This window comes from Pelodiscus sinensis, chromosome 1 (genome assembly GCF_052426305.1).
Source record: "Pelodiscus sinensis isolate ZL-2025 chromosome 1, ASM5242630v1, whole genome shotgun sequence".
NCBI lineage: Eukaryota > Metazoa > Chordata > Testudines > Trionychidae > Pelodiscus > Pelodiscus sinensis.
Window position 1 is genome coordinate 354,441,221 of NC_143052.1, and position 69,373 is coordinate 354,510,593.

A 69,373-nucleotide genomic window follows, 5' to 3' on the forward strand; every position below is an offset into this window, starting at 1 on the left:
GCTATTGGTGTAGCACAAAGCAACCCAGCCAATGGAACAGAGACGTAGCTGCTCCTGTTCCCGGCCAAGCGACAGTCATCAGAAGGTGACACCCTGTTAGGAAACCTTGATTATAGATGGACAATACTGGTGATAACTAATTACCAAACATTTCTACGTAGAAGCCTCATGGGTAATGTCATTGCTCCAAATCTCTGTTTGACTTCTACACACCCAGCGCTGTGGGGCACCCTGCAGCAGTGTCTGTGCCAGGATTTCAAACACACGCAGCCTCCTGCTCATGGCGGTGCTGCTGATCACTGCAGTGGCCCTCCCAGGAGAGCGTTTCGATCGGCTACAAGAGAGTAAAATGGCCAGACAGCAGGGCCAGACTGGAGTTAAACACCAGCTGTGCTTGGCCTTGCAGGGGAGTCCCACACACACACATGCTCTGAACACAGCCCCAGACACACTAGGAATGTCACCAGCACACCCAGTCCTTTCATACAGCCAGTGGGAGCAGCTTGCGAGGGAGTTTATTGGGTGCGGGAGGGAGGGTTGGGCGGGCCAAGGCCTCAGCACCTGCGGGAGCCAGCAGGGGGCTGCCGGTCAAAGGGGTTTTGCTCTCACACCTGTAACACCTGGGTGTGACTCCGCAGCCGTGAGTGTGACACGGGGGTCAGGGCACGAGGAGCCAGTCCTGGGGCTGCCCCGACTGACTCCCGGAGTCGCCGCTTGAGGCCTGGGCTAACGAACGGAAGAAGCTAAAAGGGGGTGGGGGCTGTGAGGGGTGCAGAGCGATGTGGAGGGAGGCACTTCACTGCCTGCAAACTTCTTTAACCTGGGCACCAGCATCCTGCTCTGATAGCAACCAAACCCAGCACAGGCAGGAGCTCCCGGAGGGCAGAGGATGATACAAGAGCCCAGAGCTGGGGCAGGGTGGGGGGAAGACGGAGAGGAGGTTTTCTCTTGCACTCAGTGCAGCATGTCAGAGTGGCTGCCTGTGGGCAGGTGGCGTGCGGCTGCTTTGGGTGCAAGGAGCAGCTGGAGATTCTGCTGTGACACCAACACCAGGAGAGCCCCCTGCTTACCCCAGGGCCAGAGCCCCCCCCCCATCTCCTCCCAGTGGGGTGGGATGTTCTGTAGCAGGAGAGTGAGTCTGGTCCAGGGTCCCACCCGACAGGCTGCTCACACCAGGGAGGTTTGCTGGGGTCTGTGATTCTGTCCCCAAACACAGTCCAGTCCCGGCTGCCCCTCCCGTTCTCACTGATTTTCTCTTCTGCTGTTAGTTCCTGGAAATGGAATAGAAGCTCCAAGGGACGGTGCATGATGCCAGCCGACAATCACAGCGTTTTTACCCCCGTCACCTTCATCCTGACTGGCATCCCTGGTACTGAAGAGTCTCAGGTCTGGCTCGCCATCCCCTTCTGTCTGATGTACGTTGCGGCACTTCTGGGGAACTCTCTCCTCCTGTTCATCATAGCGACAGAACGAAGCCTCCATGAGCCCATGTACCTTTTCCTCTCCATGCTGGCTGTTGATGATCTGCTGTTATCCACCACCACAGTGCCCAAGATGCTGGCCGTGTTCTGGTCCAGGGCAGGGGAAATTTCTTTTGCTGCCTGCCTCACTCAGGCATTCTTCATCCATGTCAGTCTCACTTCTGAGTCAGGCATCCTGGTGGCCATGGCGTTTGATCGGTACGTTGCCATCTGCAACCCCCTGAGATACACCACCCTGCTCACCAAGCCTGTGATTGGGAAGATCGGGCTGGCGGTTCTCACAAGGAGCGTCAGCGTCTTTGTCCCTCACATCTTTCTCGTGAAGTGGCTGAGGTTCAGCAGAACCAACCTCCTGCCTCACACCTATTGTCAGGAATTGGCCATGGCCCGGCTGGCCAGTGACGACATCACAGTCAACATGTGGTACAGCAGAGCGGTGGGGATTTTTGCATTTGGCTTGGACGCTGTGCTCATTGCTGTGTCTTACGTGCTGATCCTCAGGGCCGTCTTCAAGCTCCCATCTAAGGGCCCCCGGCTCAAGGCCCTGCGCACCTGCGGCTCCCACGTCTGTGTCATCCTGATATTCTACATGTCGTCTTTTTTCTCTTATTTCACAAACCAGTTTGGACACATTGTCCCAGGTTATATTCTCAACCTCCTGGCCAACAGCCATGTTCTCCTTCCCCCCATGTTAAACCCCATCATTTATGGGGTGACAACAAAAGAGATCCTGAAACGGGTGAGCCATTTGTGTTGTTGATGCTACAGGTTAAGCTCCCTGTACCACTAAAGGAGACAGCAGGAAATGCCTTGGGAGATGGAGATTAAAGCCAGGTTTTCATTGGCACAACAGGGGTGTGGTTACACTGGACTTCATCTGTGTTAGCTTGAAAGTTTGCCTCCATCACCAACAGATTTTGCTGCAATCGAAGCTATTTCTTCATCCATCCTGTGTCTCTTAGCTCCTGGGACTGGCAAGGCTGTAATCACACTGCCCGCTCTGCCAAAGGCAGCCTGACCAAGTGAGTCTTTCTGTAAGCTGAAGGGAACAAACAAATGAAGAAAAGCAAAATCGCCCAGGGAGAGAGCACGGTGTGGGTTCAGTTGTACCAGGAAAATGGGATGTGCCTGGAATGGGACTGGTTCTCATAAAACCAAACAGAAAAGAGACAGAAGCACCATAGAATCATAGAACCATAAAGCTGGAAGAGACCTCAGAAGGTCATCAAGTCCAGCTCCCTTTGCTCCAAAGCATGTACAAGTCCTCGAAACTGACATAACTGAGTAAATGTTGACAGAGGCTGGACCAAGCTGAGCCAGAAAAATAGGATGAACCTGGAATAGGATTGCCCTAGAACAGGAATTCCCTGCAATAGGATCGCTTCTCAATAAACCTTCCAGAAAAGAGATAATACAGAGAAATTGGGAGTAGGGCTCTGTTATGGCACAGTCAAATCAATAAGAACATACGAGCAGCCAGACTGGGTCAGAGCAAAGGTCCATCTAGCCAAGTATCCCGTCTGCCGACAGTGGCCAATGCCAGATGCCCCAGAAGGAGGGAACAGAAACAGGGATGATCCCTCTCCTGTCAGCCATTCCCAGCCTCTGACAAAAAAGACTAGGGTTTGAAAACTCCTCCTAAACCCTAAGAGCTAGGACCACCAAATCCAGCATACAGAAAACGAGACGAAAACGTTGTTGGAAACCAAATTGCCTATAGACTTTTTCTTGTTAAAACACGGGGTTGAAAAAACACACTTGAGGGAATTCCCATTTCAGAAAAAAAAATACCAAAAGTGGAAATGGGAAGTGTTAACTATCCCTTTTGTTAAGAAAGCCAAAGCCAAAATTAACTTCATAAAAATAAACCTGCATTTTTGGAAAACACAATCATTTAAATAAAACATGTACATTTCCTTTTATATTACAATGAACAACTACAACAACCACCCTTCATTCAGTAAGGCTATGTCTGCACTGCACACAATTTTGGGATAGAAAATAGCTATTCTGCGTCTTTGGAATGTGCCCGTTATTTCGAAATCTAACGGGCTCGCTATTCCGACATCCTTGTAAACCTCTTTCCACGAGGACCTAGGGACATTTCAGAACAGCAAAATGTTATTAGAGACAGCGCCACATTTTGAAATCAGCTATTTTGAAATTGACTTGAAATAAGTGACGCAATTTGCGTAGCTCACATTGCGTAGGTTATTCCAAGCTGCGGGATCTTAGACTGTACAGGACCCTGCTTTGTGCCAGGGGGTACAATTTGGGGTTTACCCTCCTGAGGGGGCCCGTGCCTGAGAAGCGGAGGGGGCCAGATCTGTGGCCTTTCTGTGGAAGGGCTGGGCAGTGAGCCTGTGAGCAGAAGCAGCTGGGGGTGTCCCTGCCTGTGAGCAGGGGGCGGGCTGGGGCCTAGGGAGGGCTTGGCGGCTGGTCACAGCAGATCAGTGGAACAGGGAACCCAGGGTCAGGTGAGCTCAGCAATACCCCACTTCCAGGTGGCACCCTGAGGGGCGGGGGAAATCCATCCCAGTGGTACCAGGTACTTTAGATCATCTCTCTATATATGGATAGCAACTTTCAGATTCCTGACAGTGGTTTCCAAAAAGGCTGGAGAGAGGCTGTTCTCCGGCGTGGCAGATGCAGAACGAGGAGCGATGGGCTCAAGTTGCAGTGGGGCAGGTCTAGGTTGGAGATTAGGAAAAACTCTTTCCCTAGGAGGGTGGGGAAGCGCTGGGCTGGGTTCCCTGGGGAGGGGTGGAATCTCCATCCCTAGAGGTGTTTAAGTCCCAGCTTGACCAAGCTCTGGCTGAGATGATGGAGTCGGGGTTGGTCCAGTTTTGGGCAGGGGGCTGGATTCGGTGACTCCTGAGGCCTCTTCCCGCTCTGGGATTCTGTGGTTGTAGGTGCATTTGGGATTATTTGTTATCAATACTGAATTTCATCTGCCCTTGTGTTTCCCAGTCACTCGGTTTGGGGAGGTCCCTGTGTCACTGGTCCCATTGAGCATCGCATATACCTGTCTTGAAAGATATTTTTTACCTTCTGCAAATGTTGCTACTTCACTGTCCACCGGCATTCCCTGTTCATTAGTGAGCATGTGGAACAGCAGAGAGCCCAGGACAGACCCATGGGGGGACCCTGCTGTTACCTCACCCTGTTGTGAAAACTGACCATTTCTTCCTGCCCTTTGTTTCCTGTTCATTCACCAGTTAGTGACCCAGGAGAGGACCCGCCCTCTTCTCCCAGGACAACTTCCTTTGCTTTAGCGCCTTTGGTGAGGGACTTGTCAGAGGAGTCCGGGAAGTCCAAAGACCCCACAGCCAGTGGGTCCCCCGTGTCCACACGCTGGTTCACCCCATCAGAGATCTCTAGTCGCCTGTGGGGCCTGGTTACTCCTCACAGTAGACGTGTAACCCCAACGTGCTGCGTTTGCCTCCCCAGCCCATTGGGGATTCCTGTCACTTAGCAGCTGCAGGTGGGCCGGGGGAATTGTCCCTTCAGACCTTCACCACATCAGACTGGGAAGGTCCCTTGGGGGTGGCTGATGGCTCTGGGACAGGGCGTCACACCCAGCGGCTGCCCACGGTGTCAGGGCATCTGTAGAGGGTCTCTCAGTCTTGGGGAGAGAGGCAGAGTGATATTAACACACCCTATTACTCAGCAGCTTTGGCTTAGCTTCCCGCTGCTCCAGCTGTAGGTCACTGACCGACAGGAGAAAACTGATCCTTCCTATCCCCTAGACCCGCCCTGTGACCCTGGAGTAAAAGGTCCCCATGGCCAGGAGATGCAGACCCTGGATGAAATGCACATGCTGTGAATGGGGACTAGGATTTGGGGGGGTCTGAGTCCTATCTCCAAACTCTGATATTGCCCTGCTGGATAACCCTGGGAAAATCAAGTCACCGCCCTGTGCCTCAGTTTTCTCATCTGTAAAATGGGCAGAAGTACAGGCCTCAACAGGTCACCTAATCCAGTGCTCTGCATTCACAGCAGGACTCAGTGCTACCGAGTCCATTCCTGACAGGTGTTTGTCCGACCTGCCCTGCAGAATGACCGGGATTCCACAGCCTCTCTAGGCAATTGATTCTCGTTGTTAACCACCCTGAGAGGCAGGAAGTGTTTCCTAATGTCCAACCTAAACTTCCCTTGCTGCTTGGTCAGTCACCAGAGATTGGTAAGAATTTTTCTCCCTTTTCTTCTAGTACCAGACATCTGTCATCATGTCCCTTCTCAGTCTCCCTTTTCTAATCTAAACAAACCTTTTTTTTTTTTTTCAGTCTTCCTAGATAGGTCCTATTTGTGTTGCTCTTCTCTGCACTTTTTCCAGTTTTTCCACATCTTTCCTGGAATGTGGCGCCCAGAACTGAGCACAGTACTCTAGGTGGCTGTGTCTGGACTACACCTCTCTATTGACAGAGAGATGTAGATTAGGCATGTCGAAATTGCTAACGAAGCAAAGATTTAAATATCCCGCCCTTCATTAGCATAAACATGATCACCACTTTTTTTCAAAACGGAGCTTTTTGGAAAAAAAAAACGGAAGTCTAGATGCGGAGCTGTTGAAAATAAACCCTTTTTCGACAGATCCTGTAAAACTCATTTTTTGAGGAATACAGGATCTGTCGAAAAAGGGTTTATTTTTGACAGATCCGCGTCTAGACTGCTGGTTTTTTTGTTTTTTGTTTTCAAAAAAGCCCCGTTTTGGAAAAAAGAGGCAGCCATGTTTATGCTAATGAAGTACGGGATATTTAAATCCCTGCTTCATTAGCAATTTCGACATGCTTGATTTGCGTCCCTCTGTCTCGACAGAGGGATGCAATCTAGACGTAGCCAGTGAGACCTGATCAGCGCAGAGCAGAGGGGAAGAATCACTTCTTGTGTCTTACTTACAACACTCCTGCTCATACACCCCAGAAAGATGTCTGTTCTTCTTGCAATTGTGTCACACAGTTGACTCACACAGTAGAGTATTGATTATCCGACCTAAATGGACCGGAGGATGGTCGGATAGCAGAAATGTCAGATAATACGGAAAATTCTTTTAATTTTATAATGTTGCCCTTTGTAATACCTTGCAGGGTCCAGTTCTAAGCCTCCTGAATCTATCATCTTGACCATCCCTTGTATTTCTCCCCATCAGCCCTCGCCCTGCGCCACTCCACATGCCCCAGCGATGATTTTCCGAAGCTGTGCGGGGATTGCCTGAGCCATGACGCAGGGCAAGGCGCTCAAAGCTTTCCCGAGAACAGGAAAAAAATGACTTTTCCCATGGCGAATTCTTCAGCCACACGAGGGTGCTGCAGATTGGACAACCAGAGCTCCCACTCAGCCCTAAAAAAGGGAAACGGGAAGAGGAAAGCAAGGCCATTGTGGCGTGAAGTGTCCCTGTCCTGTCGGATACAACGGAATGTTGGATAAAACGGAATGTCGGATAAACGAGACTGTTCTGTATTTCGTTTTTCATAGAATCATAGGACATGAGAACTGGAAGGGACCTCGAGAGGTCACCAAGCCCAGTCCCCTGCCCCCTGCTTTTGTAAACTGTGACCCCAGATCCCTTTCTGCTGTTCTCCTCCCTGGGCAGCCATTTCCCATGTTGTACGTGTGCGACTGAGTGTTCCTCCCTGAGTAGTGGCTTGTTGAATTTCATCCTATTTACTTCAGACCATTTCTCCAATTTATCCAGATCATTTTCAATTATGACCCTGTCCTCCCAAGCACTGCCAACCCCCGTCAGCTTGGTACGTTCCACAAACTTTACAAGTGAGCAGTCTACGCCATTGTCTAAATCATCGATGAATATCATAGAACACTAGAACTGGAAGGGGCCTCGAGAGGTCATCAACTCCAGTCCTTGCCCTTACGGCAGGACCAAGCACCATCTGACCATCCCTGACAGGTGTCTGTCCAACCCGCTCTTACCTATCTCCAGTGATGGAGATTCCACAACCCCCTAGGAAATTATTCCAGACTTTAACCACTGTGACAGGTAGGAAGTTTTTCAAGATACTGAACAGAACTGTAGGGCTATGTCTAGACTGCAGGCTTCTTTCGAAAGAGGCTCTTTCGAAAGCATCTTTCGAAAGAGCCTCTTTCGAAAGATCGCGTCTAGACTGCAGGCGGATCTTTTGAAAGAGCAATCCGCTTTTTCGAAAGAGAGCACCCAGCGAGTCTGGATGCTCTCTTTCGAAGACGGCCTATTTACATTGAAGAACGCCTTCTTTCGAAAGAGGAACTTTCGAAGGAAGGCGTTCTTCCTCGTGAAACGAGGTTTACCGCCATCGAAAGAAAAGCCGCGTTCTTTCGAAATAATTTCGAAAGAACGCGGCTTGAGTCTGGACGCAGGGGAAGTTTTTTCGGGAAAAGGCTACTTTTCCCGAAAAACCCCCTGAGTCTGGACACGGCCTAAGTGTGAGGATACGGCCTTTTTCTGTAGCCATAGCGTAGGACCTAAAGCCAAAGGCCTTCCTCTGCAGACAGAAGGAAGGAGCAGCCACCATTAGCAGAGAAGCGGGGAATTAAATCCTCTATCCATATAAATTACATTACAATGGTGTAATATCAGGCTGTGACTTCCCTGGCCAACGATACTGGCCGCCCATGCCCTAGGGCAGTGGTTCTCAACTGTCAGGGTGGTGAAACACTGGAATAAATTGCCCCGGGAAGCTGTGGAATCCCCATCTCTGGAGATATTTAGAGCAGCTTGGACAGACATCTATCAGGGATGGTCTGTAGTGCTTGGTCCTGCCGAGACGGCAGGGAAGTGGACTCAATGACCTCTTGAGGTCCCTGCCAGTTCTAGGACTCTCTGATTCTGTTTGCACACAATGTACATTCGATATTGGATGGGTAAACAGTCCATTAGACTTGTGTGAGGTGTAGAGAGTTTCTCAGTTCTCAGCTGCGAGTTTTTTTGCTAAGGACAGGACACATTTTGTCAGGTGTTTCAGTATCACAAGGGCCTTTCTAAGTAACCTACAAAAGGAGAGAGGCTCAGACACAGCCAGGGAGGGGAAAGGGTTAATTCTCGGCTGCTGTTTCCCACCTGAGTCAGTCTCAGAGGCCAGGTCCCGGGGGCTCCCTGCTGGCTCCGAGCCCCCGCTGGGATTCCCAGGGCTGCTGTATAAACACCCCTGTCCCTCAGCCCTGCGCAGTGCGGCTTCCCCAGCCCTGCAGCTCCCTGTGTCCAGGCAGCGATCGCTCATCCCGGCCGGGGCAGGAGCCTGGTGAGTCCTGGGCAGGGCAGGGATCTGCCCCGGGGCAGCTGGAAACCCCTGGCCCCTAGGAAATGTGGGAAGGGGGGTTGGCTGGAACGGGGCTGCCTCCCTCGCACTGCAGGGCAGCACGGCAGCCCCTGGCCCTGAGCAAACGCCCCTGGCCCGGCGCGGAGGGGCAGTGTCAGGCCGCAGGCACCGGGTGACACTGACCCTCACCCACAGGAGTCAGGGGGGCGCTGGCTGTGGGGCTGGGAGGAGGGGCTGATTGTGACTGATGCTCCCCTCCTGCCGCTGCAATTCTCTGTGGCAGGCGACGGGCAGGGCTGGGCTGGCAGGTTGGTGCAGCCGTATGGCTTAGGTGAGTAACTGCAGATGCTCTGTGCCCAAAGGGGTAGCTCTCTGGCTGGGGTAGGTCAGTGGTGCGCGGGGCGAGATGCTGAGTGATGTTCGGTGGCCGGGGTGGGGCTCTCTCTGTGCTGCCCCCGCTCTGCACCCCCAGCCGGCCCAGGAGACCTGGAGCAAACCGCCCAGGGAGCTCAGGGTCTGTCAGGGTACGACGGCGCCTGACCAGGGCTACTGTCCATGAGGCAGAGGCCTAGCTACACACTGCCCCTCTGAGGGAGCTGGGAGCGGTCCGGGGCCTGGTGCCTGTGGGATATCTCTGCCCGTCACTCCCGCCCTGCCCGTGTCTCTCGGTGGGTCGGCCTGTCCCTGGGCTCAGTGGGGAATGTGCGGGTAGCAAGACGCTCTGCTCCCGCCCTACAGTGATGTCTGTGTGTGTGAGCGCTCTGTGCCCAGCACCCCTTCGCCATGGGCGTCTCTTCATTCAATACTTCATTCTTTTATAAAAGCGTTCTGGCGGGCTGCAAAAAATTTCGATCGGGCTGCTTGAGGTCCTCCAAACGCCAGTCTGACATGCCTGTGCTAGACCTCCCCTGGTTCGGGACATTCTGTTTCAGTACTGACCCTATTGCCAAGGGTGCTGGACCCGTAGCACATCTGTATCTCCCAGCTTCTGCCATTTCCACGCCAGAGCATCTTACAAGGTGGCTTTTAACCACCAATGCTGATGCCCAAATGAATCGGTTATTCGTTAAGGTGCCACAGGACCCCTCACTGGTTTTGCAGAGACGGACTAACAAGGTGACCCTGCTGAGACTCCTTCCTCAAATATTTCCACAGACTGGTTCAGATTTCCCGCCTGGTCTTTCTCAGTTGGCTGGACTCTCTGGCACAGCCTGTGCCATAAGATAACAGTCTAGAGTTCATCTCTCCTGGGTCCATACTTCATCCACTTCTCCTCGCTCTGGCTCTCTCTACCACCCCCTCGACACCCTTCCTTTTTTTCTCCAATACACCTTGTAAATGCAGTTGGGTTTCATTATTCTGCACTTTTCTCTTATGCGATGTACAAAGGAAGTTGTGGTTGTGAAACCTGGTGCTTCTAAAAGAGTTAAAATGTTGGGGTCATGTGAAAATAACTCTGAAAAGCCCGGTAAAAGCTACGCTAGTCATGCTTGCTAAAGCAGAGTGCTCATCAGGAGACAGCAATGCATCTGCTCACAGACAACGGCGAGCATTAAGCAGTAAATCATCTCACTTCGTACAACGGAGAAGTAGACAATAATGAAGATGAATGTCTGTGCAACGCTTGCAAATGTAGAGTTGGTTTTTATAAAAGATTTGGTACGAATTCCATTGCTAACAACCGAGCTAATGTCTGCATTCAGTTGGGCTAGAGGGAACAAGAGACACGGAAAACAAAATCACTGTATTGTGTGGACTAATCTGCACAATTCAACTTCTGTGCTAAGACAGACAAAAGAGGATGCACAAGAGCCCAGTCGCAGAGGGGGGACTGTCCAGGCTCTTGCACCCAGTGCAGCAGGTCAGAGTGGCTGCCTGTGGGCAGGTGGCGTGCGGCTGCTCTGGGTGCAAGGAGCAGCTGGAGATTCTGCTGTGACACCAACACCAGGAGAGCCCCCTGCTTACCCCAGGGCCAGAGCCCCCCCCATCTCCTCCTGGGGGGGTGGGGATGTTCTGTAGCAGGAGAGTGAGTCTCGTCCATGGTCCCACCCGACAGGCTGCTGTCACACAATGAATATTTGCTGGTGTCTCTGATTCTGTCCCCAAACACAGTCCAGTCCCGGCTGCCCCTCCAGGTCTCACTGATTTTCTCTTCTGTTGTTAGTTTCTAGAACCCGAATAGAAGCTCCAAGGGATGGTGCATGATGCCAGCCGACAATCACAGCGTTTTGGGCCCTGCCACCTTCATCCTGACTGGCATCCCCGGTACGGAGGAGTCTCAGGTCTGGCTCGCCATCCCCTTCTGTCTGATGTACGTTGCGGCGCTTCTGGGGAACTCTCTCCTCCTGTTCATCATAGCGACAGAACGAAGCCTCCATGAGCCCATGTACCTTTTCCTCTCCATGCTGGCCACTGCTGATCTGCTGTTGTCAACGAGTACAGTGCCCAAGATGCTGGCCGTGTTCTGGTTCAAGGCAGGGGAAATTTCTTTTGCTGCCTGCCTCACCCAGATGTTCTTCATGCATGTCAGTCTTACCGCCGAGTCGGGCATCCTGCTGGCCATGGCGTTTGATCGGTACGTTGCCATCTGCAACCCCCTGAGATACACCACCCTGCTCACCAAGCCTGTGATCGGGAAGATCGGGCTGGCGGTTCTCACAAGGAGCGTCGGCGTCTTTTTTCCTTACGTCTTTCTCCTGAAACGGCTGAAATTTTGCACAACCAACCTCCTGCCTCACACCTACTGCCAGGAATGGGCCATCGCCCGGCTGGCCTGTGACGATGTCACAGTCAATTTCTGGTATGGTGTAGCTGTGGCTATTTTAGCAATTGGCTTGGATGCTGTGCTCATTTCTGTGTCTTACATGCTGATCCTCCAGGCCGTCTTCCGACTGCCCGTTAAGGACGCCCGGCTCAGGGCTCTGCACACCTGTAGCTCCCACGTCTGTGTCATCCTGATATTCTACATCTCATCTTTGTTCTCCTATTTCGCACACGAATTTGGGCACATTGTCCCCGGTTCTATTCTCAATCTTCTGGCCAACAGCCATGTGCTCGTTCCCCCCATGCTAAACCCTGTCATTTATGGGGTGACCACAAACAAGATCCTGAAATGTTTAATCAAGGTGTTTAATCCGTGGTGCAGCAAAAGCTTCCTGCAGAGCTAAAGGAAGCAACAGAACATTAAAGCCAAGTTTTCATTTGAACTGTATTATATCTAGTGATAGAAATGTAGCCGTGTTAGTCTGGGGTAGCTGAAGCAAAATGCAGGACAATGTAGCACTTTAAAGACTAACAAGATGGTTTATTAGGTGATGAGCTTTCGTGGGCCAGACCCACTTCCTCAGATCAAATAATGGAAGAAAACAGTCACAACCATATATACCAATATCTACTATATCTAGTATTATATCTACTCACTGTGGACTCCCAAGCCGTGTCCAGACTCAGGGTTTTTTTCGGGAAAAGTAGCCTTTTCCCGAAAAAACTTCCCCTGCGTCCAGACTCAAGCCGCGTTCTTTCGAAATTATTTCGAAAGAACGCGGCTTTTCTTTCGATGGCAGTAAACCTCAATTTACGAGGAAGAACGCCTTCTTTCGAAAGTTCCTCTTTCGAAAGAAGGCGTTCTTCAATGTAAATAGGCCGTCTTCGAAAGAGAGCATCCAGACTCGCTGGGTGCTCTCTTTCGAAAAAGCGGATTTCTCTTTCGAAAGATCCTCCTGCAGTCTAGACGCGATCTTTCGAAAGAGGCTCTTTCGAAAGATGCTTTCGAAAGAGCCTCTTTCGAAAGAAGCCTGCAGTCTAGACATAGCCCCACTGTGTTAGCTTGAACAGCAAATGGTGCAGTAACAGGTGTTTCCTCAGCCACCCTCTCTCACTTACATCCTAAGGCTGAAATAGCTTCACCAACAATTTGCATTTCCACACAAGTCAACCAGACTGAAGGATTTTTGTTCTAAGTTGAAGGGCGGGAGGGGGAAATAAAGGAAGAAAAAGGAGAGACAAAAATCTCCACGAGAGAGAGCACGGTGTGCACACCTCCTCTCTGAGACGCTGCATTGGAGCTGAAACCAAAAGGACAACAAAAAGCAGCAACAAAAGTGGCCAGGTATTGAGCCAATGGGAGGTGCACTTGATTGCAGTGTGGGAGAGAGGGATCCGGGTTCAGCTTTTGTCACAGACTCGCCGTGTCCTTTGGGGGAGTTCCTTTCCTGCTCAGTTCCCTCAGGGCGGCTGTGTCTACACTGGGCCACTTATTCCAGAAAAGCAGACGCTTTTCCGGAATAATCTGCGAGCTGTCTACATTGGACCCTTGAATTTCCGGAAAAGCACTGACGATCTACTGTAAAATTGTCAGTGTTTTTCCAGAAAAACTATGCTGCTCCCACTCGGGCAAAAGTCCTTTTCCAGAAAAACTGTTCCGGAAAAGGGGCAGTGTAGACAGCCCAGTAGTCTTTTCTGGAAAAAAGCCCCGATCGTCAAAATGACGATCGGGGCTTTTTTTCTGGAAAAGCACATCTACATTGGCCATGGACGCTTTTCCGGAAAAAGGGCTTTTCCAGAAAAGCATCCTGCCAATGTAGACGCTCTTTTTCCGGAAATACTTATAACGGAAAACGGTTCTAAGCATTTCTGGAAAAGGGTGCCAGTGTAGACGTAGCCGGCATGTCTGCACGCCAGAGGGATTTTTTGAAAAACTTCACTTATCGGTCACACTGCCATCGCACTCTTTTGAAAAATAATCGAAAGAACAGAGGGGTTTTTTCCGACATTGGTAAGCCTCCTTCTACGAGGAAGAAGCCTTTTTCCAAAAGAGCTCTTTCGGACGTGTGTGGACGGAGAAGAGGGAGTTCTTTCACAAGAAGAGGAAAGAGGGAAAAGCACAGGTGCCCTGGCGGCCACTCCGTCCATAGTAATCACAGCTGACATGCGAGAGAGCGTCCATTAAGTTGGAGCACTATCTGTCGAAAAAACAGATCGCTTTTTTGATGTGCTTTGGCAGTGTGGACGCTCCTTTCGGAAGTAGTTATTTCAGAAGATCACTTCCGGAAAAAACTTCTTCTGGGAGAAGCCTGCAGTCTAGATGTAGCCTACGTCTCCTCAGGAGACAGCGCTATAAGAGGGGGTGGCTTTGTCTGTGCCATCACAGGCCTCCTGGAGCTGGAGACTCTCCACAGGTAGATGTAGCTGGGGCAACCCAGCTCCCCCCCGCCAACAAACCCAGAGATTCACGGACATTAAGGCCAGATGGGACCCCGGTTTGAGCTGAATGACACAGGCCCTGGAACGTCACCCCCTCCCCCTGTGCTGAGCCCAGTCCCTGTGTGTGGCCAAAGCACCTGCCACTGAGCTGTGGAAACTCCTAAATCCTTCCCAGGGTCACTGCCTGGCCGGGCTCAGCCCCCCACTCCGTAGCCCTGGCCTGTGGCCCCTGGTCGCTGCCGGTGGCTGCCTTAGGGCTCCTGTGGCAGGGCTGGCCCCGGCTGAGCCAGGCTGCTCTCGCTCTCTGCCCCACACAGGTAGCTCCCTGGGGGTGCCGGGATGGGGGAGAGTTCAGGGGCACCCTGCTGTGGCGGCAGGGGAGGGGCTCACTGGCCCGTGCTCTTGGCTCCCCCCGACAGTGGGAGAGGGGGAGGAGCAGCGTCTCTGGGAGAGAGCCACGTTTGTGCTGCGCCAGAGGGATGTTTCGCCAGTGAGGGGAACGGGCTGATTCCTGTAGGGCCTTGGAGGTTCATTTCACCGTTCGGTTTTCCCTTTTATCCGCACTCCCGGCCCTGCCCCTGGGGAGACGAAATGTCCCAGGAGCACCGAGAACGGGCTGAGCTGGGTCAGACCAATGGTTCATCTCATCCCAGCTCCTGTCTCCAGCAGCAGCCTGTGCCACAGATACAGGGGAGTGAACAGAACAGGGCAGCTGTGGGGTGATCCATCCCCTCCCCTCCCCTCCTGGCTTCTGGCATTCAGGGTTTGGGGGGATACTGAGAACATGAGGCTGGATCACCTGATGGACCTTGTCATGGATGGGAGCGGTACTTCCCTGTCTGGACATCGCAGCCGTTCAGCCAACTCAATTGCCGCTAAGGGTTAAACTGCAGACAGTGGGTCTTAGAGCATCTCCCTGAATGTTTAGGAAGCAGGGAATGCAGGAGCCAGGAGAGCCAATGGAAGCAGAGTGTGAGTTTCTGAATGGGAAGCAGAGGCCTTCCTGCTGCAGGCTGTGTGTGGCCAGAGCAGGGCTGGAGGTCATGAATTAAGCCAGGAACAAGGCTGGAAATATCCAGCAATATCCATGCCCAAGGAAGAACTAACCCTTGGAACAACAGAGATGTGAGTAGAGCAGGGAATGTTTAGCCAGGTGCAATCAGGTTATTTTCTTTATATTTGGGTTTGTGGAATTTCTCTGTGCTGAGCATATGTGACTCCCCCCCCCCCCCCCCCCCACAGCTCCACTTTTTCCCCATATGCTGTAACCTTTAATCTGAATCCCAGGGAAGCAATTTCCTGTGTTTTTAATTGTTCTTTTTTGAGTTGCCCTGTAACACCGAGCAGCCAAGTAATGCTTTACCAAGTACGTCTTCTTTGTTTTCTTAATAAAATTCATATTTTAAGACCATGATTTGATTCCTGTGCCCTAGAAGGCAGGAGCTTCTGTGTGCACATGCCAAACATTGCACAGTCTGTTATTAAGAAGTTACAGGTTTTTTAAGCTCTCTCCAGAGGGAGAGTTAAAGGGCTTGTGGGTACTCCACAGGAATCCCCTAATATGTTTTCTGGGCTCCCAAAGGGGTTTTTGCAATTGGGTAGTGGCAGCGACACCAGTTCAAGATCAAGGATACGTGATCTTGGAGAGCTTTTAAGCAGAAGCCTGTAGTGACAGGGTGTTTTAAAGTCTTCATCAGACCCCACCTTGTGCACTTAAAATGTCAGAGCAGGGGACAGCATACACAGACCTATTCTCCATCATCTTACCTACTTCTTTTTTCATCCCAGTTATCCATTTATCGAGTTCTTTTTATAACCTAGTTGGATTTGTGTCCATCACAATATCCCCTGGCAATGAGTTCCACAGGTTAGCGGTGTGTTGCATGAAAACCACCTGCATCCTCTTTTTTATACTAAATAAGCTGCCCAATAATTACCTCATGCAACCCCAGGTTTTGTGTTGGATCAAAAAGGGAATCACATTTGGCTATCCGTTTTCTCACACCATTCATGATTGTATAACCCAGAGGCATAGAGACCACTTAAAAAGGGAGAATGAGGTCTGCTCTGCAGCTTTAGCTAAAAGGCAGTCGGCCCCAGGTTCAAACACACCTGCTGACGACAAGGCTCTGTCGGCTCTACAATTCTCAGATCTCTATTAGATTCTGTCTCAGCTATTTCTCTCCTAACCTGAACAGTGGGAATCTTTGAAGTCTCTCCTCATACAGAAGCCGTTCCACACCCTTCATCATCTTTGTTGCCCTTCTCTGAACCTTTCCCAGTTACAATATATGATTTTAGGGATGGAACAACCAGCCCTGGACCCAGTATTCCCAGTGGAGGAGTACCAAGGCTTTCTGGAGTAATGTAGGACATATTCTATCCATTTCAGAAATGATGTGAAGAATCTATTCGTTGTTAGAAAAGAACAGGTTACCCAGAGGTGGATGGGGTAAAAGGGCACCTTTATTGCAGCTACTCGTTCTGCCTCAGACCTGCCCAGCCTGGGATGTGAGCGAGCAACAAATTCACCTCAGGTACACCTTTTGATCCTGATTAGTATGTAAATTTACTTACCAATTACATCACCCTTTAAGCCCTAATTTAGTAATGGGAACACCCATATAATACAGAACCATAACCGCCCCTGTTAACAGTTAACAGCGTTTTAGTTGATGTCGGCAGTTCTCACATCACACACTCCTCACATCAGTGATAGAAATGTAGCCGTGTTAGTCTGGGGTAGCTGAAGCAAAATGCAGGACAATGTAGCACTTTAAAGACTAACAAGATGGTTTATTAGATGATGAGCTTTCGTGGGCCAGACCCACTTCCTCAGATCAAATAGCCACTTACAAGAGGGACAGGAGCAGTGACCCGGACTGATTATTTCAGGGCGAATGGGGATGGATAAGGGAGTAAAGACGATTGCGCTGATAGCACACAGAGCATTCATGAAAAGTTGCCTCTGTCCTGAGCAAAGCCAACAGAAGCAGGATGCTGTGCCCAATCACCATCGTTGCAACTACCAAGACCCCTCATTTAACCCTTACGCCCCCCAACATTAGCCTTCTGAACCAAAGCAGTGCAGAGAGTGAAAGTCCCACGGTAACCCCCAAAGTCCAATTATTGGGTGGTTGTGAGAATGCACCCCATTGTTCTTCAGAGGAATGTGATGATAATATTTTCATTAATCAATGGACTGACGCAAGATTATTTCTGGGAGATGTTTTGGAAAGGTGCCGAGTTACTGAATTGGAGCCTGCTGTGTGTAGGCTGGTATCATTGATAGGGCTGCAATTAGGAACGCCAATACAGGCAGTCCCCGGGGGTATGTCTACACTAGAAAGTTAGTTCGAACTAGCGCTGTAGTGTAGACGTACCCCGGGTTACATGGATCCGACTTACATCGGATCCCTACTTACAAATGGGGTGAGGCAACCCCGCACTAGCTGATTCCCCCCAGCAGACCAGGGAGACGCGAAGCTAGCACCCCCCCCAGCAGACCAGGGAGACGCGAAGCTAGCGCCCCCCCCAGCAGACCAGGGAGACGCGAAGCTAGCGCCCCCCCCAGCAGACCAGGGAGATGCGAAGCTAGCGCCCCCCTCCCCCAGCAGACCAGGGAGACGCGAAGCTAGAGCCCCCCCCAGCAGACCAGGGAGACGCGAAGCTAGCGCCCCCCCCCAGCAGACCAGGGAGACGCGAAGCTAGCGCCCCCCCCAGCAGACCAGGGAGACGCGAAGCTAGCGCCCCCCCCCCCAGCAGACCAGGGAGACGCGAAGCTAGCGCCCCTCCCAGCAGACCAGGGAGACGCGAAGCTAGCGCCCCCCCCCCCAGCAGACCAGGGAGACGCGAAGCTAGCGCCCCCCCCCCAGCAGACCAGGGAGACGCGAAGCTAGCGCCCCCCCCAGCAGACCAGGGAGACGCGAAGCTAGAGCCCCCCCCAGCAGACCAGGGAGACGCGAAGCTAGCGCCCCCCCCCAGCAGACCAGGGAGACGGGAAGCTAGCGCCCCCCCCCAGCAGACCAGGGAGACGCGAAGCTAGCGCCCCCCCCCAGCAGACCAGGGAGACGCGAAGCTAGCGCCCCCCCCCCCAGCAGACCAGGGACACGCAAAGCTAGCGCCCCCCTCCCCCAGCAGACCAGGGAGACACGGAGCGGCTTTTCTCAGCAGACACCTCAGCTTGAGAATAAAGGACTGAGGGAAGTGAGGTGTGGGAGAATAAAACTGAGCTCTGGAGAAATGTTTGGCTAGAGTTTCCCCTACAATATGTACCAGTTCCGACTTACATACAAATTCAACTTAAGAACAAACCTACAGTCCCTATCTTGTACGTAACCCGGGGACTGCCTGTATATAAAAAGGGCTCTAGAGGTGATCCTGGCAATTATGGATGGGGTAGTCTATCCTCAGTACCAGGCAAATTAGTTGAAATTAGAGTTAAAAATACTATTGTCTGACACATAGATGATCATAAATTATTTGGGGAAAGTGAACATGGTTTCCGTAACGAGAAATCCTGCCTTACTAATCTATTAGAGTTCTTTGATAGGGTCAGCAAACATGTGGACAAGGGGGAAGCCCTGGATATTGTGTACTTACCCTGTCATGCAGCAGCTTTGGCTTAGCTGCCTGCTGCTCCAGCTGTAGGTCACAAACAGACAGGAGAAAACTGATCCTTCCACTCCCCCAGTCCCACTCTGTGGCCCGGGAAGAAAGGGTCCCCATGGCTGGGAGATGCAGACCCTGGATGAAATGCACATGCTGTGAATGGGGACTAGGATTCGGGGGGGTCTGAGTCCTATCCCCAAACTCTGCTACTGCCCTGCTGGATAACCCTGGGCAAGTCAAGTCACCTCCTCATGCCTCAGTTTCCTCATCTATAAAATGGGACGAGACATCGACTTAGTTCCAGGTAAATACAAGGCTGAAGAGAAGTAGCCAGCTCTGTCCACTTGTAGAACAACAGCAGGGGCACCACAGTCTCTCAGTCCCCATGAACTGGTGTACTGAGCACAGCTCCCGGTCCCTGCCCCACAACGATCACCCACTTTCCCAGGGGGGCGCCAGTCCTCTCTGCAGTGCTGCCCACGGCGCTGGGAATAACACGCACGTTGGTGGGTGTGGGCAGAATGGAGAGCTCCCTCCCCTCTCTGCGTGCCCCTGGCACGGCCTCTTGTCTGCGCCGGCAGGCAGGGCAGGGCCTCTGCTGTCAGGGGCCTCCCAGTGGGGCCGGCTGGTGTCCCTGACGTTTTGCACCGATGCCCTTGGGTTGGAGCCGGGCTGGGCAGCCGAGCTGGGCAGAGCATCCCTGGCTGGCCAGGTCCTTCCCGACCCCTAGGACCTGCGTTAGCAATTGGGATGGATCTCAAAGATCTAGGAGCTGCCTGTGCACACATGAATTGTGAGGGGAGAGTTCTTTGCACTCAACAGTGAACTCTCTGCCTGAGGCCTTAGTCCCACAATGAAATTTCTAAATAATGGTCCAAAGCGGAAAGGAAGGGAAAGGGTTAATTCGATGCTGTCGTTTTCCACCTGAGTCAGTCTCAGAGGCCAGGTCCCGGGGGCTCCCTGCTGGCTCCGAGCCCCCGCTGGGATTCCCAGGGCTGTTGTATAAACACCCCTGTCCCTCAGCCCTGCGCAGTGCGGCTTCCCCATCCCTGCAGCTCCCTGTGTCCAGGCAGCGATCGCTCATCCCGGCCGGGGCAGGAGCCTGGTGAGTCCTGGGGAGGGCAGGGATCTGCCCCGGGGCGGCTGGAAACCCCTGGCCCCTAGGAAATGTGGGAAGGGGGGTTGGCTGGAACGGGGATGCCTCCCTCGCACTGCAGGGCAGCACGGCAGCCCCTGGCCCTGAGCAAACGCCCCTGGCCCGGTGTGGAGGGGCAGTGTCAGGCCGCGGGTGCGGGTGACACTGACCCTCGCCCACAGGAGTCGGGGGGGGCGCTGGCTGTGGGGCTGGGAGCAGGGGCTGCTTGTGACCGACCTGCCCCTCCTGCCGCTGCAATGCTCCATGGCAGGCGACGGGCAGGGCTGGCCTGGCAGGCTTGGTGCAGCTGCAGGGCCGAGGTGGGTGACTGCAGACGCTCTGTGCCCACAGGGGTAGTTCTCCAGCGCGGGTAGGTCAGTGGCTCGCAGGGCGAGATGCTGAGTGATGTTTGGCGGCGGGGCTGGTCTCTCTGTGCTGCCCCCGCTCTGCACCCCCAGCCGGCCCAGGAGACCTGGAGCAAACCGCCCAGGGCTCTCAGGGTCTGGCAGGGTCGGCAGGCGCCCGGCCGGGGCTACTGTCCATGAGGCAGAGGCCCAGCTACACGCTGCCCCTCTGAGGGAGCCAGGAGCTGCCCGGGGCCTGGTGCCTGTTGGACATCTCTACCCGTCCCTCCCGCCCTGCCCGTGTCTCTCGGCGGGTCGGTCTGTCCCTGGGCTCGGTGGGGAACGTGCGGGTAGCAAGACGCTCTGCTCCCGCCCCACAGCGATGTGTGTGTGTGAGACTCTGTGCCCAGCACCCCTTCGCCATGGGCGTGTTGGCAACAGCCGCCCCTTTCCTGCCCTGGCCTGGTTCTGCCTCGTATTCGCCATGTTTGGACCCTGCTTTGGCCAGGCCTCCTGCCAGGCCCCTGACACCAGCGCCCGTGATCCAGGCCTCTCCCTGCGGCCTTCCCACCTTCTCCTTCATGGGCAGGTGTCCCCCATCGCCCTGGGGGAGCAGAACAGGGGCCGCAAACGGGGAGTTTTGAGAGGGAGTTGGGAAGGGGCCGAGGCACACTTGCCATACTTTACAGCTCAGTTTAAAAGTTTTAATCAAAACTTACTGATAGAACTAGAGACCCTCTCAATAACCTAGGTAGCTGTAGGAGAGAAAGCAGACAGAAGCTCAGCAGCAGAGTGGGGGCTAGCCTGTTTATTACACTCAGTGTAGCATGTATGATTACCTGCCCTGTGGGTGGGTGGCGTATGTGTGCATTCGGTGCAAGGAGCTCCTGCCTTGAGAGACCGCGTCTGGGCTTTGGAGGCCAGGGTGGCTGAACTGGAGGAGCTGAGGGAGGCAGAGAGGTACGTAGATGATGCTTTCCGGGACACTGAAGAACTGTCCCACCTCCGGTCAGACAGCCCCTGTGCTGTTAAGGAGGATGAAAGGCTCCGGGAAGGAGAGCAGTCAATGGGAGCAGAGGGAAACCTTCCCATAGTTGGGACCCTCCTTCCAGATGTTGGGGTACCTCTCGCACTGAGGTTACCTCTCCGGGGGAGGGAACTCCAGTCAGTGGGAAAAGGCAGGTGTTAGGAATCATAGAATCCTAGAACACTAGGACTGGAAGGGACCTCGGGAGGTCATAGAGTCCAGTCCCCTGCCCTCATGGCAGGACCAAATACTGCCAAGGAATGGGATATTCGATCATTAGAAATATAGATAGCTGGGTTTGTGATGACCGGGAGAACCTCATGGTCACTTGCCTGCCTGGTGCGAAGGATGCGGATCTCTCGAGGCATCTAGATAGACTTATGTGTAGTGCTGGGGAGGAGCCCGTGGTCGTGGTTCATGTAGATACCAAGGACATAGGGAAGGGTAGCAGAGACGTCCTGGAGGCCAAATTTAGGTTGCTAGGAAAGAGAATAAAATCCAGGGCCTCTATGGTGGTGTTCTCAGAAATGCTTCCAGTTCCACGCGCAGGGCCGGGTAGGCAGGCAGAGCTTCAGAGTCTCACTGTATGGATGAGACGATGGTGTAGGGAGGAGCGTTTAGCTTTATAAGGAAATGGGGAAACTTTTGGGAGAGGGGGAGCCTATACAGGAAGGATGGGCTCCACCTAAACCAAATTGGAACCAGACTGCGGGCAGTTAACATTAACAAATTCACAGAGCAGTTTTTAAACTAAGAGACGGGGGAAAGCCGATTGGTGCGGAGGAGCACGTGGATTGGACAGAGACGTCTCTTAGAGCAGAGTGTATTGATAGAGTGTGACGATGCATTGGGGTTCCCCCGACTCCTGCACCCCCGTAGTGGCACGGACAGACTCCACCAGCCAGTAGAATAGAGGGAGTTTATTGCTTCTCCAGGATACAGCACAGCACAGATGCTATCTGGTTACAGGGCAGGCCTAGAATGTCTCAGCCCCCCTTGAGATGGGGGATCCTGGGCCCCTAAATCCCAGCCCCTTCCCTAGGCTGCCTCCTCCATGATCCCAGACAGAAACTAACTAACCATCCCTTTCAGCCCTGCCCCCCAGCCAGGGCGGCATTTCACCTTCCTTTGTTCCTCTCCCTGGGAGGTAACCAGTCAGACAGGTACCTCCCTGTCCCATCAGCTACTCTGCTGGGCCGTGGTCCAGACAGTAACCAGTGGGGGTCACCCACAGCCCAAACCCAGCAACCAGCAAGGTACCCACACTACGTCACCCAGGGTATGTCTACACTACCCTCCTGATTCGAAATAGGAGAGTAATGTAGGCATACCGCAATTGCAAAAGAAGCCTGGGATTTGAATTTCCCGGGCTTCATTTTCATAAGCGGGGCTCCGCCATTTTTAAATCCCCACTCGTTCGAACCCTGTGCCGCGCGGCTACACGGGGCACGAACTAGGTAGGTCGAACTAGGCTTCCTAGTTCGAACTACCGTTACTCCTCGTCCACGACCTCCGCACTAGGCACAGGAAAGTGGCCGGCTAGAGCAGGAGAGCTGCCAGCCTGGCCACCCAGGAGCAGGTGTGCAAGAGAATCAAGGGGGTCCAGTGAGAGCCCAGACCCTGAGCCCTGAGCTTACAATGGCCGTCCTGGGTCAGACCAAAGGTCCATCTAGCCCAGTAGCCTGTCTGCCGACAGTGGCCAACCTTAGGGACCCTGGAGGGGATGGACCGAAGACAGTAACCAAGCCATTCCTCTTGTGCCATCCCTCTCCAGCCTTCCACAAACTTTGGGCAGGGACACCACTCCTACCCCCTGGCTAAGACTACTCCATGGACCCAACCTCCATGACTTGATCTCACTTCCCTTTAAACTCTGTTCTAGTTCTAGCCTTCACAGCCTCCTGCAGCAAGGAGTTCCACAGGTTGACTCTTTGCTTTGTGAAGAACAACTTTCTGTTACTAGTTTGAAGCCTGCTACCCATTCCTTTCCTTTGGTGTCCTCTAGTCCTTCTATTATGGGAACTAATGGAGAACTTTTCTGTATGCACCCTCTCCACCCAACTCCTGCTTTTAGAGACCTCTATCCTGTCCCCCCTCCGTCTCCTCTTTTCTAAGCTGAAAAGTCCCAGTCTCTTTAGCCTCTCTTTATATGGGACCTGTTCCCAACCCCTGATTATGTTAGTTGCCCTCCCCTCTCCCAGCCTCTCTCTTCCCCTCTCCCACCTCCTTTTCCCAGTCTCCCCCAGTTTTGTTCAATAAAGAGAGATTCTATTTTTGAACACACGTTATCTTTATTTTGTACATCAGGAAGGGGGGCTAGGGAAGGGTAAGTGGAAGGAGGTGAGGGAGAAATGGGGCACGAGCCCCCGATGGGGAGGACTGGGCTGGCTCTGCGGGCTTCTGGGGGTGGAAGCTCTCCTGCAGCCCCCCAATTGCCCCCTCTCCCCGGATGGCAGCCTGCGGCAAGTGCAGCCGGGCTGATGGCCGAGTGCTGTGATGTGCCCAGTGTGGGTAGTCCGGGCAATCCAAGCCAGGACTGCTTTGCAAGCGGGGCACCCCTGAGAACTGTCTGTCTGGGGTGGGGGTCGGGACCCTTTAAGCACAGCCCTCGGCTAGCCTGAGACAGCATCTCCACGCTCTAAGTCCTCCTCTGATGCCCTGCCGGCACTGCTTCTGGCCAGCCTTAACCTTGGTTCAGGGTCCACTCAGTTTGGACATGCTAGTTAGAATTAGCAAAATGCTAATTTGAACTAGTTTTTCGGTCTAGATGCACTAGTTCGAATTAGCTTTGTTCGAATTAGTGCTGTAGTGTAGACATACCCTAAGGGGGGATAGAGGTCTATAAAATCATGAGTGGTGTGGAGAAAGCGAATAAGGAAAAGCTATTTACTTGTTCCCATAACATAAGAACTAGGGGCAGCAGGTTAATGTGCAATAGGTTTAAAACAAATAAAAGGAAGTTCTTCTTCACACATCGCATAGTTAACCTGTGGAACTCCTTGCCTGAGGAGGCTGTGAAGGCTAGGACTACAACAGGGTTTAAAAGAGAACTAGATAGATTCATGGAGGTTAAGTCCATCAATGGCTATTAGCCAGGATGGGTAAGGAATGGTGTCCCCAGCCTCTGTTTGTCAGAGGGTGGAGATGGATGGCAGGAGAGAGATCGCTTGATCATTCCCTGTTCGATACACGCCCTCTGGGACACCCTGCATTGGCCACTGTCGGCAGACAGGGTACCAGGCTGGATGGACCTTTGGTCTGACCCAGTACGGCCGTTCTTATGTTCTTATGATGGGTCAGTGGGTGAAACACTGTTATGTGGTGCAGAAGAGGTGGATATAAAATTTAAAATATAAACAGTGGGGAAGCATCATGTCATGGAATTTATAAGGCTGGGGCAGAGCCTGCAGCCTTGTGCTATAGAGTGTTGCAAACGACAACCCCGGCTGTGAAATGGTTAACACAACATGGCACAGAAATGGCAGGGCAAGGAACAGGAACAGGGAAGCAACTGAAAGAGGCGGAAGGGGCAGAGTCCTGGGATGCTCCTGCTCCCCTTGCACAAACACCAAACGCCAAGACAGAATAAAACGTTGGAAACAGTTTTGAGAACTGCCAGAAAATAAATGTCCATCCCCTGATCCAAACATTTGCGGCAGGAGCAGGCTGCAGGGAGCTACGCCGTGCCTGGAGAAGGGGGAGAGAAATGGGAAAAGCTGGTCCTGGCAAAATTAAAATTGGAACCTGGGTCCGCTGAAGTGTGACGGCCACCATGTGATTAGAACCAGGCTCCTGTTCAACTTAAACCGGGAGCTACCTTGGGGCCTGTCAGAGCGGGACATAGACGGGCACAGAAGGAAAATATAGCAAACGGCACTGCACTGAACTGGTAAATCAGAGGATGAAAAAAAAGACTAGAACTTTCCCGGGGTCACAGCTGGAGACAGGAGGTAAAGAAGCATCTTATCTAGTTGGCTGGTCACTTGCCATCCGCCTGCTCACTGCTCTGACTATACCGGCCTCTCGCCCTGCTTCCACGCTACCCTGCTGGCTATCCCGTTACCATCCATTGTCTTCCTCTTCCACTTCCGTCCATCCACCCCATCCTGATTTCAGCTTCTAGTGACTCTTGTCTCTTACCCTACAGGACAGAGGAAACACAGCTCCAACACCATGAGCAGACGAAAAGAGGCACCTCCCAACACCTATTGGCTACGTCTAGACTGGCATGATTTTCCACAAATGCTTTAATGGAAAAGATTTCCGTTAAAAGCATTTGCGGAAAAGAGCGTCTAGATTGGCACGGACGCTTTTCCGCAAAAGCACTTTTTTTTTTGCGGAAAAGTGTCCGTGCCAATCTAGACGCAGTTTTGCACAAGAAAGTGCCGATCGCCATTTTCGCCATCGGGGCTTTTTTGCGCAAAACAATTCCGCGTTGTCTACACTGGCCCTCTTGCGCAAAAGCATTTGAGCAAGAGGGCTTTTGCCCGAACGGGAGCAGCATAGCATTTCCGCAAGAAGCACTGATTTCAGACAGTAGGAAGTGAGTGCTCTTGCGGACATTCAAGCGGCCAGTGTAGACAACTGGCAAGTTTTTCTGGAAAAGCCGATGCTTTTGTGGAAAAACTGGCCAGTCTAGATGCAGCCATCAAGTATGGGAGTGATGGGAGTTTACTCATGGATGCTGGAGTGAGCGTGAGGCCAAGCCCCCAGCGCCTGCGGGAGCCAGCAGGGGGCTGCCAGTCAAAGGGGTTTTGCTCTCACACCCGTATCACCAGGGGGTGACTCCACAGGCGTGAGTGTGACACGGGGGTCAGGGCACGAGGAGCCAGCCGCGGGGCTGCTCCGACTGACTCCCAGAGCCAGCGAACGCAAGAGGCTAACAGAGATCTGGGAGGTGGTTCAGAGTCAGGGTCTCTGATCCCAACCAAACCCAGCACAGGCCGGAGCTCCCAGAGGGCAGAGGATGCAGCAGAAACCCAGCAGCAGGAGGGTCGGTGGGGGAAGAGGGGAGGCGGATGTCCAGGCCCTTGCACCCAGTGCAGCATGTCAGAGTGGCTGCCTGTGGGCAGGTGCCGTGCGGCTGCTTTGGGTGCAAGGAGCAGCTGGAGATTCTGCTGTGACACCAACACCAGGAGAGCCCCCTTCTTACCCCAGGGCCAGAGCCCCCCCCATCTCCTCCTGGTGGGGGGGGATGTTCTGTAGCAGGAGAGTGAGTCTGGTCCAGGGTCCCACCCGACAGGCTGCTCACACCAGGGAGGTTTGCTGGGGTCTCTGAGTCGGTCCCCAAACACAGTCCAGTCCCGGCTGCCCCTCCAGGTCTCACTGATTTTCTCTTCTGCTGTTAGCTGCTGAAAACGGAATAGAAACTCCAAGGGACGGTGCATGATGCCAGCCGACAATCACAGCGTTTTTATACCTGAAACCTTCATCCTGACCGGCTTCCCCGGTACGGAGGAGTCTCGAGTCTGGCTCGCCGTCCCCTTCTTTCTGATGTACATTGTGGCGCTTCTGGGGAACTCTCTCCTCCTGTTCATCATAGCGACAGAACGAAGCCTCCATGAGCCCATGTACCTTTTCCTCTCCATGCTGGCTGCTGCTGATCTGCTGTTGTCAACAAGTACAGTGCCCAAGATGCTGGCCTTGTTCTGGTTCGGTGCAGGGGAAATTTCTTTTGCTGCCTGCCTCACCCAGATGTTCTTCATCTATATCAGTATTACCTCCGAGTCGGGCATCCTGCTGGCCATGGCGTTTGATCGGTACGTTGCCATCTGCGACCCCCTGAGGTACACCACCCTGCTCACCAAGCCTGTGATCGGGAAGATCGGGCTGGCGGTTCTCACAAGGAGTGTCGGCGTCTTTTTTCCTTACATCTTTCTCCTGAAACGGCTGAAGTTCTGCAGATCCAACCTCCTGCCTCACACCTACTGCCAGGAATGGGCCATGGCTCGGCTGGCCTGCAATGACATTACACCCAACTTCTGGTACGGCATCGCCACGGCTTCTTTAGCATTTGGCTTAGATGCTTTGCTCATCGCTCTGTCTTATGTGCTGATCCTCGGGGCCGTCTTCCATCTCCCATCCAAGGGCACCCGGCTCAAAGCTCTGCGCACCTGCGGCTCCCACGTCTGTGTCATCCTGATGTTCTACACCTCATCTTTCTTGTCCTATTTCACAAAGCAATATGGGACCATCATCCCCGGTTACATCCTCAACCTCCTGGCCAACAGCCACGTGCTCCTCCCCCCCATGCTAAACCCCATCATTTACGGGGTGACAACAAAAGAGATCCTGAGACGGGTGATCAGATGGTTTTACCGGCACAAGAGCTAAAACTGCTGAGCTAGAGGAGGCAGGAGAAAATGCCTCGGGTGTGGAGAGGAAAGCCGGGTGTCCCAGAGGGGCCTGGTAACGGGGTCGCCACTGTGTGAATTGGAAAGCTGGTCTCGGTCTCCCACAGAAGTCGGGGCAATAAAAGTGATTGGCTCCGCATCCTGTCTCTGTTCTCCCCTGGCACTGGGATGGCTACCGTAACGCGCGCCCCACAAACTCAGCCTGCCCGGGGGAGTCCACTTCTCCGTGGAAGGGGAGCAGCCACGGCAGGGAGAACAGACGGGGCGCAGGGCACAGAGGCGAAGAGACGCCCTGGTGCAGCTCTGGCTGGGAGCTCGCAGGCTGGGGTGCCCCCCTGCACGGGGAGGTGGGTGCTCGCCCAGCTGGGCAGCTGGGGTTTGCACTGGACAGCCGGCAGCTGGGCTGGAGAAAGGGGCCATCTGGGGCCTTGCACCACCCTGGTCTGGGACTGCCCCAGGCCCAAGTTCCCAGGTCCCTCCCCTGAACCCCTCTTCACCTCCGTCCCCTGCCCTGACTCCTGCACATTGACACACACACATCTCTGCCCTGAGCTCCCACATCCTCAGCTCCCTGCACCCCCACCACTCAGTACTGCACCCCAATTCCCCACCCTGAACCCCCTCACAACCGCACCCCTGACTTCTGCACCCCAATTCCCTGCCCTGAACTCCCCTCACAACCGCACCCCTGACTTCTGCACCCAATTCCCCACCCTGAACCCCCCTCACAACCGCACCCCTGACTTATGCACCCCAATTCCCCACCCTGAACCCCTCTCACAACTGCACCCCTGACTTATGCACCCCAATTCCCCACCCTGAACCCCCTCACAACCGCACCCCTGACTTCTGCACCCCAATTCCCCGCCCTGAACCCCCCTCACAACCACACCCCTGACTTCTGCACCCCAATTCCCTGCCCTGAACTCCCCTCACAACCGCACCCCTGACTTCTGCACCCCAATTCCCCACCCTGAACCCCCCTCACAACCGCACCCCTGACTTCTGCACCCCAATTCCCCACCCTGAACCCCCCTCACAACCGCACCCCTGACTTCTACACCCCAATTCCCCGCCCTGAACCCCCCTCACAACCGCACCCCTGACTTCTACACTCCAATTCCCTGCCCTGAACTCCCCTCACAACTGCACCCCTGACTTCTGCACCCCAATTCCTCACCCTGAACCCCCCTCACAACCGCACCCCTGACTTCTGCACCCCAATTCCCTGCCCTGAACTCCCCTCACAACTGCACCCCTGACTTATGCACCCCAATTCCCCACCCTGAACCCCCTCACAACCGCACCCCTGACTTCTGCACCCCAATTCCCCACCCTGAACCCCCTCACAACCGCACCCCTGACTTCTGCACCCCAATTCCCTGTCCTGAACTCCCCTCACAACTGCACCCCTGACTTCTGCACCCCAATTCCCCACCCTGAACCCCCTCACAACCGCACCCCTGACTTATGCACTCCAATTCCCTGCCCTGAACCCCCTCACAACCACACCCCTAACTTCTGCACCCCAATTCCCTGCCCTGAACCCCCTCACAATCGCACCCCTGACTTCTGCACCCCAATTCCCCGCCCTGAACCCCCCTCAGAACCGCACCCCTGACTTCTGCACCCCAATTCCCCGCCCTGAACCCCCTCACAACCGCACCCCTGACTTCTGCACCCCAATTCCCTGCCCTGAACCCCCTCACAACCGCACCCCTGACTTCTGCACCCCAATTCCCCCCCTGAACCCCCCTCACAACCGCACCCCTGACTTCTGCACCCCAATTCTCTACCCTGAGCCCCTGCTCACATCCCCAATCCTGACTCATGTACACCTCACACCCCAAACCTCATTCCTTCACCTCCCACACCTCAAACCCATTGTTCTGAGCCCCTCCTCACACCCAACCCCTAATGTGTGTACCCCAATTCCCTGCCTTGAACCCCTCCTCACACCCCCACCCCTTACTATTGCACCCCAATTCCCTGCCTTGAACCCCTCCTCACACCCCCACCCCGACTACTGCACCTCAATTCCCTGCCTTGAACCCTTCCTCACATCCCCACCCCAACTACTGCACCCCAATTCCCTGCCCTGAAATCCTCCTCACATCCCTCAGCCCTCACTCCTTCACCACCCACACTCTCCCAATCTTGACTCTTGCACCTCCCACACCCTTACCCATGCTCTGAGCCCCCCCATGCTCCAACCCTAACTCCTGACCCCCCACAATGCCCAGTGCCCCCTGCCTTAGCTCCCTACCCCCCAATCTCTGGCCTTGACACCCCACACTCCATCCCACATTTTAATTCCTTACAGATGGGTCCATCTTCTGGTCTGGGGAAGGTCCTTTGAGAGTCACAGCTAAATACAAGGCCTAACAGATAACTAAGGAAAAGGAAGCCAGTCACCTTTCAGGTTAACATAAAGGGCACCTCAGTTATTAACTCCAGCTCTATGTTATACCCAAATAAATGTCCCTTTTTGAATCTTGCTAATTTCTTGGCCTCACAAACATCCTGCAACAGTGAGTTCCACAGGTTGGCAATGTGCTGTGTGGGAAAGCCATTCCATTGTTGGTTTTGATTTGTACCTTTTGCTTTCCTTGCCTGGCCTTGGTTCTCGTGTGAGGAGAGGAAGAGCAGCTCCAGATCGGTCAAACAGAGAGTTAAGACGCATGAGGCCAATTGTGGATTTCTCTGGCAGGTTAATACCAGGGGCACCATAGTCCCTCAGCGCCCATACATCAGTGCCCTGAGCTGTCCGGCCCCTGGCACTGGCGGCTCTCGTAGCTCCACATTCCTGACCCACAATGAGCAGCGGGTCTAAGTATCCCAGGGTGGCATCAGCCGCCTCTGTGATACTGCCCAAGGTGCAGGAGAGACCGGGGAATAACACGTCGGTGGATTTGGGAAAAATGGAATACGTGGCATTTCTGGCCTGAGGGGACTTGTCTGGAACCGACTGACCAGCGAGGGGCAGAATTTGCCCAGCAAAGCCGAGCGAAAGGAAACGTTTTACGCTTTGTGGGGCTCGTCTCTGTCCTGGAGTCTCCCCACAGAGGGTGTCAGAGAATCACTCTGCCAGCATGTCCCTAAAGGGTCAATTTGGGTCATTTTTCCAGAGGGCGCTCGACCCTTTCTTGGCGTGTGTGACACTGAGCCAGACCAATTCCCTGCGGCCCAGCACCCTGTCCTCTGACAGCGGCCAATGGCAGGTGCATCCCAGGGAATGAGCAGACCGGGGCAGTTACTGTGTGATCCGTCCCCTGAAGCCCACCCCCAGCTTCTGGGGCAAAGAGTCTGTCCCTGCCCCAAGGAACAGACCTACCAGGGGGTCCTCCCCCTGCTTCTCCCAGGGTTTGCACACGACCAGCACCAAGTTCTCCCTGCCCCAGTACGGCTTCCTCATGTTCACGTGGTACACCACTGGCCACGCGTCCGGCCCGTCAGCTCTACCACGTAGTTCACCTCGTTCAGCTGCTTAGCAACCTAGATGGGGCCGTCCTAGGCGGCTTGCAGCTTGTTCTTCCACACGGGGATTAGGACCATCACTTGCTCCCTGGTAGCGTAGGTGCGGGCCGGTGCATTGCGGTCGTACCAGACCTTCTGCGTCCTCTGGGCCCTGCTCAGGTTCTCTCTGGCCAGGCCCATGAGCTCGGCAAGTCTTTCCCAGAACCCTCCGGGGTGGTCTTCCCCTCCCACTCATCTCTCAATAAGTCCAGGGGTCTCCTCACACACCTCCCCTATATCAGCTTGAACGGCGAGAACCCCATGGACTCCTGGGGCACCTCCCTGTACCCAAACAGCAGGTGGGGTAGGTACTTGTCCCAGTCCTGCGGGTGTTTGTGCATAAAGGTCATTAGCATCTGCTTCAGAGTCCCGTTGAATCTCTCCACCAACCTGTTGGTCTGGGGGTGATACGCCGAGGCCCAGGTGTGCTGGACCCCGCACGTCTCCCACAAGCACCGGAGCAGGGCCGACATGAAGTTGGATCCCTGGTCCGTGAGGACCTCCTGGGGAAACCCACCCTGCTGAAAATAGTCAGCAGCGCGTCTGCCACCGTGTCTGCCTCGATGGAGGGCAGGGCCACGGCCTCGGGGTAGCGGGTGGCGAAATTCACCTCCACCAGGATGTATTTCTTCCCCGCCTGGGTCGCTCCGCTGAAGGGTCCCGCTATATCCATCACCACCTTCTGGAAAGGCTCCTCTATGATGGGTAGGGGTCTCAAAGCAGCTGTACTCCTATCTTGGGCCTTCCCCACCCTCTGGCAGGAGTCGCAGCTGCAGCCCTGCTCAGCCTGCGGAATAGACACAGATGGAGTTAACCTCCCTCCATGGACTGGTCTAGCGCTTGGAGCCCTGTGAGACAGGTTGAACCTTTAGTCCAGCATCCTCACCATCTGACCAAGGTGGAGCCAGAGAATTTGCCAAACCATGGGAGGCCAAGTTTGTCTAGCAACATTCCCAGCACTGCCTCTGCTTACTGGGCTCTCAGAAGATATTAGGGGGTAAATTAAGAGCTAAATAACTGCACAGAACATTGAGAGCCAAAACTGGCAGCTATAAACAAACTTTATGGGACTGTGGGTAGCTTAGCCATACCCGTGATAAGTTGATATCCAGCTAATTAAAATCATGCTGGACTGAAGATGTTGCTGGACCAGAGAGTGCTGGACTAGAGAGGTTCAACCCATAGTTTCTGACTTCACAAAATCTTCTGGCAGTGAGTTCCACAGGTTATGCACTATTTGAAGAAACACCTCCTTAGGCTTGTTTTAAACCCACTGCCTGTTAATTTCACTGGGTGACCCTGGGTGGGGTGGGGTGTGAAGCAGTAAATCACATTTTTATGTCCCACTAATAGACCTCTATCATCTTTCCCCCTAGTCATTCCTTTTCTAGGCTGAAAAGTCCCAGACTTTTAAATCTCTCCCCATATGGCAGCTGTTCCGTACCCCTCATCATTTTTGTGTATTCTGAAAGCTGACCATTTCCTCCTTCCCTTTGTTTTCTGTCCTTGAACCAGTCACCAGGACATGAGAGGGCCTTCTCTCTTACCCATGGCAGCTCCCTTTGCTCAAGAGCCTTTGATGAGGGACTTCCTCAGAGGCTTTATGACAATCCAAGTGCACACAGCCACCGGCTCCCCCTTGCCCACATGTTTGGTGACCCCCTCACGGAATGCTAATAGATCGGATTTCGTTTCACCAAAGCTATGGTGACACTTCCACAGGAATCTGTGTTCATCTGTAGGCCGGAAAAGTCTGCCTTTACGAGGGTTCCCACCAGCTTGGGCGGTTCTGAAGTTTATTGCCCAATAATTGAAAGAATCACATCGAAAGCCATTTTAAACATCAACACCACGGTTGCTGCCCTGCAGTTGATTTACACGACAGGTTACACACCACAGCTGTGCCCTGACTCCTGCACTGCCGGAGGAAATACCGCGTGCGCATTGGCTGCCAGAACTGCTCTTGAGGTCGTGTGCCATTATTGTATTTGCATGGCTTTTATTTATAAGACATTTGCAATCTCCCCTCGCTCCATCTGTCGAGGAGCGTGGAGCTGTGATACCGAGGACATTCACGCTTGGCACCGTCTGCCTCACACAAACGATTGAGCGTAATGAATGAATGATGAAGAGACAAAGCATCTTCCAGAAGGCCACAGATCACCCATCTCATCTCAGAGTTGGTGTCATCTCTTTTTGCATGAGCAGCCAGCCACCTGACACACACATAATGGCCTAACGTTTCAATGGAAACTAGAGATCTGGGTTACTTCGGTTTTTAGATGCCCAAAGAAAGATGTCTTCAAAGTGCTAGTTTTCAAAGAACCATAACTGAGCCCTTTCTGTAATCAGGCCCTTTGCAATATCTTCACATAACTGAAGAAACCCAAAATCATTAGTGACTTCAGAAACTTGAAGACACCCATCCATCCATGCCTTCATCCATCCAACCACTTCTCATCCATCCATCTGTCCATCCATCCATCCAACCACTTCTCATCCATCCATCTGTCCATCCAACCACTTCTCATCCATCCATCCGTCCATTCATCCATCCAATCACCCCTCGTCCTTCCATCTGTCCATCCATCCATCCATCCATCCATCCATCCATCCATCCATCCATCCATCCATGCCTTCATCCATCCAACCACTTCTCATCCATCCATCTGTCCATCCAACCACTCCTCATCCATCCATCCGTCCATTCATCCATCCAATCACCCCTCGTCCATCCGTCCATCCATCCATCCATCCATCCATCCATCCATCCATCCAACTACCCCTAATCCATCCGTCCATCCATCCACCCTTCACCCATCAGCCCATTTCTTCCTTCCACCCATCCATCCATCCCTTCATCCATCCAACCACTCCCATCCATCCCTCCGTCCATCCATCCATCCATCCAACCATCCATCCAACCATCCCTCATTCATCCATCCGTCCATTCATCCATCTATATACTTACAAACCAAAGAGAGGTACTTAGAAATCTTCACACATCCAGTTTGGGTTAATTACCTAGAGAACATTTTGTGGATGCTCTTTCGAATCACTTTGGTTTTTATGCTGTAAATTATGGGGTTTAAGACAGGGGGTATGAAGAGATAAAACGTGGACATCAGAGTGTTGAAAAGGGGTGGGGCATTCCTAGCATACCTGTGTATGACAGAGACGGACATCATTGGGATGTAGAATAGTAGCACGGCACAAATATGGGAGACACAGGTGTTCAGCGCCTTGAGGCGTTCCCCCCCAGAGGCTATACGGAAGATGGTTGTCACAATGACAATGTAGGAGATGAAAATAAGCAAAAAGTCTATTCCAAAGATAAAGAGAAGTGTGCATAAGCCATAGATATTATTGACTGAGATGTCTGCACACGCCAGCCTCATCATGTCAGAGTGCAGACAGTAGGCGTGGGAGAGGGCATTGGAACGACAGAATGGCAAGCGTTTAACGAGAAAGGGTAATGGAAACACCACGCTGAAGCTTCTAACCACAACAGCCAGCCCGATTCCCATGATCCTGGGGTGGGTCAGGATGGCCGCGTAGCGCAGCGGGTTACAGATGGCCACCAAGCGATCGAACGCCATGGCCACTAAAATCCCCGACTCCATGAAGGAAAAGGAGTGAATGAAAAACATCTGGACCAGGCAGGCGTGGAAAGTGATGGCTGTGGAGTGGAAGCAGAAGGTGCCGAGCACGGTGGGCAGGGTTGACAGTGAGACACCGAGGTCGTTGACTGACAACATGCAAAGGAACAGATACATGGGCTGGCGGAGATGCTGTTCTTTCCAGACAATGCAGAGAACAAGGCAATTCCCCACCATGGCAGTGACGTAGAAGACACAAAAAGGGATCGAGATCCAGTGATTCGCATCGTCCATGCCTGGGAACCCGGCTAGTTGGAACGTTGCAGGCTGGAAGTTGGTGCTATTCCAGTCCGTCATGATGAGCAGTCGCTGTACCCAGCCCACTCCAGATCCCTGTGTAAATACAAAATGAACCTTTGTGTCACTTTTGATCAGAGCAGAGGAAAGATCAATGCAGGGCACTCTCCCACCAATCCCTAGTCACACTAGGAACTCTTACCAGTTCCCTGCTGTGCCTGTGGCCACCCCAATACAAATAATAAACCTGGGGCACTAATTGTTACATCTAGGGTGGCTTTTTTCAGCTCTGTCTCAAGTGTGATTCATTATGACCCTTCCAAACTCAAGGCTCAATGTCACGGTCACCGGATTTGCGAAGCTGTAAATGTCATGCGGTCGGCTGTTTAAATCTGAAATATTATGGTGTTGTAACTGTCGGCTCCTGGCCTAAAGTGGGGAGGAGGAGTGGTCACATGATTATGGTGGGGGAGTGGTTGTGGTATTGTCAATATTACTTCCCTGCTGCTGTTGGCAGGGTGCCGTTTCAGACCTGGGCACGCAGCCACCAGCTGCTGTTGTCTGGCCACCAGCCACCGCTGTCTGGACTGGACAAATACATGGGCTGGCGGAGACGCTGTTCTTTCCAGACAACGCAGAGAACAAGGCAATCCCCCACCATGACAGTGACGTAGAAGACACAAAAAGGGATCGAGATCCAGTGATTAGCAGCTTCCAGGCCTTTAGATGCTCTGAAGGAGTGCAGAAGTAAGGGTGGCAATATACACCCTCCTCAAATAACATTGTGATTCCCCCACAATTGCCTTTTGTGTAAGACCCCCCCTTTACAGCACAGGGTAAAAGGCCAGTTTTCACAGGGGGACACCAGAGTTCATGGTCCATAGCTTGTTGTTCATGGCTATGGATTTGGTAGGGCCCTCATTACACGGCCCCATGTGCTTCCATGACTGGTATCGTCTGGGGCATAGCTGGCAGGACATGGCCCTTCCATGTATGCAGCTCTGCTATACTGATCCAGGGACAGCGGCGAGACCAGGGTGGGGAGGGAATCACTTTGATTGCCAGACCTTGGGGTTGGTGAAAGAGACAAGCTTGTGAGCTGACCCCGAACCCTTGTGCAAGCCGTCGTGTCTGAAGAAGCAGGCAAACACTCATCTCTCTCACTGGCTGGGGTGGGGCCACTCAAAGCGATTCCCTCTCCCCCCTTGTCTGTCTGATGTTCCCAGTAGACTATCACTGATGCTATTAGATTTGGACAGGCACACGCTGGTCATTGTTGCACCCACTGCTGTGTGTGTTTGCCCCAAATTCTCTGCCAAGTGACAAACTAAAGTTAAATGGACATTGCCTATCTCCTAGAATTGGAAAGGACCTTGAAAGGTCATCAAGTCCAGCCTGCCACCTTCACAGCAGGACCAAGCACCATCCCTGACAAATTTTTGCCCCCAAATGGCCTCTGCAAGGATTGAATTCACAACCTGGGGTTTTACAGGCCAACGCTCAAACCACTGAGCTATCCCTCCTCCTGGGAAGATACCACCCCAGATGGGAGTCAAACTCACAATCCCTGGATTAGGAGACTAATACCTTATCCATTAGGCCACTGGGGCTGCCACATGTGAGGTGTCCAGTGAACACTCATGCTGAGCTGATTCTGACCTGCTGCCCACACGCCTGTGTGAGTTTTGTCAAGTCCTGAATAGCGGTTCTGTGCGGATATTTTCAATGTCTTCAGTCTGCGAGGTAGCAGCAGGCGTCACCACCTGTTGCGAGGGGTGGTTACCCAGTGTAGAGCGATGCTGCATGGACAATTGGCCTTCAGTGTTGCCAATAACCACCTGAGGAATTCTGTTGGGAACCTACAGCCCAACACCTACCCCGTGGCTGTTTGCCTACAAAGACCTTGGACAGGTGACTTGATCATGTGACCCACTCCCTTTGGGAGGTGCTTTCACCGTGGGAGAACAATGGGGAAGGTTAGAAAATGGCCCTGGGGGTACCTCCATGCACATCTTCCCTCCTGCTCTTCGCTTCAGACGCAGCTTTGCTAAGGACAGAGAGCCCGGAAGGTTTTGTTGACCCATCCACTCCAGGGACTTTTCACCCAGCTGTTTGTTCCATCGCTGCTAAGAGCCTGCACTACTTGGGGATCGGTGCGTGTCGTCTGCTTTCTTTAACGATCCTACGCTCAACCTTTTCTTTCGGTTATTAATAAACCTTCAGATTTTCGAGGCGCAAGGACTGGCCCAGCGGGCTCTGTGGGGTAAGATCTGAGTATGAATTGAGCTGCTCCTTTGGGACTGGGAGAATCCGTTGGGAATCGGTGAGATCGGTTTGCAGAACCTCTCGCTGGTATAAGGGGTGGGTCTGGGTGTGGCACAGGAAATGCTGGAGGGGTTTTGCTTGTGAGACAGCTTGCTGGCCAGAGTGGCAGCGGACGTGCTCGGTGTGGCTGGTTTGGTGCCTTATAGAGGAGGACCCCAGTCTGGGGCTGTAACTAGCCCTGAGTCTAAGCAATTCACCCTGATTTGACCCTGTCAGTGGTTCCCCCAGAGCAGCTGCGATATTACAGCACCTGAGCCCTGACCTCCTTCCTGCTGGCACCCTCACCATGCCACCTTCAGCATTCCCGCCCCCCTGGCAGGGCGGGCAGCAATCCCAGGGCCAGGACCCGCCCGGCGCAAGTGGGGGCAGGGTCGCTGGTGCCCAGTCCAGCAAGGCAAGGAAGCGTGTGCTCACCCTCAGTGGGGCATTGCTCCGCAGCCTCGGGGCCTGTGGGCTCAGCACCTGGCAGGAAGGAGCCCTGGCGGATACGCAAGAGCAAACCCCACCCCCACACTGGGACCACCCGCAAGATTTTTCAAGCAAAATTCAACGTGACCAATTGGCCCCGAATCCAAGCAGAGCGCCAGGGAAAGAAGCCGGATCCTGCGCTCTGTGTGCCCGTTCTAACCCACATCTCACACCTGTGGCGCGGGAAGAGCAAATGCAAGGCAGCTCTCCAGGAGAGAGCCCTTAGCCTTGTCCTTCAACAGCAGTGGTCAAATACCAGACCGTGGGCCGGATCCCGTTCACCATGGGTAGCCCCTGGCAGGTTGCCACTGTATTTACCTTTGCCTCCATTTGCAGCTCCCATTGGCTGCAGATCACCGTTCCTGGCCAATGGGAGCTGCAGGAAGTGCTGTTCCAGTCCACACCACTTCCCACAGCTCCCATTGGCTGCAGATCACCGTTCCCGGCCAATGGGAGATGCAGGAAGTGCTGTTCCAGTCCACACCGCTTCTCACAGCTCCCATTGGCTGCAGGTCACCATTCCCAGCCAATGGGAGATGCAGGAAGTGCTGTTCCAGTCCACACCGCTTCTCACAGCTCCCATTGGCTGCAGGTCACCATTCCCAGCCAATGGGAGATGCAGGAAGTGCTGTTCCAGTCCACACCGCTTCCCACAGCTCCCATTGGCTGCAGGTCACCATTCCCAGCCAATGGGAGATGCAGGAAGTGCTGTTCCAGTCCACACCGCTTCCCACAGCTCCCATTGGCTGCAGGTCACCATTCCCAGCCAATGGGAGATGCAGGAAGTGCTGTTCCAGTCCACACCGCTTCCCACAGCTCCCATTGGCTGCAGGTCACCATTCCCAGCCAATGGGAGATGCAGGAAGTGCTGTTCCAGTCCACACCGCTTCCCACAGCTCCCATTGGCTGCAGGTCACCATTCCCAGCCAATGGGAGCTGCAGGAACTGCTGTTCCAGTCCACACCACTTCCCACAGCTCCCATTGGCTGCAGGTCACCATTCCCAGCCAATGGGAGCTGCAGGAACTGCTGTTCCAGTCCACACCGCTTCCCACAGCTCCCATTGGCTGCAGGTCACCATTCCCAGCCAATGGGAGCTGCAGGAACTGCTGTTCCAGTCCACACCACTTCCCACAGCTCCCATTGGCTGTGAACAGATCTGTGGCCAACGCGCACAGGAATCATCCATGCCTGTGGAGGCGCAGGGTAAATATAGCAGTGGTGCCCACCCGGACCTACCCCTGGCAAACCGTCACTGTCTGATTGCCCACCCCGGTCCTACAATCAGGCCCACACAGTCTAACTCCAGCAGAGCCCCTGGAATGGGCTGCACACAGCTGACAGGGGCCAGGGAGCAGGATTTGACTGCAAGATCCGTGCCTGTTACGGTACAGATCGAATTCTCCTGTGTGCACCAACGCGATGCAACCCACGCCCACTGTGCATCCCTTCCCACCTGTCTCATCCCCAGGGGCTTTCTAGCCTGGAACCTCCTGCTCAGTTGCAGCTGTGTCTGAAATAAGTGTGGGCCAGCGCAGGCCAGGTTCGTTCAGTGCCCTGACTCCAAGGTGCCAGCGGGCTGCATTATGGCCAGGGTGATCAGGGCGAGTTTTAAGATCCTCTGTCCTAGCGTCGTTGCTGCAATAAACCACAGACAATACCAGAGCGGCAAGCGCTGTGAATACGTCTGCTCCGACTGCCTGTGCCACGGACGCCGTCTGATCCCTGCAGCAACTGATCTGCGTGCGCGGCGTGTACCAAGCTGACACCGCCCCGGGTTTCAGCTTGCGAGCGGAAAGTTGTCGACAAGCCCCCCTGCCCGAGAGACGAGGCATTTTTGCTGCCCTCCACCTGCCGCCCCCAAACTCTGCGCCTAGCCCCCCTTCTCGGCAGTGTACTCACCAGCACCGTGCAGGGCCGCAGGAGTGGGAGACTTCTCCGTACCGCAGAGGCCCGAGGCTGCACTGGTGGAGGTTGTGCGCTCGCTAGGCTCCCGGCGCGAGGGTAATTACAACGGGCCATTAGTGAAAGCCATTTGGGGACCGTTTCATTAGTGGGGAATGTCAACAGGTAGTTAAAGAAGGGAATCAAGCGAGGGGCAAGTTAAAGATTAACCGAGGAACGTGCGGCACTTACCCTTGGACACGCCTTGCTGAACATGACTCTCAGGCCGTAGAGCCTGGGGTGGGGCTAACGCACGGGGTGCAGACGGTGGCTCCAGCCCCTGGCTCTGACAGACATGTTCGCTTCCTGGGGAGAGCTGGGAATCTGATAGGAATGAAGATTAAAGGAACAGGAACAGACACGCTATGAGCTGGTTCCGCTACCCCCCAAATCCTATGGCTAACTTCTTATGCTCCTATCTACAATGAGAAGCGGGGGGAGTCTATTTGCTCATGGGGGACTTTATTCTGGGTGGCACATCCTGGATGTCTCATACTGCCAGTGCTAAAACATCCTTGGAATTTCTAAATCTCGTAGATGAGTTTCCTGGCTCAAAAAGTATTGCATCCAACACAGGGGGGTTCTGTGCTAGACCCTTTCCTCACGGAAAAAGAGAAACTGACCACAGAACTGAACCTCAATGGTAGCTTAGGTACGTGTGCTCATGACTGCATCGTATTTGTAATATGCAAACAAAATAAAGCCCACGCACCGTGAGAGATACACCTGGTGCTTTAAAAGAGCCGGTTTAAAAAGGTGAAAACAATTCTAAGGATGATCAGCTGGGCAGAATGTTTGAATCAGCAAATACGAGTGGCCATTGGGAATCACTTAAGAACCTCAATCTCACAACTGAAGAAGTTGTACATATTTTAAAAATGGCCAGGGGAAGCCATGGCAGCAATACACACACACACACACACACACACACATTGGCAGAAAAAGAAAATTGATAACAATGGCTGTAAATCAGAAGCTAGGAATTATAGACAATTGATAAAGGAAACCAAACGACACAAGGCGAAAGTGTTCAATAAATATTTTTGTTCAGTAGGTGGGACAAATGTGATACAGACATCATATTGTAAGGCTAACACTCTTTCCATTCACTAGTATCTCAGGAGGATGCTGAAAGCTGTTGTCAGCCAGTCGTTCATGATGAGTTCCTGGCAGGTCTTCTGCTCTGTCAATGATGATACATTTTTGGCTGTCTTCATGAACTAATCCGTTAACCATGCACAATTAGCCAACACAGCAGACACAGAGTCTCCAGAGACAAGAAATCAGAAAAGAATCAAAAGCACCCGGCCCAGTTTATTGTCACACAAAGCACAGTAATAGATGTCAGTGAACTAACTCAGTCAATATTATGGATCCAGAATTGCCCATACGTGAGCCAAAGACCACTTTTTGAGGTACGCTTTTATACACAGGCACAAACAAGTCTCACATCACTCCTGACATATCAGGTGGCCGCCCTCTGTTGACTAGTTACCTCCGACAAGGGGGGTTCAATTGCTATCCAGCGTGCCGTCAATTGAGACCTGGTCATGAACCTGTGTGGGGATGCTGGTACCAAGCCATCTGTTACCATCTCCTGGAAATGTTTGTACAATCTGTACCTGACACCCTCTATTGTTTGATACCCTCAACCATATTTATGCTCAGTCTTATGAACTAAGCTGGCTTCCTGCTCACAACTTGACTTGTTTACTCTCAGGCCTCACCCCAGGCCTTTGGTACCTGGGCTTATGTATCTTACTACAGAAGCAACTACTAAGGTTGGATGTTCTCCGATCAGAAGGCCTGGGTAACTTGCATCCAAGAGTTTTAACAGAACTGGCCGAGTGACAGCCCACGAGGCGCAGGCCTGGTACACGTCTGTGTGACTCGGGCACTGGTATCTAGGGGCTGGGGCCAAACAGAGGATAAGAGACCTTGATGCTACAGGTCAGTGAGATAAGTTGTTTTGGAGGCTAAAAAGATGGATTCTGCTCTGGCCTCCTTTGCGGGTGAGTGATTTGCAGAACCCATTCATGGCTCTTGTGGCCACAAGGGCCAGCTGTGCTCATCCAGGCTCGGCCAGGGGGGCCTGTTTGCACCACGCGGTGTTGCTACAGCGCTCTGGAAGCTCAGGACTGTGGCACGATCCACACAACGGGCAGCGCATGGGCAGTGGCCAAGCAGGCACCTACTACCCTCACCCTGGCCTACTTTTTTTAACCTTTTCCTGCCCACGTAGACCACGTTCCGGCCATTGGCCCTTCCACGGAGCCACACGGGAAGGGCCCTGTTGTGCGTGAGCAGGCCGGAGCCCTCCGCTCTCAGTGCGCCTGCGTTAACGCCCTGGGGCTGCCCGCACAGAGGCTGTAATGTGCCCAGCAAGCCTCGGCTAGCCCGGCGTTTGCCAAGAGCTCTGGGAGGCCCAGAGCTTGGGGAGGTGGGTTAAACGCTGTGCTGCCGGGGGAGGGAAGGGGGCAGCAGGATGGGCAGCTGCATGGTTCACAAGCCAGCTCGCCCTCATGCAGGGCCAGGAGGGACCCAGGACCAGGCAGGGGCTGCAGAACCACCTCAGCGCTCATGTGCAGGCAAAGCCCCGCTGGGCAACCCCTGGCAGGGGAACTGTATTTTCTGGGCTGGCAAGGGCCCTCTGGCTCCACAGCGAGGTGAACAGAGCTGGGGAGCAGGGCAGGGGCCCTGCTCCCCCTGGACAAGACGAGCCACGGAGGCAGCTCAGATGGGAGACCCCCCCCCACTTGCTGCTGGACTGTGGGCAATGCGCCCCCACGGAGGGGATCCGAGCACACCTTGGAGCATGGTCCAACGGACCAGAACCGCAGCAGCAAGTCAGGAGACTGGTTCTATTCCCCGGGATGCCACTGCCTGGCTCAGGGACCGTGGTGAAGTCACTTCATTGGTCTATGCCTTAGTTTCCCACCACGGGTCTTTTCTACACTAGAAGCTCTTGGGAGGCAGAGAGGCGCTCTCCCTGTGGCTGTACCCACACCGCAGTTGGCAGCAGGGTGAACATAAGAACGGCCATACTGGGTCAGACCAAAGGCCCATCTAGCCCAGTAGCCTGTCTGCCGACAGTGGCCAGCACCAGGTGCCCCAGAGAGGGTGGACCGAAGACAATGATCAAGCGATTTGTCTCCTGCCATCCTTCTCCAGCATCTGACAAAGAGAGGCCAGGGACACCATTTCTATCCCCGGGTAATAGCATTTTATGGACCTAACCTCGATGAAATTATCTAGCTTCTCTTTAAACTCTATTATAGTCCTAGCCTTCACAGCCTCCTCTGGCAAGGAGTTCCACAGGTTGACTACACGCTGTGTGAAGAAGAACTTTCTTTATTAGTTTTAAACCTGCTCCCCATTAATTTCATTTGGTGTCCTCTAGTTCTTCTATTATGGGAACTAATAAATAACTTTTCTTTATCGGCCCTCTCCACACCACTCATGATTTTATAGACCTCTATCCTATCCCCCCTCAGTCTCCTCTTTTCTAAACTGAAAAGTCCCAGTCTCTTTAGCCTCTCCTCATATGGGACCCGTTCCAGACTCCTAATCATTTTAATTTCCCTTTTCTGAACCCTTTCCAAGGCCAAAATATCTTTTTTGAGGTGAGGAGACCACATCTGTACACAGTATTCAAGATGTGGGTGTACCATAGTTTTATACAGGGGCAGTAAGATATTCTGGGTCTTATTTTCTATCCCTTTCTCATGCCAATACACACCTCTATTATGACAGGTTCTGGGGGCTCTGCTGAGCAGGTCTAATTAGGGGGACTTTCTTAGGAACACTGCTACTTACAGCCCAGGACTGGGGTCCTCCAGTCTAAGGCACCAAGCCAGCCACACCGAGCACGTCAGCTGCCTCTCCGGCCAGCAAGAAATCACACCCCAGTCCCCTCAGACATCCCAGTGTTTCCTGTGCCACAGCCAGCCCCTCTCCTTACACAGGCGAGAGGTTCTGAAAACCAACAGGTTTCCCCAGTCCCAAAGGACCAGCCACAGTCCCGGGTCCGTTCATACCTCAGATCTTATCCCACAGAGCCTGCTGGGCCAGGCCTTTCACATCGAAAATCGGAAGGTTTATTAATAACAGAAAGAAAAGGTTGCGAGTAGGATTGTTAAAGAAAGCAGACGACACGCACCGATCCCCAAGTTTCAGGTGCAGGCTCTTAGCAGCGATGGAACAAACTGCCAACTTAAAAGCCCACCCTATGGGTCAGCAGATCCTTCCGGGCCCTTTGTCTAGAGCAAAGCTGCTTCCGAAGTGAAGAGCGGGACTGAAGACATAGATGGAGGAACCCCTAGGATCCTTGTGATAACCACACCTGTGCGGTGGGGAATCCCGTAGGAAACCGCCTCCCAAAATGGAGTTCGTCACATGAGCAAGTGACCCGCCCATGGCCTTTTGAAACACGCAGCCACGATGGACCCGCTCGGCTGCCAAATCCCTCAGGTGTGTGTTGGCAGCATGTACGGTCCGTTGTGCGCGGAATACCGTTATTCCCTGCGTTAGCCGCCCTTCGCCGCCGGCAGCTGCCTCCCAGAAGGAGACATGGAAAATCCCAGCCCCGAGCCAATTCTCACAACTGCACCAGCAAACATCCTACAGGCATGTGACTAGGATGAACAGGCTCCGCAGAGCAGCAGCTTTTGACCGACACTTCCCTGGGCCCACGCTGCACAGAATTTGAGGCAAACACACAGGAGCGGGAGCAACAATGTTAAAAATCCAGGAATGTCCCCGGCTTCCCCACCCGGAGAGCCAGGCGCCCGCCTGCCCACGCCGCTCGAGCTGACGTGCGAAAAATGGCAGCGTGACCACAGCAGCTTGAGTTCGTCCAGCGCCATCCCGTCCCCTCCCCCCTCCCAGGTGTGTAGGTAGGTGGCAAGTCCACCCACAGCCGCGCTGCTAAAAATACCAGACACACTTGACACGACATCACAATCGACACGACATCTCAGTTAGGAAATACCAGACAGTTCTATTTTCTCAGTTCTATCTTCTTAATTTGTTCCCCGGACAGAAAGCTCAAATATTGGACTGCCTGGTTCAAAACCGGACACCTAGCAACCCTAGCTCAGGCGGACGTGGCCTGTGCCTGTCCAGACGTGGCCCGTGTGGATGTGCAGCACCTAGCACACCGGGGACCTATGCTCTGTTACAGCTCCGTGGCGCTACCTGACCACACCTGAGGCAAGGAGTAGTCAGGGGCCTGCTGCAGCTGGCTAACGGAGATAGGGCAAAGTTCCTGGGGAGACCCCACCGTAAGCCACGGCCAGCTCTCACGGGTGTGCACGTGGAGGAGGTAAATGTGAGATCCAGCCGTGACACAAACACGTGTCTAAGGGACAGGTCTCTACTTCCTTCTCTGTTTCCTCCTGCTGCATCCCCACAGCCGCCTTTTATTGTTTAAAACAGAGCAAAACAACCCGGGCAGAGAGCCTTGGCCAGCTCCCAGCACACACCACCGGGACGGAGAGGCGAACCGCTCCCCACACCCGGCTGAGTTACGGGACATCTGGCAGCCACGTCCTTCTGATCACAGGGCCACGCCTCCTTCTGCAGACAGGCCTCCCCCAGGGGCTTGTCCAGCGACAACGGCAGATCTGTGCCACGGGGTGTAGGAGAAAGAAAGGCCCTGAAGCATGGGACTGGTGCCAGGACTGTAGCCTGAACCAGAGTGAGCGAGTTACACTGCGAGTCACAGACCAGCCCTGTCACAAATGGGCGTTTGCCTGCAACTCCGTGTGTAGGACACGGACGTGGCTGCTAGCCCACGGGCCGTGGGAACGCATCCCCCCGGGACAGCACAAGGACCCCCCAGCCTGGCGTGCCACACACCGGTCTGGCCAAAGCGATGACTGTTGTGTCTGAAACGCCAGGAGGAAAGACCCGTCCCAGGGGATGGGAATGTTTTGTCTGACATTCCCGGGCGTCACACGGGGGGGAAGGGAGTGAGAGGTAAGGGCCAGTGACAGTCAGGAGCTCAGACGTAGATGCTGCCGTCTGTGTCGTATCCAGGAATGGTCCCGTCCCCTGGAATTCAGCCTGTGACCCTCACGGCCCGCCCCACCGAAACCCAACGCTTCCCCAGGCTTCGGCGAGCGGCCCGCTGGCCATGCCGGGCAAGTCTTCAGAGCATGCGCCGTTGAGGATGGAATATTTTCAGCACCCTGTCCCAGAGGGGCTGGGTTTTCACCCCGTAAACGATGGGGTTGAGGGTGGGTGGCACCAGCACGTAGAGGTTGGCCAGGATAATGTGGGCCTGGCGATTGACATTGCGCCCAAAGCCCTGGCTTACGAACGAGAAGAAGGCCGGGGTGTAAAATATTAATATGACGCAGATGTGGGCGCTGCAGGTGCGCAGTGCCCTGAGCTGGGCCGCCTTGCACGGGAGCCGGGAGACGGCCCTGAGGATCAGCACGTAGGACGCAACGATCAGCACGACATCGAGCCCTATGGCCAAGAACGTGACGCTCAAGCCATAGGCGATCACGGCGGTGATGTCGGCACAGGCCAGCCGGGCTATGCCCATGTGCTCGCAGTAGGTGTGGGGGAGGAGGCGGTGGCCGCAGTAGGGGACCCCTTTCAGGAGAAAGACGAACGGGAGGGTCACGCAGACGCTCCGGAGGACGCTCACTGCCCCTGTTCTCCCTACCAGGGGCGTGGTGACCACGGCTCGGTACCGCAGGGGGTCGCAGATGGCAACGTACCGATCAAAGGCCATGGCCAGCAGGATGCCCGACTCCAGAGCAAACACCGCGTGGACGAAGAACATCTGGGTGAGGCAGGCAGCAAAGGCGATGTCCCCTGCCCCGAACCAGAGCATGAGCAGCATTTTCGGCACGGTGGCGGAAGGGAGGATGAGATCGGAGACCGCCAGCATGCCGAGGAGAAGGTACGTGGGCTGGTGCAGGCTTCGCTCCACCGCAATCAAGACAAGCACCAGGGTGTTCCCCAGCAGAACAACGGCGTACACGGAGCACAAGGGGAGGGAGAGCCAGAGGTGAGCGGCTTCCAGCCCGGGGATGCCTTGCAGGGTGAACACGACTGAGCTGGCCGCGGTGTTGTTGGTGGCAGACGCGACAGGCATCCTGCCCCCTGCGCGGCTCCTGAAAATTATGTTCCCTGCAACATCAAGATCCACAGCAATGGAGCACTTAGTCAGTCATTGAAGTTAATCTTATTCATAGAATACAAGAATCCCAGGGCTGGAAGAGACCTCAGGAGTCGTCGAGTCCAGCCCCTGCCCAAAGCAGGACCAACCCAACTCAATCATCCCAGCCAGGGCTTGGTCAAGCCGAGAAGTAAACACCTCTAGGGATGGAGATTCCACCCCCTCCCTAGGGAACCCAGCCCAGCGCTTCCCCACCCGCCTAGGGAAATAGTTTTTCCTAATGTCCAACCTAGACCTCCCCCACTGTAACTTGAGCCCATTGCTCCTTGTTCTGCCATCTGCCACCCCTGAGAACAGCCTCTCTCCAGCCTCTTTGGAACCTCCCTTCAGGAAGTTGAAGGCTGCTCTCAAATCCCCCCTCACTCTTCGCTTCTGCAGACTGAACAGACCCAAATCCCTCAGCCAGTTCTTCACCCCCCTAATCATTTTGGTTGCCCTCTGCTGGACTTTCCCCCTAACATGCCATTAGCCTTCTTGACTACAAGGGCGCACTGGTGACTCCTATCCAGATTCTCATCCACTGTAATCCCCAGGGTCCTTTTCTGCAGAACTGCTGCTTAGCCAGTCGGTCCCCAGCCTGTAACAATGCTTGGGATTCTTCCGTCCCTAGGGCAGGACTCTCCACTTGTCCTTGTTGAACGTCCTCAGATTTCTTGGGGCCCAATCCTCTAATCTGTCTAAGTCACTCTGGACCCTATTCCTGCCCTCAGGCGTATCTACCTCTCCCCCTAGCTCCATGTCATCCGTGAACTTGTTGAAGGTGTAATTCATCCCGTTATCTGGGTCATTAATAAAGATGTGGAACAAAACCAGCCCTACAACTAATCCGTGGGGCACTTGGCCAAAGTACCGCTCTGCACTCTTCCCCACCTCATGGGGCTGATCCGAGTTACTATCCTCATTGCTTGAAGCATAGGGAGAGTAACACCCCATCCCACCAAATTGCAGATCTCGGCCTCCTTGTGCCTGTGTCTTTGGCCACTGAGTTCAGTGGGGAGTGTGTGTAACCAGCCCCCTGGCGGGTTTGAACCTGGGACTTTGGGAGCTGACTCTAGGAGCCTCTGAGCTAAAAGCCAGCTGGCTCCCAGCCCCTGCTGTAGAGGTCTCTTGATCGTAACTGTTGCAGTGGTCTAGGTGCCACTTGCACTACTCAGTAACCACACTAGGGCTGTGTCTACACTCGCGGCTTCTTGCGCGAGTAATATGCAAATGAGGCTAAGGGTGGAATATCGCTGAGCCTCATTTGCATACCTAATGAGCCCCCATTTTTTTCAGAAGAGGTTCTTGCGCAAGAAGGAGCATCTACACTGCCCCTTTTTGGGCAAGAAAAACCCTCTTGCGCAACGCCGTTATTCCTGAAAAGTAATAGGTGTAACGGCGTTGCGGAAGAGGGTTTTTCTTGCGCAAGAAGGGGCAGCGAAGACACTCCTTCTTGCGCAAGAGCCTCTTCTGAAAAAAATGGTGGCTCATTAGGTATGCAAATGAGGCTCGGCGATATTCCACGCTTAGCCTCATTTGCATATTACTCGTGCAAGAGTAGACATAGCCAGGTGTGTGGGTTACATGTGCACAGTCACTGAGGCATGTGTGTTCAGGGCCCTAATTCAGACAGGAAGGTTGCAAATGTCAAATTCCCCGCCCATGATTCGGTGTTATTTGTGGGCCCGAGGACACGAGCAATCGCTCGCCCCGTGTTTTGCTCCTTCCGTCCAAGGATCTCCGTGCTCACGTCCAAACAGCAGCCAACTGTCTAGTTACGCCTCTGGTGAACAACCCCGTCTCCCCGCTCAGCCCCCCGGCTCAGTCCTGCTGTAAGCTGAGAAATAATCAATACCCGCACTCACCTGAAAGTCATGGGCTGCCTGTGTTTTCCTCTGACAAGGGCAGCAAAATGCAAACGGAGCCCAGACACCTTCGGCGACTGTATTGCTTGGAGATCAGGGGTATTTATACGTTGTCCTGCAAATCCGCTGGGCTAGAGAGTCAGCCAGGAGTATCGGCCCCCTGAGTTTTGCTGGAAGAGCAACAGCAAAGCAATTAACCCTTTCACTCCTGGCTCCCTCTCGCCGTACACGGCTCTCAGCATCCTTTTGTTTGGCATCTTCTCAGCTGCGTACCGGGGGGCCTGTCGCGATGGAGTTACTGCCCGTGTGCCCTGTTCTGCATCCTGGCTGGGCTGGGCAGGGGCTGGTCCCCAAACGGAATACAGGGGGAACAAGACCCGTGTTTACGATTTCACGATTAAGCAGTGCAGCACGTCAGAGAATTTGGCTCATGTCATCCCTGGCTTATTCCTAAGGTCACAAACACGTTTATAAACTTTCAGAGCGTTCACCAAGGAAATCAATTAAAGCCTTAGGAACATCCGAATGGCCAGACGGGGTCAGACCAAAGTCCATCTGGCCCAGTCTCCTGTCTTCTGACAGGCTATGTCTCTACTGCATGCTTATTTCCAAACAACTGAGTGAACGTCTATGCGTTCAAAATAATTTTGAAATAACGGGCTTCTTACTCCGACTCCTGTAACCCTAATTTCACGAGAAGCAAGGAAAGTCAGAGGGAAAGCGGTCTTCCTTCCACTTCCTGCTGTGTAGCCAGCACCACAAGCCAAGTTAAGCAACTTCCAACTTCAGCTATGCAATGCACGTAGCTGAAGTTGCGTATCTTAACTTGGCTTTAGCCTGCAGTGTAGATGTATCTTCTGTGGCCAACGCCAGATGCCACAGGTAATCCTCAAGGGTGCGTCTACACAGTAGCACATACTTCGAAATAAACGATGCAATGTGAGCTGCACAAACTGCGTCGCTTATTTCGAAAGAGATTATTTTGAAATTTGGCACTGTCGACACAGCACTTATTTCGACGTGAAGTGCTATTCCTCCGACTTCCTTGGTCTTCATGCACCGAGGTTTACAGGAAGTTGGAGCAAGAAGCCCGATATTGTGAATTTATTTCGAAATAACGGGCTTCTTGTGTAGACAGTGCATAACGTTATTTTGGAATAACGGAAATATTCCGAAAGAATGTCCCTGGGTAGACGTACCCCAAGTGATCTCTCTCCTCTTATCCTTGCCAGAGGTTGTTGTGAAGGCCAGGATGTCAACAGGGTCCCAAAATAAGAACTAGATACGTTCATGGAGGTTAGGGCCACCGATACTTATTAGCCAGGGTGGGTAGGAACGGTGCCCCTCACCTCTTTATCGGAGGCTGGAAATGGGTGACGGGAGGGATCTTGTGAGTCTCTGTCCTGTTCCCTCCCTCTGGGGCATCTGTCATTGGCCGCTGTCAGACAATAGGATACTGGGCTGACCCATTCTAGCTGTTCTTATGTTCTATTTCCAGCCTCAGGCCAACAGTGGTAGGCACACCATTCCTACCCAGACCTGCCATAGTGCCTCCTACATTCGGCTCCAGAGGTCCCGGGTTCAAACCTGCCCATGGATGGCAGGGGTGACAAGCAAGATAGGGCATCTCAACTCTGTTAGACTGAGAGGGTTGGACGCAAGGGCCTGAGGTGCTGGGATGCTGAGCAGGTGGGGGAAGGAGAAGGGGCCTTTTGGTGTGAAATAAAGGGAGACTGACGCCCATCCCTCTGACTCACTCCTTATCCCCTGCCCAGCTGTGGGTGACTGATGGCCCACAGGGAGGCAGTGGGCATTTTACCCCTGGTGTGGGTGGACCCAGGACCCCAATTTGGCACTTTATTCAGACCTTAGTTGAGGCAGGGACTGCGATGGGCTTTGGCTCAGACCCGACAGCCTGCAACAGCCAGAGCGGGAAGCACTGAACGAAAGCGCCCACAGCAGCTTTCTACCGTCAGCTTCTGCCCACGCCGCTGCCCTTTCGTCTGGCCCTCCCAAGGAAACGCCGCACCCCTCTGGGAGGCAGGCATGTCCCCTGCTCTGAGGAGCTGACACACACGTAGGTAATGGCTCATTGAGAAAAGTGCAGTTAAATGCAGAGTCCGGGGCTGGGGGGGGGACAGCCGTCTGGTTCTTGCTATGACGCAGGACAGCAGGGTTCAGTTCCCACTTCTGACACCGATGTCCTGCGTGACCTTGGGCAAGTTCTTGCCTCTGCCTGTGCCTCAGTTTCCTCTTGTGCAATGGGGCTAATAGCCCCGCTAAGCCCTTTGGGCCAGGGACTGTCTGTGCAGAGCCAAGATGCGGCCAGATCCAGCCTACCGAATGCTTTAATCCGGCCCACGGGTTGCAGCTGTTTTCATCCTGCTGCCCAGGCCACCGAGTTTCCAGGCAGCGGCTCAGGCAGCAGGATCCTATTGAAATGGCTCATGGCCGCAGCGCTACCCTGGCAGGGGCAAGAGCCGTGAACCTTTTAAATCGCCGAGCAACCCCAGGCGGCGGCCAGGCAACACGGTAGCGGTGGGGCCGGGAGCCGCGAGCCTTTTGTTGTGTTTTTCATACAAGACTCCAGCCCCTGACAACTCACAGGCCGGGGATCCCCCTTTCCCGAGACCCACCCCCGCGTCCCTTCTCTGTACCGGAGCCCATCCCGTGCCCACCCCGTCTGCACCCGAGAAGGGCAGCTCCTCCCCGAGCTCCCTGGGGTTCCTTCCTCTGTGTAAATGCCCCGCCTGGACGAGAGTCTCCCAATATCAGCTCCAGAGACGCCGGTTGCCCTCTGTGTGGACTGGGTTAGCCCTGGGGCTGCCCCTGCCCCACGACCACACCCCACGTCACACCGCACTAGAAATGCTGCGCACACACGTCTCGCATTGGGCCTGGCGCTCAGCTAGTCCTCAGAGTTCAGTAGAGACCCCGACGCCCCCCCTGCCGGGACTCTCGCTGCCAGGCAGGCTTGGGGCCGGCTGGGCGTGTCCGGTTCATGCCGCTCTACACTTTCCTCGGGGTTTGCGGCTCTGCCCGGTGCGTGGGCTGGCACGGTCGAGGGAAAGGAAACGCCACGGGGCTAATCCACGACAGCCGGGCGTTGGGTACTGCTCCCCGGGGGACGCTGGGGGTTAACGTGAGCGAGGAAGGGGGGTCAGGAAGAGGAGAAAGGTGAACCGTGGGCTGGCGCGAGGGCGCAGGTGCAGTTCTGCAGGGGCCGGGGTCGAGGCCAGTCCTAGCTGGCATTTGCATTCCTGCCCTGGGCACAGAGAGATGGAGTCTGCCTGGGGTGAGTGCTCGGGGCAGGGGCCTGACGCGATGGCTCCTGGGCTCTCTGCCAGCCCTGGGATTTGGTGGCTCTTTGTGGCCCTTCGTTTCCCCTGAGGCGAGGGAGCCAGGACCCCGTGGGTGGCTCCTCCACCCTCCCCCGAGCCCAGGAGGCCCATGGCCGGCGCTACACCCACTCAGAGTCTTCACATGCTGGACGGAGACGTTCCTGGAGACTCGTGAGGGAAGGGCCAGGCCACTCCGTGTCCCTCTGTGTCCCCGCTCAGCCCCTCGCCCAAAGACAGAGGCGTCGCAGGGGGCGCAGGGCAGACGGGGCGACGGAGGCTCTCGGGGGGGGGGCGTGCTCGGTGTGAAATAAAGGGAGACGGCCGCCGGATGATGCTCTTTACGGAACGGCCTTGTGGCTTGGCTTGGCTGGCTGGACAGCGCCAGCGGCTCCCCCGTGTCTCCCGGCAGCTGCCGAGTTCTTGGCGGGTGGCACGTGCCACGGTGTAGGACACACTCCGCCGGCCGAGGAGCCGGCCCTGCTGCGCCTCACGAGCCCAGCCCAGCACTGGGGATACCCACTAGCGGCTCGCTGGGCGCTCCATGGCTCCAGCCGGGACCCTGGGGCTGGCCCCCGGCCCTCTCAGACGCAGGGCTCCACGAACTGGGCTCTTGTGGGTCCCTGTCGCCACACAACGCCACCTCCCCTCCCCTCTGCCTGGCGGGACCTCAGCTCTCTCACTGGGCAGCAGGCCTGGCCCGACGCCTGCCCTCCATCCCGCTGGCGCCCACCGCGTCCCCTCTCCCAGCGGGGTGGCAAGGCGGGGGGGGGGGGGGGAAGGTTAGAACAGGCCTCAAGCTCCCTCAGAGCCCTGCCCCAGGCAGCCTCCAGTGTCCCCCCAGAAAGCCTGGACTCCTCCCTCAGCTGCTCCCCCGGCCGCTTGCCCTAATCAATCTGAGTCTCTAACGAGGTCTCCTCGTTGGTTAGACAGACTAACACGGCCGCCCCTCTGCGACCGGTCTGTCAGGGCTCTTTGAGGGGACCAACGGGGGGAGGGGGATCCTGTTCAATGCACCTGCCCGGCCGGCTTGGGGGGTAGGCGGGTTTGGGGTGGGGCTGGGGGTTCCCCACAGGGCTGCAGGCCTGGTGGGTCGAGATGGCTAACACCGCAGGCTTGCTTGCAAGCTTATCTGTGCGGCTGTGACCCAGGCTCCCTCACCCGGCCCCAGATCCACGGTAGCTGGCGGGGATGCGCTGGGGAGCTGAAGGGCTGACCAACCCTGGGGGCCTCCAGAAACAAAACCCACGCCATGTCAGCCGGGCCCGACTCACACCACAGCGACAGCCCACGCAGGGCTCACATTGCCACTCATCTGCTGGACTAGCAACGTAGGGGACGTGGGTGGAATTCCTGGCCCCGCCACAGACTTTCTGGATGACCTCGGTCAAGTCACTTAGGGTCTGTCCACAGAGGGAGAAAAATCCCGTGGCATGGCCGCCGCTCGCCTGGGTCAGCGGACGTGGGCTCACTAGGCTCAGACCACAGGGCTCTGTCGACATTCGGGCTTGGGCTAGCTGCTGGGACCTTCCAGCCTCAGTTTCCCTCTGTAGAATGGAAACAAGACTATTTCCTTTCCCCCCACCCGGGGCCTGTCTACATAAGACTGCCAATTCTCTGGGCCAAGGGACTCGTTCGCTGTGTATCCTGGGACAACATGAGGCTCTGACGGACACGTCGGACCTGCGCCGGTTCTGCGGCGGGAACAAGTGGCGAGGAAGCAGGGCCGAAGCAAGCTGCCGCACGCCACCCTCATATGCACCAAGCTGTTTTTAGTCTGTACCAAGCCACAATTACAACAGGCAAAATGAACACGTTACAATATCTCGCTTGATGGCTCGGACTTTGTTAGCATCTCCACGGCCGCATTGATTTCCCCGTCTGTCTCGATCAGAGCCTGTAAGTTCGCCTGCCGGTCCTGGAAGCCCATGGTCCGGAGCTGCTCCATTTGTGTCTCGTATCGGACTTCTGGTGCCGGCTGGTCCATGCCCCCTGGGCCGTCGGGGTCTTCCTTGTCTGACTCGAGGCTGACGTCCTCCTCGGACTCGCTGCTGGGCAGAGACCCTTCCATGCTCTCCAGCTCCAGTTCCACGTCCCGGTCGCCCAGGCCGAGGATAAAATCCGGTACCTCGGTGGAGAGCGTCTGCAGGCCCAGCTGGATCTGCAGCAGAGCCTGCATGGCTCGCGGGCTGCTCAGCAGGGGCGCGATGTCAGCGTTCTCCAGCTCCGGAGGGAGCTGCGGCCCCTGTTCGTCGCGAGGCCGAGCGCGGCCCCCCCTGGAGACGCAGGAATTATTCAGCAGCAGCTGGGCCGGGCCGGTGGGATTGGACAACACGTTCTCCATGTGCTGCATGAACTCTGGGTTCCCCGTCAGATGCTGCACCAGACTCTGAACGCCTCCCGGGTTAGCAACCCCAGGGCCTGCCCCGGGCCCAAAATTCAGGACGATAAAGTTCTGCCCTGCGCTGTCGTGAGTCGGGCTGTTACTCCCCGTGTCACCGGCCCTGTGCGTCCGCGTGGCCCAGGGGTTGGGCAACGGGTCTCTGTTTTCCGTCCGGGCTGGCGGGCCGGCCCTACTCAAAGGTGGGTTATTCTCCAAGGAAGCGAACGTGTTGCTGTCAAACTGGGCTTGCACGGCGTTCATCATGGGCTCCTCGAATTCGCTGTACAGCTGCTGCAGGGCGCTGTACCCCCCCGGGATGCTCTCCAGGTTGCTCAAGGCGCGGTCGTGATTCCGGATCATTTCTTGCAGCGTCGCCGGGTTGCTGGTGACCTCGATCATTTCCCGGATGAAGTCGGGGCTGTGGAGGATGTGATGGATCTCGGGGCTCTGCTGGGCCAGCTGCTGCAGCTGCGGGTTGGAGAGAAGGACCTCTCGCACCAGGTCCGTGTTGCTGAGGAGGTTCTGCACCAAGGGGTTCTGCGTCACCTCGTTCATCAGGTCCTGGATGGAGACCTCGGCCTCCTGGGCCTCGCTCGTGAAATCCGACATGTCCGTGGGGTCCAGGCCCAGCACGCTCATGCCCGTCACCCCGATGAGGAAGCCCAGGAGGAAGGGGTTGTTGTTGATGGTGTTAAGGTCCAGGTTGGAGCTGATGATCTCAAACAAAAGGTTTTCCATGATCTGAGCCACCAGCTCCTGGCTGGAGGCCACCAGCTCTTCTAAGCGCCCCTGCAGCTCGGACACGCTGCAGGAGCGGAGGCCCAGATCCTGCAGAGCCGGGCCCCGCCCCGAGGCGAGCAGGTTGGAGGCGCTGCTGTTTACGGACGGCGTCGGCGGGGCGGCGACGTTCCTCAGCTCCGCGGCGTGGTCCTGGGGCCGCTTTGGGGAGCGGATAACAAGGTGGATGCTGAAACCGCTGCGGACTCCGTGCTGGCTCAGCGTCTCCTGATCCTTGAGGATCTTCCCAGCAAATATCAGCACCAGCAGGTCAGAGGGCGTTTTGAAGCGCTTGGCGACGTCTTCCTTGAAGGCGCGGACGGTGCTGCTCTCGGCCACCTCAAACTGCTCCTTCTGCTTGAGGGTCTTCACCGTCACCTTGAGGACGCCGCTGGAGTCGACGGTGACGGCGGCTGGCTTGGCCCCGGGGGCCCGGCGGCTTTCGGACATGGCGACCGGGGACGCGGGAGCTCCACGTTGGTCCTGCTGCGGGGAGCAGAGGGGCCTGGAGGAGGAGATGGGATGTGACGGAGGACAATTCCTTCGGGCTGCCGGCCGCTGTTGGCGTGGGCTTCTGGGGGGACGTGCGGGGAAGGGGGAATTGGCCTTCGCTCCCCGAGGTGCTACCAGAAGCCAACCCCAGAGCGCGCATACCAGCTTAGATGTTGGCCTGCTCCTCCGCTCGCTCGGTCACCGCCTGGCAGGTGCCCTCATGGTCTTTCTCCCGCTGGTACTGCCGGGCCATGCAGAATTTCCACCGGCCTGCCCCTGGGGACTGTGACATCACCGATGACAGTGACATCACCGATGACATCACAGAAAGCAGACACGGCCTGGGTGTCTGGCACCTCCCTTGAATATGGGCCCAGCACCCTCGTTTTCCGGTCCCCCCTTCACTCCCGCAGCCTGCCCAGCACCCTGACGCAGCACCCCTGCACCCACGGTGGCTGGAGACTCCCACGGGCTGGTGCCCAGTGGGACCCATGTCCCAGGCCTGGACCACGCTTGCCTCCCTGTGTTCTCCTCCTCCCCTGCTCCTGGGCAGACACAGTCCTTGGGCCCCTGCCTTCCCGAGCCGCTCCCCTTGGGGAAAGCATCTCCCCCTGCACAGCATCCTGGCCCGCTGCCGCCAGTCACAGAATCACAGAATCGTAGCATCCCAGGGCTGGCAGAGACCTCGGGAGTTGTCGAGTCCAAAGCAGGACCAGCCCCAGCCAGGGCTTTGTCCAGCCGGGACTTAAGCACCTCTAGGGATGGAGATTCCACCCCTCCTTAGGGAACCCAGCCCTGCGCTTCCCCACCCGCCTAGGGAAAGAGTTTGTCCTAATGTCCAACCTAGACCTGCCCCACTGCAACTTGAGACCATTGCCCCTTGTTCTGCCACCTGCCATTCAACACCAGTGGGGCTGGCATTGCTCTTGTCTTCATTGCAGGAAACCGACCCCCACCTCCCATCCCTGCCTCCGCATTGTCTCCCTTTTTTTTTTGCTTAATACAGTAGACTTCCGATAATCCAGAACCTATGGGATTTAGGTGGTGCCGGATTATCAGCTATGCCAGAGTATCAGGAGGAACTATAAACAAGTTATGTATATACTGTATATCAAGTCTTCTTAGCCCTTTTTATTGTACATACCGTATACAGTATACTGGAATGTTTTAGTTTTTTTAAGCCTTTTTTACCCTTTTCGCTCAGTCCAGCTGCTGCTGCTGCTGCTGCCTTGTAACTCATTTTTTGCCAAAGCTTTTTTTTTTTTTTAAATGGAGATTGCCGATCTCCTAGAACTGGAAGGAACCTTGGAAGGTCATCAAGTCCAGTCCCCTGCCTTCACAGCAAGACCAAGTACCAGCCCTGACAAATTTTTGCCCCAAATTCCTAAATGCCTCTGCAGGGATTGAACTCGCAACCCTGGGTTTAGCAGGCCAATGCTCAAACCACTGAGCGATCCCTCCCCCTTCACTCACTCGGCTCTTGCCATTTTGATGCCGGACTATTGGAATTCTCAGGGTTCTTTTTTGTCTCACCAAGCAGATGGTCTCTCCCCATGGGGTCTCCGCACCAGTGTCTCATGCCAGTCTGTCTTCCAGGCACCTCTGCTATCTCTTCCCATCCCGCTGCACCCCAGAGGTGGGTCTGCTCTTCCAGTGCTGCGTTGTAGGACCCCCAAACACCTTCCCTTGGTGCTCTGGCTCTGGCCCCTTATTTGCTTAATAATTCTCCGGGTCCTTTTTGTTTTTGCTCAACAACGTTGGTCTCCCCCTTCCCCCCCTACAGAATTTTTTTACCAGTGTTTTGGGGGGTTTTTTGAGGGGGGGGTCGGTGTTTTTGGTTAAACCATCTGGCAACCTTACTCCTGGACCCCGGCAGCTTTCCCTCCAGGTACTGCCCCACAGCAGTGCCTCCATATCCTGGGGTTCTCCCATCAGGCAGCCCCCCAAGTCTCTGACTGCCTTGCCTTGGCGACTTGCTGCCAGTCGCCATCTCGTCCCTGCTGCCTTCTCCTGGCCTGGCTGCCACCTCGGTACCCTCGGGCCTCGCCTCAGGCCCAGCAGCCTGGGAGTTTGCCCGCCAGGGCTCCCCAGCTCTGCCTGCCTTTCCCCAAATCCGCTCTGTTCCAGGCAGCCTCCAGCTTCCCTGGCAGCCTGGTTCCTCCTTCTCCCCAACTGGGGTGTGAGCGTGTGTCTCTCCCCTCCTCTCCTGGGCTATGCCTACACTCCTGGCGTCTTGCATGAGAAATATGCAAATGAGGCTGAGCGTGGAATATCACCGAGCCTCATTTGCATACCTAATGAGCCGCCGTTTTTGCAGAAGAGGCTCTTGCGCCAGAAGGAGTGTCTACACGGCCCCTTCTTGCGCAGGAAAACCCTCTTGCGCGATGCCGTTCTTCTTGAAAATAATCAGCGTGGCGGCGTTGCGCAAGAGGGTTTTCCTGCGCAAGAAGGGGCCGTGTAGACACTCCTTCTGGCGCAAGAGCCTCTTCTGCAAAAACAGCGGCTCATTAGGTATGCGAATGAGGCTCGGTGATATTCCACGCTTAGCCTCATTTGCATATTTCTCGTGCAAGAAGCCGCGCGTGTGGGCATAGCCTAGGAGTCCTATTTATACAGCCCTCCTCTGGGCCCGAACAGGCTGCTACGCAGGCCTCATCCCCTTGCTCCACTGCCGTCTCCCAGAGCTGGATTTAACCCTTGCTAGGCCAGGGCGGGGCAGATGCTCCGTCGCGCCCCCATACACAATCTGGCCCTTCCTGTTTCCGGTCTACATTCTGGGAAGGGCCAGGGGGATCCATGTTTATAAAGGAAGCGCTTCTGAGCACGGCCGGGACAGTGCTTTTGCGGAAAAGCATCCATGCCAATCTAGACGCTCTTTTCCGCAAATGCTTTTAACGGAAAACTTTTCCGTGAAAAGCATTTGCGGAAAATCATGCCAGTGTAGACGTAGACCCCCAGTTTAACCCCTCTCTCTTTGTGATTTGCCCACACACCCTCTGTCCTTGTTAGACTCAAAGCATTCCTGAGCACATTTTGGCCTTTGAGGTGTCTGCGATTTGAGAGTCAAGGCTTGCTATTGGGCGCTACTAAGTCCCATGGCATGGCTGCTACCTCCTGATGGGACAGATATAGGGCAGGGCGAATGGGGCGGCCTCCCCGGGACCCGGGCCCCGTGCTTCAGAAAGCCCCGCGCATGCGCTGTGGCAAAGGGGGGGCCCTGTGGAATTATGCTGCCCGGGGCCCTGCAAAACGGTCATCTAACGGGTCTAAGGCTAGCACGTCAGCACTGACGGACACTGACTGTAAAACTCTCCTCGCTAAGCAGTCTTGCAAACAAAGCACAGTTTCGCCCCCGTGGACGAGCCATGGAAAATGGCACGCACCCAGCCAGCGGTGGCTGGAGTCACAATTGTTGGGTGGGGACCCAGGGGATCTGGTTCTAGTCTCGGCCGTGCACAGATGCCAGGCACAACGTGGGATAAGTCACACTCTTTGGCTACGTCTACACTGGCATGATTTTCCAAAAATGCTTTTAACGGAAAAGTTTTCCGTTAAAAGCATTTTCGGAAAAGCGCGTCTAGATTGGCCACGGACGCTTTTCCGCAAAAAATCCCCGATCGCCATTTTCGCGATTGGGGCTTTTTTGTGGAAAACAAATCTCTACTGTCTACACTGGCCTTTTTGTGCAAAAGTTTTTCGGAAAAAGACTTTTGCCCGAATGGGAGCTGCGTAGTATTTCTGCAAAAGCACTGACAATCTTACATGAAATCGTCAGTGCTTTTGCGGAAATTCAAGCAGCCAGTGTAGACAGCTGGCAAGTTTTTCTGCAAAAGCAGCTGATTTTGCGGAAAAACTTGCCAGTCTAGACACAGCCTTTGGGTTTCCTTTCCCCCAGGGAGTTAACCCTGTCGAAGGTCCAGCAACAGCAACAAACACCACAAAACAGAAAAACCCTTCACGCCAGGGAACCCCAGGTGGATTTGAACCCAGGACTGCTGATGCTTAGTATAGGAGCCTCTGCCTTCTGAGCTAAAACTCAGCTGGCTCCCAGCCCATACCCCTCAAGGGGGTTGCAGATGTCTTCCTGGGGAGGAGGGGGTCGCAGCTCTTGGATTCAGCCGGCCGGGAGCTGGGCCCGGTCATTGGTGGCCATGTGGTGCAGTGCTTGGATCCAGCAGGCCGGGGGCTGGACGCAGCCGCATGGTGCTTAGATCCGGCCAGCCCGGGGCTGGGCCCAGCAATTGTCAGCCCCTGCAGTGCAGGGGTCACAGATCAGAAAAGGTTGCGCGCCATTGCAGTACAGGTCTCTTGTTCTGATCTGTTGCTGTGGTCTAGGTGCACTGCATGGGACAGTGAAGGCTACGTGTCTACACTGCAGCCTTTGGTCGGCAGAGCCGATGCAAATGACGGCGTGACAAATGCTAACGAGCTCTTCTTTCGCATCGTTTCTGCCGACCAAAGGCTGCCGTGTAGACGTCGCCCAGGTGTGCGGGTTACACGTGCATTATCTCAGGCTGCCTAGAGGGCACGTTCTCACTGCCCTGGGCATGGCACAGTGTGAGGCCAAAGCCCTGTGTCCCGACCCCGGAAGAAAAGGACTGTGCCCACCAACAGGTGCCCATCGTGGCTTTTGTTTATAAGACCGCAATCCAGGCCTCCAAGTGAACAAGTCGCTGGGCTGGAGGTTTCTGCCTTCTCAGGGTGGCGCTGATGTTTCCACCACGCCCATCGGTCTCCGCTACTCGAGTTCTTCCTGGAATTTGATTTCTGGCCCTTGCAGGTGCTGGGTGTCGGTGCCAGGAAGAACCTGCAACATCCGCAGCATGTTTAAATGTTGGTGTCCCTGCTCGGAGGTCGTCGGCGGTGGCTGTGATGCTTCTCTGGGGGTGGGGCCACCGCTCGGGGTACTGACAGAGCCCCCCGAATTCCCCAGCCCCCACAGCCGGAGAGTGAACCACGGCAGAAGGACGGGCGCCTCGGAGGCCAGCGTCTGCAGTCCCTGCTCGATCTGCAGCCAAGCCTGCATGGCTTTCGGGTTGGACATGGCCACCAGCATCTCCGGGTTCTGGATCTGCTGGAAGAAACTTGGCAGCCGCTGCGTGACAGGCTCCAGGGGCGGGGGCCTCTCGGCCGACAGGCTGGCCTGCGCCGCCAGCTGGGCGTTCTGGATCAGGGAGAGCATCATGCACTTGGTGTAAGAGGCGCACAGGTTCACGATCAGCTGCGGGTTCTCCGTGATCTGCTGCACCAGGTTCTGGATCCCGCCGGGGTGGAGCCCCCCAGACCCTGCATCCGGCTCCAGGCTCGGCCGAGACGAGCCCGGCGCCACGGGGCAGACACCGCAGCTGCTCACCGCGCAGTCCAGGAACCCGCAGGTGCTGTGGGTGCAGACGCTGGTGGCGCTCTGGGAGGCGGAGGAAGGAGCCGACAGGTCTCCGGTCTCCACGCAGGAGGGCAGCTCGCCCTGTCCCAGGCCTTCCAAGGAGGGATTCCTCAGGAACGTAGCAAAGGGATGGTTTGAGACAGGCTCTTGTGCGGGGCTCAGCGCCGGCTCCTGGAGCTCCGTGTAGGTGCATCTCAGGGCGTTGTCCCCCCCGGGGATGTTTTCCAGGGTGGTCCAGGATCGTTCTTGGCACCGCTCCTCCTGCATCATTTCCGGGTTCCGGACGATGTCCAGCATCTCCCTCATGATGTCTGGGTTGTTGAGGATGCGACTGATCTCTGGCATTTGCCGGGCCAGCTGCTGCATCTGTGGGTGGGCCATGATCAGCTGCCTCATCAGGTCGGGGTTGGACAGCATGCTCTGGATGAACGGGTTCTCCACCTTCTGGGCCATCAGCTCCGAGCTGGCCAGGAGCTGCAGCTCGGGGCTGGAGATGTTGGCGCCCAGGCCCCGCCCGCCCAGATCAAACTCGCTGCTGTGGCCGGAGTGGATGCCAGACGGGGACGGGGACAGGGGGCCGTTCCTGGCCACGCAGGCGTGGGTAAGCGAATCGTTCCGGGGTCTCTTCGCCGTCCGGATGACCAGGTGGACAGTCACCCCGTCCTGGATCCCCCGCTGCCTCAGCGTGTCCTGGTCTTTCAAAACCCGCCCCACACACACCAGCACCAGCTGGCAGGGCTGGCACTTGAAACGCTTCGAGATCTGCTCCTTCAGCTGCTTGATGCTGCTGTTCTCCGGCACCACAAACTCCTCCTTCCCTGCGGGGGCTTTCACCGTGACGCGGATGATGCGGGGGTTGGCGGCGATGACTGGGCAGGCGACGGTGTTCTCTCCGCTCTCGGCCATGGCAGGGAGGCTCCGAGGGGACCCAGGGGGGCTGGAGCGGAGGGGCCGGGTTTGCTTCTCGCGTGAGCTTCTTAGTATGGATCTTGTGGCTGGGCTCACAGCTCTGCGGGTGGGGAAGCTGCAGAAGGGAACAGAGCTGCCCCCGGCCCTGAGTAATGCCAGAAGCCAGGCCCAAATCATGCAGCCTGGCCACCAGCTCCCTCCTCCCCTCCTGCCTCTGCAGCAGGATCCCCACCTTGCCCCCCCAGCTGGGCCGACTGTGACATCACCGATGACATCTCTGTAGGCAGTGATGTCACTGGCAGCCCCTCCCCCAGCACCCTGAAATGTCCAGGGCCCGGGAAGAGGCTGGTGCATGGGACAGGGCTCAGAGAGGAGCAACAGGAATCGCTCACGGCCCAGCAACCGGCCTCCAAGAGCTGGGTCCGGTCAGCGCAACGAAGGGGGACGGGAACACAGCCAGGGAGGTTCCCCAGGGGGAACACGCAGCCAGCGCTGGGCCCCACGGTGCAGCCGAGACGGGTCCAGCCGGACCCAGGGCCGGGACGATGAGGCTGGACCAATGCAGACCTTTGAAACAGTGAAACGAATGAGCCTTGGGACCGCGGAGCAGGGTGGGGGCGGATTCTCCAGCGCGGGCCAGTTCTCAGGGAAGAGGGGCTGTTTTCTAGGAGCTTTGCTCTAGGACTTCCCGGGGGCCGGCTGTGCAAGGGTCAGACCTGGTCCGTCCTTCCACCTTCGGAATGAGGGACTCTGGGACTCTTGGGGATGTGAGGCCGGTTCTGGGGCCCCCGCTACAGAAAGGACGTGGACGCATCGGGGAGGGCCCAGCGGGGGGGCAACCAAAATGCTGAGGGGGCTGGAGCACATGACCTGCCAGGAGAGGCTGAGGGATTTAGGTGTATTCAGTCTGCAGAAGAGAAGAGTGAGGGGGGATTTGAGAGCAGCCTGCAACTTCCTGAAGGGGGGTTCCAAAAAGGATGGAGAGAGGCTGTTCACAGTGGTGGTAGGTGGCAGAACAAGGAGCAATGGGCTCAAGTTACAGTGGGGGAGGTCTAGGTTGGATATTAGGACAAACTATTTCCCTAGGCAGGTGGGAAGCGCTGGGCTGGGTTCCCTGGGGAGGGGCTGGAATCTCCATCCCTAGAGGTGTTTAAGTCCCAGCTTGACCAAGCCCTGGCTGGGTTGATTGTGTTGGGCTGGTCCTGCTTTGGGCAGGGAGCTGGACTCCATGACTCCTGAGGTCTCTTCCAGCCCTGGGATTCTACGGGCTGGCTCCCTGGCCCGGATTCCCCTCTGCCTTGGTACAGAGCAGGAGTAGCTGCACTGAAAGCACGGACAGCGGTGTCGGGTCAGAATCAAACCCAGCGCCTCTGTGTCTCCTCTGCTCTGCTCCTGCTGCCCCTCACGGTGCAGGGAGAGGGCACAGCCATAGCACGCAGAGCCTTCTTCCTCCCTGCAGTGCCTCGCCGGGTTTGTAAGCTCCTGGGGGCAGGGATCACGTCTCCATTGCTAGACGGGGGGGTGCCTGGCCCAGGCCTTTGGGACACAGGAATGATAAAGAACATTGAGCTCTTCCATTGGTGGCTCTCAAGCCACTCTACAAGGAGAGTCAGTAGCCGCAGCCCCGTTTCATCTATGGGGAAACTGAGGCACAGGGCGGTGACGTGACTTGCCCACGGTTACCCAGCAGGTTGGTGGCAGAGCTTGGGAAGAGATCCCAGATCTCGGGAGTCCCAATGCAGATTCACAGCCTGTCTGGCTGTCACCCAGGCCTGCCCTGGCCTGCAGGAGCCCCCGTTGCTCTGGGGTGACTGGCGTGGCCGAGGGACAGAGGAAGGGTCAGCTTTCTCTTCTCCTCCAGGGGTGACAGCAGGAGCAGGAGGTAGTGACCTAAAACTGGTGTGTCACTAACTCTCCACTCGCCTCCTTCCTCCCTGTCATGATCATGCGAGACGGCCAGCAGCCTGGGGAGTAAGGGTTTAACTATACTTAACCCAGGTAGAGTCGGCCAGTAGGAATGGAGGGAGGAATTTCAAACTGGGACAAAGGCATTTTTGGTTTTCTCTCCAGCTACCGAGGGGGACAGACAGACTGTCTCCTTCTAAGAACAGACTCCTCACTCTTCTGTAAGTAGGGTAAAGTTCAGGTAAATCCATTAGGTTTTATTGCTTTATGGTTTGGGATCTGATATCTGTGCACTTTTTAAAAGTGTTTTTGCTTTCCTTTGTAACCAAGTTCTAGGCCCATGGTGGAGTTTCCCTTGGCTACGTCTAGACTGGCACGATTTTCCACAAATGCTTTTAACGGAAAAGTGAGAGGGAACATCACAGCAGCTTTCTAAAAAGGTGTTAGAAGGAGGAAGGTGAATAATTGTTCTCCTGGACTTCTGAGGATAGAACAAGAAGCAAAGGGATTAAACTGCAGCAAGGGCGGTTTACGTTGGACATTAGGAAAAAGTTCCTACCTGTCAGGGTGGGTAAACACTGGAATAAATTGCCCAGGGAGGTTGTGGAATCTCCATCCCTGGAGATATTTAAGCGCAGGTTAGACAGACACCTGTCAGGGATGATCTAGATGGTGCTTGATCCTGCCATGAGGGCAGGGGACTGGAGTTGATGTTCTCTCAAAGTCCTTTCCAGTTCTAGAGTTCTATGAGAAGGTCCCTTGGAAAAGGCTCTTTAGCAAAGGAACATTTCCTGGGTTAAGAGAGAAAGTCCTCTCCAGGGTCAGTAACTGGTGAATGAACAGGAGACAAAGAGTCGGACTAAATGGTCAGTTTTCACAACAGTGTGAAGTAACAACAGCGTCCCTCATGGATCTGTGCACAGACCTGGGCTGCTCCACATGTTCACTCAGGATCAGGGATAGGGAGTGGATAGTGAACTGGCAAAGTTTGCCCACAATGCATCATTCTTCAATTTACTTAGTTACTGAGGGCTCTCGCAAAACCAGGAGACTGGGCGACACATTGGCAGATGAAATTCACCATAGATAAAAAAAAATACCTAACAATTCATACCTAGGGATGGCTTTAAATGAGCTGATATCACCCAGGAAGGGGATGTTGGAGTGACCGTGAGCAGTTCTCTGAAAACATCCCCTCCACGCACAGCAGCAGTCCAAAAGGCCCATAGGTTGTGAAGAACCATGAGGAGCTGGATACAAAACATCAGACAGCCACTAGCTAACGCACAGACTGGATTGGGTGGGCCATACCGGGAGCCCCGTCTCAGAAAGGAGATTGTAGAATGGGAAAAGGTTCGGAGACGGGCAGAAGGAGGATACGGAACGGCTTCCCCATGTGGAGAGACAGGCAAAAGGACTGTTAGAAAAGTGACAGCCAAGGGGGACATGAGCAGGGGAGAAGGCAGCCATGCGGGCCCAGCTCCGCATTCCTGGAAGGGGTGAGGCTGCAGGTGTGACGGACCGGGCCGGGTCTGGGCACAGCTGAGGGCGTCCACTCAGGGCGAATTGCTCAACTTCGGGGCTCCTTACAGCCCCCAGACTGGTGACCTCTCCAAACAGGCCACAAACCAGTCCCACAGAGCGCTTCAGCTGCCTGCCTGAAGCCTCACGAGCAAAACCCCTCCGACACCCCAGCAATATCCGTGCCCCAGATGGCCCCGAGCCTTATACACCGGTGGGGGGTCTTAGAACCCAATCCCACCTACCCCGAACAAGTTCTGTCTGGTCCCAAGAAACCAGCCACAGATCCCTGGTCAATTTACCCTCTGGACCTTACCCACAAATCACGCTGGGCCAATCCTTTAGCATCTGACAACTAAAGGTTTATTATTACAATAAAGAAAAGCATGAGAGTATGGTTGTTAAAGGATAGTACGTTACATGCACCGAATCTCCCAGTTCTCTGCAGGCTCTAGCAGAGATATTACAGCTGCTGGCTTAGAAGTCCTTGTTGCGCATCCTAGGATCAGGATGGGTCCACAGTTCTTTCCGGCTCTTCGATCCCTGCAGTGCTGCCTCTGGGATGAAGTGCTGAGCTGAAGACCAAGATGGAGTCCACCACATGGCCTCTTTATCCCTCCTTCCTGGTCTCTTCTTGGCTACAGCAGGTCACCTGGCCCGTGGCCTTTCCCTGTGTTCCCTGCTGGTAGCCCCTAGGTCTGACTCACCACTCTGAGGTGTGTCCTTGGCCTATAGAGGGCTATTGTTCCAGAGCTTTGCTCGTTAGCATGTCTATAGGCTGAGCTGCTTTGCCCATAGCTCAACCACATACAGAGAAACATTTGGTATCCACACAAAATACATGCTTGTAACGTCACATACCGACATTATACAATTACATGAATAGCATAGATGGAATCAGAAGGAAATAGGCTTCTATTTGACACCTCACATGGCCCCCTTTGTGCTCCGCTCACAATCCAGTAACGTGACAGTGGAGAGAGAGGCAAGCGAAGGACTGTTAGAAAAGTGACAGCCAAGGGGGACACGAGCAGGGGAGAAGGCAGCCATGCGGGCCCAGCTCCGCATTCCTGGAAGGGGTGAGGCCACAGGTGATATAGGCAAGACCCAGGGCAGCCAGCCCTAAGAGCAGCCGAGACCACGGCACCCTCCCTCCGCCCAGGGCTGCCTGGAGGGTACCATGGCTGCCCCACCTCCCCAAGAGCCGCCCAAAGTGTGTTGCATGGCTACAGCGGTGATTAAAATGACGTGGGTCTCTGGGCCCCTTTGAATTGCCAGCTGTCCCCTTTCATACATACTCCCATGGAGGGCCTGCATGTGACACACAAGCCTAGATAATCACGAATGATATGGAGATGATGAATAGAGAAGTGAGATTTTATTATTTCACACAATATAATATAAGGAAAATGCAGCAGAGAGCTAACCTGTGGAACTCATTGCTGGGGGATGTTGTGGTGGCCATTGTAATACAAAGAAGCGGGTTTCTCCTGCAGCAGAGATCTAACCTGTGGAACTCATTGCTGGGGGATGTTGTCGTGGCCATTGTAATACAAAGAAGCAGGTTTCTCCTGCAGCAGAGATCTAACCTGTGGAACTCATTGCTGGGGGATGTTGTGGTGGCCACAGGTACAACGGGGTTCAAAAAGAAATTAGATACACGTCTAACGGGGATGTTAGGCCCTTCAATGGATATTAACCAAGAAGGTCGAGGTGACCCTATACTTCTGAATGCCAGAAGCCAGGAGAGGAGGATGGGGGATGGATTGTTCCATAACTTCCCTGCTCTGTTCATGCCCCCCGCCCTCCCAAAACTGTGGTACAGGCCTAGGCTGGATAGGGATGTTAAAATTAGATACATCAATTATTTGATTAGTCAATAAGGGGGACGTGCCCTTTCACCTTCCTTCCTTTGCTGTTTTCCTTCACCTTGGAAGAAGAGTCACTCTGCCTGGCCGCCTTTGGTGGCATGGGCAGTGCTGTAGCTGTCGCTCCCAGGCTATGAGTGACACAGGACGGAAGAGAAAATTCCTTTTCTTGCACCAACTTCTGTTGGGGTATGTCTACACTACAGCGCTAGTTCGAAAAACTAGTTCGAACTAGCGTTTTGCTAGTTCGAACTAGTAAGTCCACATTGAGTGGACTCTGAACAGGGCTTAAGGATGGCCGGAAGCAGTGCCGGCAGGGCATAAAAGGAGGACTTAGAGCATGGAGATACTGTCTCAGGCTAGCCGAGGGCTGCGCTTAAAGGGTCCCGACCCCCACCCCGGACACACAGTCCTAAGGGGTGCCCCGCTTGCAAAGAAGTTCTGGCTTGGAGTGCCCTGAGTGCCCACACTGGGCACATCACACCACTCGGCCATCAGCCCGGCTGCACTTGCCGCAGGCTGCCATCTGGGGAGAGGGAGTAATTGGGGGGCTGCAGGAGAGCTTCCACCCCCAGAAGCCCGCAGAGCCAGCCCAGTCCTCCCCATCGGGGGCTCGTACCCCATTCCTCCCTCACCTCCTTCCACTTACCCTTCCTTAGCCCCCCTTCTTATTGATGTACAAAATAAAGATAACGTTTCTTCCAACATTGACTCTGTCTTTATTGAAAAAAACTGGGGGAGACTGGGAAAAGGAGGTGGGAGAGGGGAAGAGAAAGGCTGGGAGACGGGAGGGCAACTAACATGATCAGGGGTTGGGAACAGGTCCCAGATGAAGAGAGGCTACAGAGACTGGGACTGTTCAGCTTAGAAAAGAGGAGATGGAGGGGGGACAGGATAGAGGTCTCTAAAAGCAGGGGTTGGGTGGAGAGGGTGCATTCAGAAAAGTTCTTCCTGAGTTCCCATAAAGAAGGACTAGAGGACACCAAAGGAAAGGAATGGGTAGCAGGCTTGAAACTAGTAAGAGAAAGTTGTTCTTCTTGACAAAGCAAATAGTTAACCTGTGGAACTCCTTGCTGCAGGAGGCTGTGAAGGCTAGAACTAGAACAGAGTTTAAAGGGAAGTGAGATCAAGTCATGGAGGTTGGGTCCATGGAGTCCTATTAGCCAGAGGGTAGAAATGGTGTCCCTGCCCAAAGTTTGTGGAAGGCTGGAGAGGGATGGCACGAGACAAATGGCTTGGTCATTGTCTTCGGTCCATCCCCTCCAGGGTCCCTAGGGTTGGCCGCTGTTGGCAGACAGGCTACTGGGCTAGATGGACCTTTGGTCTGACCCAGGACGGCCATTGTAAGCTCAGGGCTCAGGGTCGGGGGTCTCAGTGGACCCCCTTGATTTTCATGCACACCTGGTCCTGGGTGGCCAGGCTGGCAGCTCTCCTGCCCTAGACGGCCACTTTCCTGTGCCTAGTGCAGAGATCGTGGACGAGGTCCACGATGTCCGCACTAGCCCAGGAAGGTGCCCGCCTCTTGCGGTCCAGGGCAAGCTCCCGGGAGCCGCCAACCTGGTCCCGGCAAGAGGGGGTGGGCTGGGGGGCATCGGGTGGGTGGCTCTGTGCCATGCCAGGTGCAGGGTCTGCTAGCTGGGTGCTGGCAGGCTTGCACCTGGCACGGGCACCGTAGCCAGCCCGTGCCCCTTTAAGGGGTCCGGGGCAGGGAGGGGGGCATAGAGTTTTCCTGGTGTTGGCCAGAGTGGCCACCAGGGAAACCTGGGGAGGGCTAGCCTCCCACTAGTTCGAACTAAAGGGCTACACAGCCCTTAGTTCGAACTAGCTAGTTCGAACTAGGCGTTAGTCCTCGTAAAATGAGGTTTACCTAGTTCGAACTAAGCGCTCCGCTAGTTCGATTCAAATTCGAACTAGCGGAGCGCTAGTGTAGCGCCTATTAAAGTTAGTTCGAACTAACGTCCGTTAGTTCGAACTAACTTTGTAGTGTAGACATACCCTTGGTGACAGAGACAAGCTTTAAGCTAACACAGTGCAAATCCAGTTACCAGCTCCCTGCAGTCCAAGGAAAACCTGGCGTTAATTTCCATGTCCCAAGGCATTTTCTGATTCCTTTTAGCTCTGCAGGGAACGGCAGCTGCAGCATCGATACAACACCCTGATCACCCGCTTCACGATCTCTTTTGTGGCCACCCCATAAATGACGG

General features: G+C 54.8%; 5 protein-coding genes and 2 pseudogenes across 5 annotated transcripts; 3 read left to right on the forward strand and 4 right to left on the reverse strand.

The window, feature by feature from the left end:
• The first annotated feature begins 1,305 nt into the window (after positions 1-1,305).
• LOC102443683 (olfactory receptor 52B2-like) lies at positions 1,306-2,507 on the forward strand. The gene is made up of 2 exons (XM_075934119.2): positions 1,306-2,231; positions 2,396-2,507. Exons 1-2 carry the CDS (start codon positions 1,306-1,308, stop codon positions 2,505-2,507), a joined length of 1,038 nt encoding a protein of 345 aa, XP_075790234.2.
• An 8,428-nt stretch (positions 2,508-10,935) lies between these two features.
• LOC102443919 (olfactory receptor 52B2-like) lies at positions 10,936-11,901 on the forward strand. Its single transcript, XM_006129878.3, has one exon. It carries the CDS (start codon positions 10,936-10,938, stop codon positions 11,899-11,901), a length of 966 nt encoding a protein of 321 aa, XP_006129940.3.
• A 14,537-nt stretch (positions 11,902-26,438) lies between these two features.
• On the forward strand, positions 26,439-27,386 carry LOC102444154 (olfactory receptor 52B2-like). The gene has a single exon (XM_075934211.2). It carries the CDS (start codon positions 26,439-26,441, stop codon positions 27,384-27,386), a length of 948 nt encoding a protein of 315 aa, XP_075790326.2.
• A 6,161-nt stretch (positions 27,387-33,547) lies between these two features.
• Positions 33,548-39,770, reverse strand: LOC102444397 (olfactory receptor 51I1-like). Its single transcript, XM_006129880.5, has 2 exons — positions 39,513-39,770; positions 33,548-34,914 (listed from the first exon to the last, which is right to left on the reverse strand). Exons 1-2 carry the CDS (start codon positions 39,630-39,632, stop codon positions 33,943-33,945), a joined length of 1,092 nt encoding a protein of 363 aa, XP_006129942.3. The 5' UTR covers positions 39,633-39,770; the 3' UTR covers positions 33,548-33,942.
• A 5,935-nt stretch (positions 39,771-45,705) lies between these two features.
• Positions 45,706-46,665, reverse strand: LOC102444629 (olfactory receptor 52D1-like). Its single transcript, XM_014576936.4, has one exon. The coding sequence runs from the start codon at positions 46,663-46,665 to the stop codon at positions 45,706-45,708; it is 960 nt and encodes a 319-aa protein (XP_014432422.3).
• A 7,018-nt stretch (positions 46,666-53,683) lies between these two features.
• LOC102444854 (ubiquilin-1 pseudogene) lies at positions 53,684-55,858 on the reverse strand (annotated as a pseudogene).
• Positions 55,859-60,198: 4,340 nt separating this feature from the next.
• Positions 60,199-62,131, reverse strand: LOC102445091 (ubiquilin-1 pseudogene; annotated as a pseudogene).
• Between the last annotated feature and the right edge of the window lie 7,242 nt (positions 62,132-69,373).

Bases quoted from the DNA above. Each gene is read 5' to 3' on its own strand.
- LOC102443683 (XM_075934119.2), top strand. From the start codon at position 1,306: ATGATGCCAGCCGACAATCACAGCGTTTTTACCCCCGTCACCTTCATC. The intron at 2,232-2,395 runs GTGTTGTTGATG...CATCACCAACAG, and splicing joins CTGAAACGGGTGAGCCATTT to ATTTTGCTGCAATCGAAGCT.
- LOC102443919 (XM_006129878.3), top strand. From the start codon at position 10,936: ATGATGCCAGCCGACAATCACAGCGTTTTGGGCCCTGCCACCTTCATC.
- LOC102444154 (XM_075934211.2), top strand. From the start codon at position 26,439: ATGATGCCAGCCGACAATCACAGCGTTTTTATACCTGAAACCTTCATC.
- LOC102444397 (XM_006129880.5), bottom strand. From the start codon at position 39,632: ATGGCCCGTTGTAATTACCCTCGCGCCGGGAGCCTAGCGAGCGCACAA. The intron at 34,915-39,512 runs GTGAGTACACTG...GTATTTACACAG, and splicing joins TGCGGCCCTGCACGGTGCTG to GGATCTGGAGTGGGCTGGGT.
- LOC102444629 (XM_014576936.4), bottom strand. From the start codon at position 46,665: ATGCCTGTCGCGTCTGCCACCAACAACACCGCGGCCAGCTCAGTCGTG.